This window comes from Gossypium arboreum, chromosome 11 (assembly GCF_025698485.1).
Source record: "Gossypium arboreum isolate Shixiya-1 chromosome 11, ASM2569848v2, whole genome shotgun sequence".
NCBI lineage: Eukaryota > Viridiplantae > Streptophyta > Magnoliopsida > Malvales > Malvaceae > Gossypium > Gossypium arboreum.
In genome coordinates, this window is record NC_069080.1 from 13,440,118 (window position 1) to 13,510,227 (window position 70,110).

The following is a 70,110-nucleotide window of genomic DNA, read 5'->3' on the forward strand; positions in this document are numbered from 1 at the left end:
GTGAACTTTGTGAATTAGCTAAACATCATTGGTTATTATTTCTACCTCAAAAATATAAAGCTTTCAAACCTTTTTTCGTTCATTCATAGTGATATTTTAGGACCTTCGAGAGTCAACTTTTTTAGGAAAATGTTGGTTTGTCACATTTATTTATGATCATACTCACATTTGTTGGGTGTTTTTATTAAAATATAAGTTTGATGTTAAAAATGTGTTTCAATCTTTTTATACTATAGTGAAAACACAAATTGGTGTGAAAATAAAAATATTTCCAAGTGACAATGGTAGAAAATTTTTTAGTGACCAATTAGACGTTTTCTTAATCAAATATGGAATAGTCTACTAAAACTCTTGTACAAATACACCACAATAGAGTGTGATTGCGAAAAGAAAAAACTATTATCTTTTGAAAGCAACTAGAGCTTTGATGTTCACTAATCAGGTATTACATTATCTTTAGGGAGAGATTTTGCTAACAGTTACATATGTTATTAATAGAATATCCAGTAAAACTCTAAACTATAGAGTTCATTTTAGTCTTTTTGAAGATAGCTTTCCTCCAATTAAAACCCTTATTAATTTTGGGCTAACTGATCTAAATCAAAATTTTATTATTATTATTATTTTATAATTTTATAAGTTTATATCTATTTTAATTTTGTTAATTCTGTTATGTTTCCTTTCTGTTCCTTTCTATTTATGTTGTTAGTCGAATGCACGTTTAGTATCTTAATTTAATGAAACAGTGTCTTTTAAGTTTTAACTTGAGGTTAAAACATACGTGCGATGGCTTGGTATGAGATGTCACCCTTTAATGAAAACGGTGCGTTCTATAACTACAGCTTACATAACGATGTTTAACCGAAATTCAATTTCCCTGTAACTCCTCCCTCGTGTTTCAACAGTTTTTAGCAGCAGAGGCGGGGGCAATTGGTTACCATTCAGTTATGGAATGAAATTTTCATTTTCTTCTTCCTCCGTTGCTTTCTGTTCTCTGCTTCCTTCTCTTCTTCTCGACTTCTGGAGATTTCTCACATATCTCTCGGCTTCTGATTAGAGGATCAAAATCATGGTAATCTTCTTTTCCTTTTCTCTTTTTCGTATATTTTTTCTGGCTGCCATTTTTTTTATTATAATCTTTTAGATTCAATTGAGTTCAGAAACTATTTCCCCTTAATTCCAATGGGCTCCCCTTCGATTATCTTTTTGTTCTTTCTGTTGTTGGGGGTTGCAGTTGTTTTTTTCGTATTTCAAGGACTTAGTGGGAAGAGAAGTGACGGTGGAGCTGAAGAATGATTTAGCAATTAGAGGAACTCTTCACTCCGTTGATCAATATCTCAACATCAAGCTCGAGAATACTAGGGTTGTCGATCAAGACAAGTATCCTCACATGGTATGCCCGCCCTTTCATCTGCTAATTGATTTCCACCTCCATGTTCTTATTTTCATTGGGATTTTTTCAAGGAATTACTTTAAAATTAGGTGTATAAAGATTTAGGGTTCTTTTGGAAAAAAATTAAATTCGGTCCTTCTAGTCTCTGCACTCGCCCTCTTCCCCTCCGTCTCAGGAAAGGGTAAACATGAGATGATGGAAGCTGAATTTAGGGCTTTTCAGTTCTTTTTTACACTGTGACACTGTCTTCCTTTATTTATGTTATCTCCTTTTTTAGCTGATTTTGTACTGAGTATCTGCCAGGTATTTCATAATTTAGCCTTTAACTAGTATTCGCCATTGTTTTACTTGAGAGGTGATGAATATAGTAAACTTTGCATTTTCAACACCCCAAAGTCCAAAACCTCTCATCTTAGTTTAAATTGCCACTCCCCAGCGTTTCTTCTTTGCATCTAAAATCCTTGCTCTTCCTTTACGTCTGTTAAAAATTGTCTCCTCTTATCATCTATTGTTCTTTTCTTTTTTTTTTTTTTTTTTGTTTGCGCGAATGGTATGTCTCCCTGTGTTATGTGAATGCCAATTTATTCCTCTAAGGTTTATCTTTAGGTGAAAATCCACAAGCACTCGTATTTTTTATGGGAACTTCTTGTTCCTATTTTTTTAGTCAGAAAAGTGGATTCAGGAACATTACACTCAGTACTGCAAAATATGCCTTGTCAATATCATGGTTACCTGAAAGAAGTCGTCCCAGTATTATGTATTACCTGAGAGACTTTCATCCCAATATTGGCATTGGATTCGGCTCAACTTTGAAAACCCATGTAGTAATTGATCACGTGATCTTGCCCCATGATGCTTTGAGAATAGAGTAGCAATGTAATCCAACTTGTTTGCTGCTATGAAAGATTGGTTTGTTTTGGACCCAGATAAACCTGTCAATGTTATTGGGGTTTGCTATAAGTACACCTGCCAATTCTGTCGCCAACCTAGAAGTATAAACCTGTCAATGTTATTGGGGTTTGCTATAAGTACACCTGCCAATTCTGTCGCCAACCTAGAAGCTCAACCCGATAATCTGAACCATAACTCGTCTCAATCCGGATTTGACCATAAAAGCCAGTAACCGAAACCCACCGAACCCAAATCTGAAAATGTTTTGAACCAGAAATGACTCAAATCCTAACAAAAATTATTCAAGCCTGAAATGATCCAAATATGAAATGATCAGAACTGGAGATGACCTGACCTGAGAACCCAGTTGTCCTAAACCCAAAATGACTGAACTCAAAACTGACCTGAACTTACTCGAATTGGTCCAATTTAAAGCCAATTCAACTCATCCAATGGATAGGTATAGCTACAGTGATCCTCTATTGTGGCTAGCCTGATACAAATCTGTTGATCATTTATGAAATAGATTTTGCTAGGTTTTGGTTAGTGCATCTTTTCTCTTAAAAAGTATATGCATTTTGAAACTTTCTATGTTTCTTTCTGTTTACAGCTTTCAGTGAGGAACTGTTTCATAAGGGGTTCGGTTGTGAGGTACGTCCAGCTACCTCCCGAGGGAGTCGACATTGAATTGCTTCATGATGCCACAAGAAGAGAAGCTCGGGGAGGCTGAAATACTTTTTAATGAACATCTGACTTGAGATACTTCTAATAGTTTCTGAATTAAGCAAAGATAAGTTACTTAGTAATGAAAGAGATCCTTCTTTGTACACACAAATTGATGTTGGCTTGTTTATCAACATATTTTATTGAGTAAACTACAAAAATAGTCACTTTTGTTTGTTTCAGGTTACATTTTAGTCACTTATGTTTAAAATGTTATGTTTTACTCACTTATGCTATTATTTTGTTATGAAGTTATCACTCTTCCGTTAAGTTCTATTATCTTCTTAACGGTAATACTACGTGGCAGTCTAACTAGATTTTAAGTGTCAACTTGAATTTTCTAATGGGATGAGAATAGATTTTTTTATTAAATAAATTTAATTAATTAAAAATTTTAAACCCTAAATCTTAGTTAAAAAACCGTTCATCTTCCCCTTTTTTTAGTTTTCTTTTTTAATTGACTAAAAAAGCTATTATCATCAAAATTTTGTATTCATGTACAAAAAGATGATTCAATGGAGAGTCCAATATGTCTTCTTCACCCACAAATTTATGTTCTAAAACTTAAAATGAAGTGGTTGTCGACAAATAAGAAGATGGTAATCGTTTTTGTTCCTAATCATTGTATTTTTCAATTCTTCGCGTTCTTGAATAATTAGTTTCTCAATCCGATTTTTTCTGATCTGAATCGACTTGTTTGTTCACATCCCTTTGTGGGTATCCCTTTTTTCTGATCTGAAATTCTTTTAGTTGTTAATATTCATATCAAAAATTTTAATTTAGGGTTTTTATTAAATAATAAAAAATCTAATTTTTTATTTTTTAGTATTGAATAAAAGAGATAGAGGAATGCAAAAAAGACATACCTCCATCTTTGTGAAGCAGTTAATTTGATTTCAACTGTTTTGATCTTAATAATAGTTTTTCTTAGTCAAATAAAAAAAATCATTAAAAAAAAGAAGAGACTGAAGAAAAATTAAAAAGAGGAGATGAACAGTTAGAAATCCAAGTTGACATTTAAAATCTAGTTAGACTGCTACGTAGGATTACCGTTACCGTTAAAGAGAAAACGGAACTTAACGGTAGAGTGATCTCTTCGTAACAAAATAGTAATATAAGTGACTAAAACGTAACATTTTAAACATAAAGTAACTAAAATATAACCTGAGATAAACAAATGTGACTATTTTTATAGATTACCTTATTTTATTTGCTGCAAGAATATTGACTTATCAGAGACGTGTAAAATGCATGCTGTGAAATGTCCACTGTTGAAGATGCTGTCTGGAAAATGAAAATATTTCATGTTTATTACAGTTATTACCGTTCCTAGTTATATTATCAATACCAATTTGAGAAACACTCTATTTATTCTCCAGAAGTTATAATATTCAAGGCAATCGATCATCAATCAAATCATAACCCCAAAAAAGAAAGAGCAATCAATCAATCTTATTTAGTGGTCATTTCGGTTAAGCAATCAATCAAATCTTATTTAGTGGTCATTTCGGTTATCTTATCTCCAAAGAACAAACGTAAATTCTTGTCATCATTTATGGAAAAGTAATCTTTCCCATTGTACAACAACATGGTTTTTTTCCCCTTAAGTAAAAAGAAAGGAAATAAATCATCGAGATTTTCCTTTTAAGTAGCCACCAACACGCTTCAAGGAACACGTAACTAGATTACCCCTCTCTTTACTGTCTTCTAACTACCGTCAGTTCCATCAACCATTTTTCTCTGTTTTGCTAAGCTTTTCTTGGACTCCAATGGCAGATGCTCCGACTGTCCCAGTATGAAACTCTTTTCTATATATATATATATTTATCTTTTTCATGGTTTTTAATCTTTGCTTTTAATCTCATTGCAGAGTTGTGTTTTGAAAGTGAACGTTCATTGCTGTCCTGCATGTCCCAAGAAAGTGAAGAAAATGTTGCAGAAAATCAATGGTAAAGAATATTTAAAAAAACACCTTTTAAAAATGCTTTCCCATTTTTTTTTTTTGATTTTGTCACCTAGGGGTGGATGCCGTCGACATAGATACCGAAAACGGGCTGGTCACTGTTCATGGCATTGTCCAACTCTCTACGCTCATTCAAACGATATCAGAAAAGATGGGCAAAAAAGCAGAGCTTTACGCCTACGAGAAGAACCCCAAGACTAATAACGAGAAACTAGACAATGAGAACACTTGTTCTGCTTGTAAATACGAGGAAAAGAACCAAACATGTTCTTTTGCTGATAAATCTAATGACGGTAAAGCTAAAGACCCTGTCTCACAAGGACCCGAAGTATCGAATCACCCACAACTTGTCACGGAAAAGAAGAAACACTGGCTTGGTTGTTGGTTTGGCAAGAAGAGCAGTGTTGAACCAAGAATGTTTGGCAGTTTTGGAGGAACAAGGCCAGGGTGTTACGCATGGCTGCCGCCACCACCATTGCCACCTGCATTTCGACTGCCATCATATAGATGTAGACAATATCGACCAGTTTATCCTTACTCGCCACCTTACCAGATAACAAAGCCGCCGCGACCATATCCCTATGATTTCTATGAGGATACGGAACCGCCAATAGGCAACTCTGTTTTTCACACATTTCATGATGATAATGTTAATGCTTGCAGCATAATCTGAGCTGTGTGCTGTAAACTTGACTACTTTCATTGATTTATGACTATTTTTTCCACGTTGTCCCGGCAATATATATTTTAACATATTATTTACTTTGCTCTATATACAATTTATTACCACATTTTTTATCAACTAAGATAATTAAGATTTTATTATTACATGCAGGGCGAAGCTAAAAATACTGATAAGAGATCCGCATATTCATATAAAGTTTGACATATTTAAATTCAGAATAGTGTTGGCTATCAATGACGGTTTAAGTCCTTGCGCGTGACTATTGTATAAAAGATATTTCATGAGCCATTAGGGGTCAACATTTGATTCAGTGGAGTCAAATTAAATTCAAAAAATTCGAGTTAATTAAATTGATAAATTATATTTTAATAACTAAATTTATTTTAAAATTTTTTTGAATCAAGTCAAAAAATTTTGAATCAAGTCGAATCGAGTTAATAATCATATTATTTATACTCAATATTACATTTACATTGACCAATTATTTACCTAGTTGACAGTACAATATTAGTTAAATACATAAACAATGAATAATTAGTAAACATTTATCAAAATGATATAGTCTTTAAACTTAATGGTTTTGATTTTACATTTTCCTATTCAAATTTTCGAATAACTCGAATTGTGTAATTCATATTTGAATTAAATCAAAATTTTAATTTTTATTCAAGTTGATATAAAGGACTTGATTAACTTAAATAACTCAAACTATTTAATTTAAAATTTAAAATTTTTATATCATTTTTCAAATCGAATCAGATTTTACTCATCCTTAATCTAACGGTCTGTCTACAGTAATTACCAAAAAGGTTCACAGCGTTCAAAACGTCATCGTTGTCTTAAGTTTTTCTTTTTCTTTTCTAATCTCAGTTGCACGTCCCACTCCGTCTCTCCCACTCGTCGACGAGTTCAATTGCTAACTTCTTTTTACCCAAACTCCAAAACCCAGGTCTCTGTTCACCGGAAAATTTATCTTCTTATTTAAAAAATTCCGGTGCTACTTCCGATGGCCTCCGACCCCGATCATCCAAAGCCCAAAACCTCAAGGTCCCATTTCTCTCTAATCTTTTGATCGTTTATTTATGAGATGGGTTTGGATGCTTCTTACGTATGGGCAAGAATGTGGAAGAAAATGTTTGATTGGTTCACTTACTTTGCTGTTACTTGATTTTTTACTTCTGGGTGCTAAAGAAATAACACATGCACTTAGTTCCTTTTGTTTGCTCGAAATTTCTGGGAACCACTCTTTTATTGTGTTTCTTTTGCTCTGAGGTTTTATTTCGTTTCTAATGCCTACTTTTTCAGCTACAATGTTGAAAAGGGCTTACCCTTTTTCCCCTTAACCTCTTACTTTGTTGTTGCTTCTAGTTATGGACACAATAGACATAGGGAATCAGCAATTGGAGTTAAAACTGTTTGAGCATGATACTGTGAAATAAGGGGGGAAATAAGATATTGCTGGAAAGTTCCCAAAGCTTCAGTAGCCTCCTCTCTATTTAGATTTTTTAGCTGATATATTGTCTTTGTTTGATGATGATGCATTGGTTGTGATTATAATGCATGTGAAGTAAACGTTTCATTGTTCTTCATTTTCTATTACAGGCACAAATGCCCTGCATGCTATAAACAATTTAATAGAAAGCTGCATCTTATTGAGCACATGAAAATCTCGTACCATTCAGTTCATCAACCTAGATGTTGGGTGTGTCAAAAGCACTGCAAATCTTTTGAATCGGTGCGGGAACATATTAATAGTAAGATAATCTGCATGTTCATTCTCATTTGTCAACGATTTTATTGTGTAATTTTCTTATTTCTTTCCTTCTACATAGGTCCATTATCGAAAACAAATTGTTCGAAGATTTTTGTGGAACAAGGTTGCAATCTTTGTTTAAAAGTTTTGGATAGCCCCTCTGCCCTTAAGGAACATAAGCAAATGTGCTGCCTAGTGGCCCCTGCTCCCCTTGTAAGTAAGCTTTGTGATTAAAATGCTAATTGGAACCTTATCTCTTATAGAGCTTTACTCCGCTTCCCTTGTTTAATTGTCTATAATATTAATCATTAATATGCCTGTTGTGTGTATTTTGACTATATTTTTCTTGATTTTGTATTTTGGATGTCTGATTTCTAAGTTCTATGTCAAAATAACCTTGAAAACAAGGAAAATTTTGGCTAAAATTGAGACTAGATGGTTGAATACCTTATGTGTAGGGACTGCAACACATTCATATTACATTATAACTTGATTTAACCTAATATTATGTTGTTGTTGTTGCAGGGTACAAAGATCACGCCTTGTATAGAATCTAATGTCACTATGTCAGGTTCAATCATGGATGAAATGCACAATGGCAAAGCTCAAAAAGCCGTTGCTATGGATTGTGAAATGGTTGGTGGTGGAAGCGATGGATCAATTGATCTTTGTGCTAGAGTATGTCTTGTTGATGAAGATGAGAATATAATTTTGCACACATATGTTCAACCACAAATTCCTGTCACCAATTACAGGTATTTCTATGCTCCATCTTCACTTAAAATAGCCACCTTTAAGCCGAACTACCTATCATGCCTTTATTCATACATATATGCAGATATGAAGTAACTGGGCTAACAGAAGACCATCTGAGAGATGCCATACCACTTAATGAAGTGCAAGATAAAATAAAGAAAATTCTATACAATGGAGAGTCTGTTGGAAGGATACCCCCAGATGGGGGGAAGGCTAGGCTTCTTGCGGGCCATGACGTACAGCATGATTTGGACTGCTTGAGAATGAAATACCCTGGCTTTCTGTTGAGGTTGGTTGAAATATTTCAAAGGCTATCAATGAAGCAAGCGCATTCAAAATCCTTTTGACAAGTGAATCTGCTGAAAATGGTGTCTGCATTTTTTAACGAAACCCTTTGTGATGTGTTTCCTTGATTGTCAGTTGGCATAACCTAGTTCGTTTTTAGGTGAAATATGTCTTGATATTAACATATAACAAACTAATGGCAAGTGGCAACATATTAGTATAATAAGGGTCATCAGATAACCTTCACAAATTAACTCATTCTGTATTTGTGTCTCATTTAATCCTATGCTTCGAAAGAGAAAATGATGCATGGTATAGCCAAGCACAGATGAAAAGTAAGTGTAGAAGGGTTGGAATAATTTTAGATTTTGGCCTTTTTTCACCATGATTCTGACTTTGAATTTTCCCAAACCCCTTTTCACCTTTCTGTATTTCTTTTTTTTCGTATCTTCGACCTTCTAAAATAAAGATATGCAGAGATGTCTTCCATTACACAAGCTATTTTCTATTGTGCAGGGACACTGCAAAATACCGTCCATTGATGAAAACAAATCTTGTTAGCCACTCACTGAAGCACCTCACAAAAACATATCTAGGGCAAGTTGCTATTTCAGAATCTACATTCCAGTTTTAGATAAAAGAAAATTGCTCTTGCTGCTGCTCTCTGTACACTATTTTCTCCTTTTACTCCCTTTTCTTTCTGTAGCATCATGGTGTATTGTTTTACAGGTACAACATCCAGTGTGGAACTCACGACCCATACGAAGATTGTATATCTGTGATGAGACTGTACAAGCGAATGTGTGGCCAAGACCATCAGCAAGTGTTCAGACTTGGAGATGAAAAAGCTAACAGTGGCTTTGATTCTTTTCGATCAATGGAATTGGAAAAGAAGGCTCCGGATGAACTATATGAGATCTCAACATCTGATTATAAGTGTTGGTGTCTGGACTTGACCAAAGATTGCAACCCTGGCAGCTGACTATCCATTTTCCTTTTAACACCTGCAATATCTACCCGAGAAGGGCATGTTTTTGGTATATGTATGTTTGGTCTCTTCTTTGGTGGGTTGTTGGGGCAAGATCAGATCATATAACTTTGGGTTTGGTCAGATGTTTTGGTTTGTATGTTCCCAAGTGAAAGCAAAATGAAAGTTTGATTGGCTTTGTTCAATTTGAAAGTAAATATTTTCATGTTAAATCAACTTCTAGGCGTGCAAGACAAAAAAAGTTTAACATTTATGTTAAAAATTTTAAATTTCTCACTAAACTATTAGTAAGTTTATGTTTTAATCACTCTTAACTTTAAAAGTTTACAAAATGGTTATTGAACTATTTGAAAGTTTTATTTAAGTTATTTAACTGTAAAATAGTTGATGTATGATATTTTCTATTTGCATCAATGGAAAGATCTTATTTCTTTCTCTTCTACAATTTGATTTTTTTATATGAAATAACTTTGGATGTCATAAATTTATGAATCAAAATTTAAATAATTTTTTTTCAATCTTTAATATTTGACTGTTAGATCAACTTAAATTTAAGGTATATTATTCTACTCATTTATAGATAGTTTATAATTTTTAATGTTATATCATCAAAAATAAACTTACTTATAAATTAATGATTCATAAATTTATTATAAAAATAATAAAAAAAGTCATAAAAGAACAAATTTGGAGGAAGAAATTATTAATGAGTGCTATCCCCCTAAGAACAGAGAACTGGTCGTTTAGGTGGAAAATTAAAACGGTCCGCAAAATTGACTTCAGTGGCCCCTTCATTTGACAAGCAAGCACGGATGGTCAAAATTTAAATCTCCCATACACGTTAAATCTCAGAGGGTAAAAAAATTTCCTAAGCGAAAGTTGCTTGTCCATTTTCACCCATTCTTTCGATCAAGGTGCCCCTATTGATTAATAATCTTGGTCTCAAGTTTTGATTTTGAAAAAACAGCCGACTCAACTCTCTACTTTAACTGAATCCACTGCAAGTACAAGCATAATCAAGCTCCATTGCAGCACCAACTTGCGGCGGCAGCCGGCATGGCGGTTTCCGTACAGGCGGCGAGTCCGGTATGGGAGTCGGTGCTGGAGCAGACCAAGTCGGCCCAGGACAAGAACAGAGATCCACTTCTCTGGGCTGTTCAGCTCAGTTCTAGTCTTAACTCGGCTGGGATTTCTTTGCCTTCAATCGACCTGGCTCACCTCCTTGTCTCCCACATCTGCTGGGATAATCACGTGCCCATCACGTGGAAGTTCCTAGAGAAGGCCTTGACTGTCAAATTCGTGCCTTCAATGCTCGTCCTCGCCCTCCTATCTACCAGGTCCGTTCCCTCCCCCCCCCCCTTTAAGTTCTCTTTTTTTAATAGAAAAACAAGGTCGATGAGTTTTATGACATATAAGTTCGACTTGTTTCTTAGCCATTTTTGTTATTTGGTGTGTACGCGTGTCTGCTTTTTTTCCCGGTGGCTATACTGCTTGGTTCTCGGTTTTTGAGCTGATTGAAGTTGATAGTATAGCCCTTTTGATTGGCCATGGTTTAAGATTCTAAACACAATAATATTCTATGGTTCATGCGAAAGGATGCTGTACATTTTGTTGTTCTCTTGTCTTGTAAGAATTAGCCATACATTTAGGTTCTCACACCTTACCCTTGGATTCCTATTATGATCTGTAATCTGTTTTAAACTCTATTGCCAGTGTACATGATAAACTTGTATGTACGTGTTTGTACTTGTTAATAGATCATGTAATATTAGGTGTTCCAAAAGTTATTTTAAGGCCATTTGCTAGCGAGTGACTAAACTTCAAGATATGTGACAACCAGCTGTTCTACTGTGGTTCATTTCTGTGGATTGTTGTTAATGTTGCTTTTTTAATGTCGGTGCAGTTTTGGAAAAAAAAATTCTGTTTGGTTTTATGTTCGATTGCAATCTTTAAAGAGCTAAATTTTGGGTTTTTTTTTTTGGCAAAATGTTCATCTTAAAGTATTCCACCAGTACATGTTGTCTAACATTTGATGGCCTGTGGAATCATGATTTTGGTGGAAGTTCCCATTGACTTGATATTTCTAAGACTGAAATTGACTACACCTGGTGTCTATGACAGGGTCTTTCCAAATCGTAAGTTTCATCCTGCAGCATATCGGCTCTACATGGAACTCCTCAGGAGACATGCCTTCTCACTTAAATGTCAAATCAATGGACCAAATTATCAGAAGTAAACTTCAATTTCACCCCCACCCTTCTTGTCATAGAAGTATGCTTTATTTATGAAATGCCATTCAAGTTGACTGCTTGCACTGGCTATAGTAAAATGGATGATTCATTAGAGCGGTTGTACATTTTATTTTATCTGCAAAGATATGTTATATATTAGTTAAATTATATATATTTTAAGAAAAACTATATAGCATGTTACAAAATAATGAAACCTAAATTTACGTCTGCTAATATTCTATGAAATTGGTTTGATCTAGTCATGTAAAATATCATATCTTTGCCGGTCTTTCACTTTATGTCATTTTAGGGATACTTGGCTAAGCTACTACTGTAAGTATTAATGCAAGTTTCTGGTGAAATGGCAGGATTATGAAATCAGTAGGTGATGTTCTTCATCTTTCCCAGATATTTGGTGTTAAAGTGTCTGAACCTGGTGTGCTTTTAGTTGAATTTGTTTTTTCAATTGTATGGCAACTGCTTGATGCATCACTAGATGATGAAGGGTTACTAGAACTTACACCAGAAAAGAGATCAATATGGCCCACAGTAACTCAAGACATGGAAATAGATAGTGTTGATAACTTTAATGAGAAGAGAAGTGAGCACCATGATGTGCTGTGTAAAGGAAACACTACAATGGCTATTGAGATCATTGGGGAGTTTTTGCAAAATAAAGTAACTTCAAGGATTCTTTTCTTGGCACGGAGGAACATGTAAGACTTACTTCTAGTGTTGAGTTTTCTTTCTGTTGAGGCATTATGGTACTAGTTATGCCCTATGAATAAGAGAGAGATCCGAAAAAGGCAGTTCATAGAGTGCCTTTTTGATTTATGTAATTCCATCATTTGGTAGCTAAAATAAAAAAGAAGAAGAAACGACTTTACTGAACTAGTGAACTTTGGGTGGGATCCTTGTCATACTTTGTGATAATTGAGTAAGATGTGACTAACACTTATATTCCTTTATTCTTCTTAGGCCTTCGCATTGGGGAACTTTCATTCAGCAATTAAGAGTTCTTGCAGCAAAGTCAGTGGCATTGAGGAATGCAAAACATATAACTCCAGAGGCCCTACTTAATTTGACGTCTGATATGCATAAAGTTGTGTCTAGGAAGTGTAAAACAATATCACAACAGCAGTTTAATGCTGTCATTGGTTCTGGGTCTTTAACAACTTCATCTGGTCAGTGTCACGGGACTAGTCCATCTGCACATTGGCTTCCTATTGATCTGTTTCTTGAGGATGCTATGGATGGATCACAGGTGGCTGCAACTGGTGCTGTTGAAAGTCTTACCGGTACTTGTTAATTGCTGTCTTCAGATTCCGAATTCATTGCTTTGTTTGAAGCATAGTGACTATGGGTCCTTGATCATGTTACTAAGGCAAAATTAATATTGCAGGTTTGGTCAAGGCTTTACAGGCTGTAAATGGTACAACATGGCATGATACATTTCTTGGTCTATGGATTGCAGCTTTGAGGCTTGTTCAAAGGGTAGGAATTTGTGCAAACTTGATCAAGCTCTTGTTTACCTTCGACCATCGTTCTTCTCTTTTTCCCTGAGAAGAAAAGTCTTGAATTTGCATGTGTTTGTGTGTATATGTCTGCTATAGCATTTATGTATTCATTTTTCTAGATGGATGGATGTGTTTATGTACCTGTCTGTTGCAGGTAGAGAAGCTTCTGCATTTGTGGCTTCCTACTTTTGTGCTTTAAAGCCACTTTAAGTTTAGTTCTCTGTTTTGATCTTATAAACTTGTCAATTTGTGAGGAAATTTAATGTGATTTGTTGTGACAAACCAGGAGATAATACAACTATTCTCTGGGAATACTGGAATATTTGAATGATTATGTCTAATAGGAGAACATGATATTGAGAAATGATTAGTTTCTACTGAGTTCTGTTTCTAAAAGCATATAAATTAGAAATTATGATCTGGGACACTCAGATATTCTTTGTCCACTATTTTGTGTTACAAACTGATGCCTTTTTGTTCTGTTTGTTTCTTAGGAAAGGGACATTAGTGAGGGTCCTGTACCTCGCCTTGACACATGCTTGTGCATGTTGTTGTCAATTACACCACTTGTGGTGGCCAATATTGTTGAGGAAGAGGAAAGTGAATTGATTGATGGAAGTGATTGCAGCCCAACCAATCAAATAAAAGAGAAACAAGCCACAGGAAGATGTCGTCAGGATTTAATTTCCAGCTTACAGATGTTGGGTGATTATGAGGCTTTATTGACCCCACCTCAACCAGTTCGTTCAGTAGCCAATCAGGCTGCTGCCAAAGCTATCATGTTTGTTTCTGGTCTCACTGTTGGTAATGGATACTATGAGTGCATGAGCATTAATGACATGCCCATGAATTGCTGTAAGCACTAGTACCCTTATAATATATATAGTTAACCTGATCTATTAAGGCAGTTTTGAAATGTGTTACTTGCATGGTTAATTTTAGTGCAGATGACTATTAGATCAGTTCAAGTGGAACAAGGGTAGCCACTTTTTTACTATTTAAGATTTTTGAAAAACACTCAAGTATGCTTCTTAGAAATTTCAGTCATGCTATTAAAATATTGATTTTGTTGACTGAACTACTCTGTTTGAGCATGCTTATTGTGGACTCTTTCTCTCTTTAGATTTGTTTTCTTGCCTGAAAACTAGTTGATTTTTTTCTCTTCATTCCTTTCAGAAGGATTTATTTGCCCCATTTTCTAATTCTCTTATGTCTGTTGAAAGTTGTTTCTTTCCATAAATTCTTTTTCCAGCTAATGCTTTTCCAAATTCTTCAATTTATTCCTTGCAGCTGGGAACATGCGGCATCTGATTGTTGAGGCTTGTATTTCTAGAAATCTATTGGACACATCCGCATATGTTTGGCCTGGTTATGCAAATGCACGTGCAAATATACCCCGTAATGTTCCTGTTCAAGTGACTGGTTGGTCATCACTGATGAAAGGATCCCCTCTAACTCCCACGTTGATAAATGCTCTGATTGCAACTCCAGCTTCTAGGTATGCTGCAAATAATTTTTTCCTTTTCTTTTGCTGTTGCTGTCGCTTTAGTAATGGGGAGAGTTAGGCTTGGTCACTTAGTTGGCAACCTTTCTCTTTCATTGTCCCAAATGTCTAAGATGGGGCTGTTGAAGCAAACATCAAACCTCTGGACCTAATACTATCCATGCAAGCTCTGCCATCTGCTTCTTTCTCAGTTGCAGGGGCCATAAAATTCATGGAATAGACCCATTATCTATCTTTTATTATACTCTGACATCTCAGAGAAGAATGCACAGTTTTTATGAGGGTTCAATTCGCTATGCCTGGTCCCTAAAGTTGTATAAGTTACTAATACTATTACTTTGATTTTATTGGAATGTCTTTTGGCTTCATTGGAACCCTTTTTTTTTATCTGCTTGTCTTTTTGGTTTTCCCAAATGGTTATTCTTTCTGCTTTTTCATATGAGTTTGAATGAACTGTGATCCTACTACTTTATGTTATTACTATACTTAAATGATATGTGGGAACCTGTCAATGGGATGGATGACAGATGCCAAGAGTATCAGTATACCTTCTGGTTATTATATACAGCTTAGGAGTTGGTCATATGGAATTTGATTTAATTAATATCTGCAAAAGTTTTATATTATTTCCAATTCTCACCGACTTCAGTATGTTTTTTCATTTTGCTTTTGGGTGTTTGATTTATGATGCTGTAATTGAAATTAATTAGCTGAAAGATGGCTTAGTGATAGTGTGCTTCAACTTCATAGCATCATATTTTCTCTCTTTCTGTTCCCCTATGATTATTCTCTTCATCTTAATATAAGCTCCTATATATGATACATATATATACTCACATGCGTACAGAAATTAGAAATGTATGTCAGTATGCCTCCACCACACAGATACTGGATATTTATCTCATTATGGTCTGGGTCTATGTCTGTGTTGCCGTGGGGACTGAAAGTGTCCAGACTGATTAACTGTTGTATCCAATTAATCTGGTGTCCATGACCTGGTCTTCAGTTACAACCTTCATTATCCTGAAGCCAGGTATATGAGATGCTCTTTTTTGTAAATTTACCCAGTGTTAAGGCAACTGAATTTAAGCTCATGGATTTGATGGAAGCTTAGCAGAGATCGAGAAAATATATGAGATTGCAACCAAAGGTTCGGATGATGAGAAGATTTCTGCTGCTAGCATTCTTTGCGGGGCTTCTCTAGTTCGTGGTTGGAATATACAGGTAATTTGACAGAAAGTCCCTTGCTACAAGGTGCATTACAATCACATAATCTGTCACTACTACACTTAAGTGCTTCTGAAGTTTTTTTATCCTTTATTTCTTTAAATTTATTGTATGTGTACTATTTTTGGGTTTATTTTGGTGTCGCTTTGTAGGAACACACCATTCTCTTCATTACAAGCTTGTTGTCGCCACCAGTTCCTGCTGATTATTCTGGGAATGAGAGTCATTTAATCAGTTATGGTTCATTTTTTAATATTCTTCTCGTTGGAATATCACCTGTAGATTGTGTCCAGATATTCTCTTTACATGGCTTGGTAGGTTTTTTTTCACTTCGTGATCCATGTTTTTGCTGGTTTATATGTGTATTCTGTGTATCATATGAATTGAGGAAGGTTCAGTGGAGCTAATCTTTTAGCAAGCACGCTAAAAAGATCCTCCTCATATATTGCACATTAATGATATATGGATTTCCCCCATTTTCTGTAGAACTGAAGGGAATTCCTTCTTATCTTTGCAACTTTGGACCATAAAAATTTAGTCAGCTGTTCCTTTCTGCATTGACAGAGAGAATATGTTGCGGAATCATTATGCATGCAATGTAGCATGCATCCACATAACAAAAGAAGAGGATACAAACAATTTTCTAGTGGAAGTAGAAACCATATGTGCTCCATGCACTGATATCATTTGATATTCTTGTCAGGTTCCACTGCTTGCTGGTACATTGATGCCCCTTTGTGAGGTTTTTGGGTCAACTTCTCCCAATGTGTCATGGACACTTCCAACAGGGGAGGAGCTGACTAGTCATGCGGTCTTCAGCAATGCATTTACTCTTCTACTGAGATTATGGAGGTTTAATCATCCACCTTTTGAAAATGCGATGGGAGATGCAACACCAGTGGGATCCCAACTAACTCCTGAATATCTGTTGTTGGTTCGAAACTCTAAATTATCAGATTTTGGGAAATCACCAAAGGATCATATGAAGCTTAAAAGAATGTCAAAAAATTTAAATATCTCCTTGGAACTCTTATTTATGGATTCCTTTCCCAAGCTAAAAAGCTGGTACCGGCAGCATCAAGAGTGTATTGCTTCCACCCTGTCAGGACTTGTACAAGGGACCACCGTCCATCAGATTGTTGATGCACTCCTCAATATGATGTTCAGGAAGATAAGCAGGGGTGGTCAGTCTTTAACTTCTACAACTTCTGGAAGTAGTAATTCTCCTGCATCTGGAGCTGAAGATGTATCTATGAGACTAAAAGTGCCTGCATGGGATATCCTGGAAGGAGCTCCCTATGTGCTTGATGCAGCTCTGACAGCATGTGCGCATGGAAGACTTTTGCCCCGTGACCTGGCAACAGGTTTGGCTTATTTATTTATTTATTGCCTCAAAGTAGGCAAATAAATGGAAAATATATCGGTTTACCATGAATTAGAGATGATAATATATCAAGATCTTATTGAGGAAGACACTGATACATCTTGTCAAGTTAAAGTGGACTGAATTTCATGATATCAGAGCTGGGGGTCATTTCATGCATGTTATCATATGCTTCTTCCTGATATGTTGGGGTCGATTAATAAATTGACCCTTTGGTTAATTACTCGTATTCTGCAGAAGTGTAATTACTTGATTTTAATCTCGAGTTTGTTTCCTATTCTAAAGCATGATATCACATATAGTAGGAATAGTTGCAAACTATTTTTTTCTTTTCTTTCTATATGGCATAATCTAACCAATTGCACTTAACATTTATTGAAACAGTCTTTAAAGTGACCAAGGTTCCCTGTTCTTCTAGATGCCTTTATTCCTTTACAACATAATTTTGTTGCCTGCAATATCTCAGGACTCAAAGATCTTGCTGATCTCCTTCCGGCTACCCTGGCAACCATTGTCAGCTACTTATCTGCTGAAGTAACACGAGGTATATGGAAGCCAGTTTTTATGAATGGAACAGATTGGCCGAGTCCCTCAGCAAATTTATTCATGGTTGAGCAGCAAATCAAAAAAATTATAGCTGCTACTGGTGTTGATGTCCCAAGCCTTGCCATAGGTATTATTCTATACCATTATGTAAATTTTCTATTGACCTAAATCTCCAGCTCTCCAGAAGTGACTTTTTGAACTAAAGTTGCATCAGTTATACTGGCCACTGAATAGGTTTTCTGTATCTTTGAATGTAATTAAGAAGAAAAAGGAGAGAAAGGATTGGATGTGTGTGTTTGAGTTTTTTCCATGCTTAACAGAAACATGAATGGAAAGCGTATCCAAAATCTGGAGGAACCTACACTTACTTTAGACACAGACTGCCGCCAGTTATTTAGCAGGATTCTGGCAATTGTAGAAATGTTGGAAAACTGAATTTTACTCCAAGCATATATTGGGATTTTTATGATTTGACAAATCTATCAGTAATATTTTGGTCTCTGATCTTGTTTTCTTTACTTGCAGGGGGGAGCTCTCCAGCCATGCTTCCTCTGCCCTTGGCTGCCCTTGTTAGCCTCACTATAACCTATAAACTTGATAAAGCTTCTGAACGTTTCATTGTGTTAATTGGCCCAGCATTGAGTTCGCTAGCTGAAAGTTGTCCCTGGCCATGCATGCCCATCATAGCCTCTTTATGGGCTCAGAAGGTTAAGCGTTGGAGTGATTTCCTTGTGTTCTCTGCTTCTCGTACCGTCTTCCACCACAACATTGATGCTGTAGTCCAACTTCTCAGGAGTTGCTTCACATTGATCCCCGGATTAAGCCCCTCTACCATTTACAGCAATGGTGGAGTTGGTGCACTCCTCGGCCATGGATTTGGCTCCCATTTCTCTGGGGGAATGTCTGCAGTTGCCCCAGGGATTCTGTACTTACGAGTGCATCGATCAGTCAGAAATATCATGTTTATGACAGAAGAAATCGTCTCTCTTTTAATGTCTTCCGTAAGAGATATTGCCAATAGTGGGTTATTCAGGGAGAATTTGGAGAAACTGAAAAAGGCGAAGTTTGGATTGAGATATAGACAAGTTTCTCTTGGTGCAGCAACAACACGAGTCCGACTTGCTGCATCACTTGGGGCATCATTGGTTTGGCTATCCGGTGGATTAAGCTTGGTCCAGTTGTTAATCCAAGAAACATTACCGTCTTGGTTTCTATCAGCCCATAATCCAGATCAAGATGGTGGGGAACCTGGTGGTCTAGTTGCCATGCTGAGCGGCTATGCACTTGCATACTTTGTAGTGCTTTGTGGTACCTTGGTGTGGGGTGTGGATTCCTCCTCACCGACATCAAAACGGCGACCAAAGGTCCTTGGGGCGCATTTGGAATTTCTTGCGAGCGCAATAGATGGCAAAATATCACTTGGATGTGAGCATGCCACTTGGCATGCGTATGTAACAGGGTTTGTGAGCTTGATGGTAGGTTGTACTAAGAAGTGGGTTTTGGACGTCAATGTTGATGTTTTGAGAAGGTTAAGCAATGGATTGAGGCAGTGGAATGAGGAAGAACTGGCTATCGCATTGTTGGGACTTGGTGGTACCGAAGCCACCGCCTCCGCAGCTGAACTGATTATTGAAATTGGACCGTAGACAACTTGTTAGCTACTTTATCCACTTCCAATTCTATGCGTTGTCGTTGCTTTCCTATAAAAGATCATAGCATGGGTTCTAGCAGCGGAATTGACAAACCAATCTTATTAACGTTTTGTAAATATGGTTTTAAACGTTGTTTTTGTTGGAAAATCTGAAAGCACTTCGCTAGCTTATGAAGCTGAAGTTTTATATTTCCTTAAGAACGTTGATATAGAAACATTCACTCAAAGATTAATTGAAAAGAAGTGGATATGCAGCATTGCTTACCCTAAAAACCTTTAATGTTTTTGCTTACTTCAATCTATTGCCATTACAATTATACAACAAAAGTAATGATACAGAAAAGAAGGTTGTTCCTGTAGCATTTACTATTCTAAAAACTTTTCAATGAAGAAAATAAAGGGTAACTATATTATTAACTACCATCAGTGCATGCTTCAAACAAAGTGCAGCTGCGAGACTTCATTTTGTAAGCAACTAACCCCATCATTTGCTCAAGAATAGGCTTACCATCAGTTGAGAAAAAGCCAGGGTAAGGTAAAGCTGTATCGACTAATTGACGCCATGCCATCCCTTCTGGAGGTGGGGGTAGAATAATGGTCTCCGCTCTATCAGCTGCATTGAAGGCAATAAACAGGTCACCCTTTAATTGAGATGCCTCAGACCTCAACTGGCCCTCTGCTTTATCAGCTTTCAATCTCATAGCCAGGAATTTGCAGGAGGGGTCTTCCCATCCTGGCTGTGACCGATTGCTTCCATGCCATTCAATGTTTTCTTCTTTGAGAAAGTTCCTTTTTTGAAGGAGGTCACTTCGCCTCTTTCTAAGCGAAATCAAGAATGAGATAAACTTTGTTGTTTGAATACCAAAACCTGTTGTCATGTTATTCCAATCTAAATGTTTTCTGCTACCACATGACGGGGAACCACTGGAAGAGTGGCCACATTCATCTCCCATGTTAAGAACAGGAATGCCCAGCGAAATGTACAAAACAAAGAGAAAATTACGAATTTGTTTCAGTCTTCTTTCGAGCACAGCAGTGTTACTTGTAGGTCCTTCTTCCCCACAGTTCCAACTTACTTCTGAAGCTAATTCAGCATTACTATAGCTGACCAAGTCCACAAGAGGAAGTCCAAAATTCCTAGCAATAAAATTGAATGAAAATGCTGGGCCTCGGCCATCAGAGAATATGTCCCCGCTCCCACAAAGCCGTGTAGCAAGACTACTCAGGGCACCTTGGCCTCTCAAAAAGTTCCTTATATCGGAACAAAACTTTGTATTCATTTCTGCCCATTTTTTCCAATGAGGAAAACGTATCTCCTTTGGCATCTTGTCATATGGATCCCAGCAATCTGCAATGATTTTAGTCATGGACAGCACTGGTTCAAAAGCTATTGCCTCAACCAAAGGAGGACGAGACAAGCGTTCACCATGAACCCCTCTCAACAGACATGAAGCATTGATGAAACAGAAACCATCAATGTGGAATTCAGTCACCCAATGCCGAAGGCTATCTAAAATCAACTGTTGAACAACGGGATAGTTACAATTCAAAGCATTTCTAGCTTCTAAATCTTCAACACTATTCTTGTGATAGTAGGATAAATCATCAAGTCCTTGCAGGGCTCCACCCTCAGCAGTATGGGTAAAAACCACTTCCAGGAAGATCTCTATCCCATTGGCATGCAAGTTCTTAACCATCCCCTTCATCGAGTTGATAGCAGATACAGAACCATTAGAAGGTCCATACAGGTTTGCTGGTGAAAAGAAATGACATGGGAAATATGGTCCCTTCTGCTCATTGAATGTAAGTATTGGCTCTAATAAGACAGCATTAATGCCGAGATCTTTTAAATGCTGTACTTTCTCAGTTACACCTGAGAAAGTCCCTGCCACATCAGCTGGTAGCTTACTAGATTTGTCTTTAGTAAATTGCATAACATTCAACCGATACACCAGTAATTGTTCCAAAGGTATGTTTGGAGAAAGATCACCACTCCAGTCAAAAGCAGGCTCCTTGCATAGTCGCCCAAGGTGTTTCGGGAGCAAACCAGACTCATGATGATTAGGAATGGAACTCCCAATTATTTTAGCATAAGGATCCAAAAGAACATGTTCTGCATGGAATGTGTCCCTGTTTCCCTTGCACCGATAACCATAGCTCACAGAAGTCCATGCACCTTCTATTGAAGCATGCCAAATATCACCAGTCCGATTAACGTAAGGATCAAGGTCAAGCTCTAAAGCAGGTTCTTCAGATGCATTATCATCATACAAGCACAGGACCAAACTTTCTGCGTTTCTTGAATAAACTGCAAAGTTCATGGAACCATCTGTTGAAAAGGAAAGACCCAATGGAGCTGGATACCCTTGATCTAAACCAATCGGTACACAAAAACTAGACTTCCTATGACTCCTGATTTTTAAGCCACTTGAACTTACACGTGATGAAGCTTTCAGCAAGAACGATAAGTAGCATGGGACTTCTTCAGCTTCAAACTCCAACTCAAGTGCCAACTCACTGGAAGACCTTGCTATAAATGGGGTTTCAATGATCTGGTTTATTATATCACGATTGGATCTGTACAGACCCCCACTTAGCTTCAGCTGGCTGTCATCACTGGAAAACTGCAGGGATGAAACTTCAATATCTACTACATATTTGACACTTCTTTTGCAAACAAAAACTTTGACCTGACCACCAGTTTCTGTTCGAAAGAGATAAGTCGATTGCTTTTGAAGTTCATCAACTTGGCTAGTTTTATTGACTGATTCTTCAGCTTGCTCAACAGAAACTCGTGCTGCAGCAAAGCATCTCAAACCAAGACTCCAACGAGGAGATTGAGCGACATTATGTACAACTTCTCCAGGTAAAAGCTTTCTTCCTACATCTATTCTCTGAAGGCTCTGTCCCACTTTGCTTTTACAAACACAACTGGTAACAGCCGATTTAGACAGTTCATTGGCTCCCAAGTTTAGGCAATGGGACCCTATTGTATGGAAAGGAGAAAGAGTAGCCATAAAATCTTGCAGAAGAAAAAGGATTCTGAACCAGAGAACAGCACAGAAACTTCTCAAGGAGGATAATTTTTCCTTACTGAATTAGAGATATCTTTCTGCTAGAAATTAGAAACGAGTTAGCTTACTGAATCAGTAAAACTTAAACAGAATAACTGTTTTCGTCAGGTTTAGATACCAAAGCCTTAAGAAACATTCAGACCCAGAAAGCAATCAAATACATGTTAACGAATGCAATTGCGGAACATCAACAACTCCCCAAAGAAGATCGATCAGATACATAACTAACATAAAGAAAGTAGATAATGCATAAAAGAAATGAAGGTTTTACATGCAAGAAAATCAAAAGAAAGAGAAACCCAGATCAATTGCAGCCTAAGAAACTATGGGAATTTTGAAATATGAAGTGCTGATAATAAAAATGAACTGATTCCCAGTTGATAAAAGAAACGTACAGTAGCAGTAATAAACCCAGATAACCAAGAAATCAATAGAATGAAAAAGTAGCATACCAGAAGCAGAGAAAGAGTAAATTGAAAGTAGAACTTACAGCATTGGAGACTATCAGCCGAAATTGATTAGTGATCAAAAGTCGGAGTACTGAGTACTGAGTACTGAGTACTGAGTTAAGGAGAGCGAGTTAGCAGAGAATGAGAAGAAAAAGAGAGAATTGGGTGAAGTTAGTTGCAGTAACCGAAATCAGTGTAGAGTTGTCGTTTCTTGGACATTGGAATTTATAGCTTCCGCAATGACCGCACAACGCATTCGTCTCTGATCTACGCTCTTTCTTTCCTCAAGGCATCGTTGTGATTTGTAACTTAAACGGTGCGTTTTGGTTCCAACAAATAAAGAGATTTTTTTCTTGTTGTTCTCTGTTTTCAGATAATAATTTTCTTTGACTTGTTGTGAGGAAAGGGGATATTTTCTTTCTTATGTAGTAATGATTGGTTATAGAGAAATGTACGAACGGTCCATAATATTAAAAGTGTCCATCAACTATTTCATTTTCTTTTCTTAAATAAAAAGTTAAATTATTAAAGCTTCTATCCAAAAAATATTAAACTATTAAAGAGCTTGCTTATTTTGAAAAAATTGAAAAATAAAGATTTATTTGGATGTTAAATAAAATATGAAATTTGTTTAAATAAAGTATCTCTATTTTGAATCTATTAAAAGTTTATCAAATTAAAAGAAACATGTAAGAAGAATTGAATTGAAGAGAGAATATCTTAATCAATTGTTAAGGTATTTTAACATTCAATCAAATTCGATAATTGAGATAAACAATCACTTTATCACAATCAAACTCAAAGATAAAATACAATCCGATCTTTTACCTACTATCACACAGTGTGGATAGTCATTGCTTTTGCAACCTCAATGAATGTTACAGGGACATCAAATAGAGCTTTCTGAGTTGTTATTTGTCATTTGACATACCACAAAAATCTAAATCTAAATTTACCATTTTAAAAAAAGTCCAATGATAAGGGTGTGAAAATTTTACCAAACCAAACAATTTAATGTTTTTCGTTTTAATGTTGAAAAGCAAGAGAATCATCATAAGTTCATTCAGAACCAACTTAATGAACATGTATAAGCAATTTGTTTCGACCATCTTTCTGGCTACGTTTCAATAACTAAATACCAAAATCTTGTTGTATACTTATATTATACCTACAAGAAGATAGAATAAGAATATGAAGACCAAATGCTAATACTGAACACCCATGCTGGTTTATTCCATCTCTAACTACCATCAGAACTTGATACTGAGCACCGTTAACTGCTCCTCCTTGTCAGAACAAGCGTGTTGTTCTCTTCATCAGGAACCAACAGAGGGCTCTCGAAGTGGATTCTGCCCTTGAAAACTGGATGTACATAAGCATCCTTAAGGTAGGCTCTCAAGTTTAGGTTAGGCTCTGTTGCCCGTTCTAGGGTATCTTTGGTCATTGCATCCTGTGTTTTAATAATAAAAAAGAGTCACCAAGACAAAGATCAAGGAAGAAATATGATATTTTTCCTAAAACCTTAATCCAAATTAAATGGCTTCATAGAAACTCTAGAATTCCAAAGTGCATGTTACATTTTAGCAGTATCATGTAAATATATTCCTTTATATTGATGTTTCATCAAGTTTAAAACTCTTTTCTTTTAAAAGATTAATGTAGATCATAAAGCAAAGAGATCCTCACCTGCAACGAGAACCTTACAAATGCAGATTGGAAACGGCCCTTGCAGTATACATGAAACCAAACGGTCAAAATAGGAAGAGGAAGAAGCGCAATTGTTGACTTCTCAACGCTCTTTGTGCTCAACAATCCCATTAGAAGAAGTTGAGATATTAGTAAACCAATAAGCAGACGTCGATGCACATCTGGCCAAAATGAGCCTCCACTCTCGTATCTTTGAGCGTACACGTTGATGACCTTGCAACATGAAACAGCATTGTGAACCAATAACGGATGAGTATTACACCATGAGAGGAACATTTTGCGATCATAACCATAAAAAGCAGGACATATTGAATACTGGCGCAATATGCTTCATTGTAGCCAAAAGAGAGGTTGTCTTATGGGGCTAAAGGCTGCCCCTACCTCAAAGGGATGTGCTATACCTTTATTTTACCATATTAATAGTTGTTCGACCAGAGAACTCTATATGATGAAATTAGCCCCTTGGATTCACTCCGCTTAATAATTAATCACTAAGGATACTATTTCTTCATCTTGGATTGGTCTACATGTACGGTATTGTACAACTATAAAATATCTATGAATATTTCCAGCATTCATATAAAAATTATGTATGAAAGGAAGAAAACAAAATGCTTATGTATATTTCCAGCATTTATTTAGCATCTAATGGAATGAAAGGAAATCTAAAAAGCTTTATATAGCTTAGAAATGCAAAGACAATAAAATATTAGGTTGAATAGTGTACCTGGTGACGAAATACCACATAGGAAAAAGCAAAGAAGATGATGACAAAAGGAAGAAGTACAGGTGTGACAGTAGAGTAAACAAGTCCAAGCAAGAAATACAATTGTATCTTTGGTTCATATGTTGCAAAGTTCAAACAACCAGGATCCATTGCTTCCTCCCTATCTTGTTCTGTTTTCACTAAAAACATATTTTTCAGGTGGAAAATGACTAACGGTACTAATCTGAGGATTTCTGCAGCAATCCCCGCCCATCCATCAACCATTATATAAGTAATGAAAAAAGTGGCTTTCATTGGGATAGATTCACCAACAGTTTTTGGAATCCTGCAGTACAATATCTCTAGTCAATCACACTTCCATATTCTGGTATGTTAAGATAAAATAGCATGATATAAATAGCATGAGAGGAGAGGTTGGATCTCAGGGGTGCAGACATAATGGTATGCTTATCAGCATAGCATCAACTCATAAACACATGAATGAGGATCATGACAGAGAAAAGCATGCACTGTGACTGAAAGAGTATGATAGGAACTAAAGAGTGAAAAAGTGAAAGAAAATCAGTGGCCCAGCATGGATTAAAAACTATGAAGGTAATATGTCTCAGTTCTGGTCACAAAAACATCGAACGGATTTATAAGAATACCTAATGAATTGGCATGTTGGAGTCCAGTACAAATAACTAAATGTCTTTCAGAATATATAGCAATCATTGCTTCTCGAACTTAATAAATTTCTTGTCGCGGTAACCTGGGTTTTTAACCCCCAATTTGTCTCAGTATTCAAACTGCATGTGTATATCATAGTATTAAACGTGTTACCCCGTCCATTTTTTTTGGAAAGAGTTTGTACATACTCTGTTGGAGGCTGGTGAAGGAAAGTTTTAAGCTGCTGAAATGCCGTGCCAGTGATAATACTTCCAAGAAATACATTTATGAGAAGGAATAGGTGATATTTCCCAGCTGATCTTCTATCCAAAGATGAGCATGATGAAAATCCTTCTACCTTGGACATCATCATAAGAATTGTTGGAAGTAGAATGAGAAATATCTTTAGTACAATCCCAGGGAGAAACCCTTGGATGAAGGACCTGACAGACTTCCTGAAAATGCATTTTCCAACAGTTGAAATTTCACATACATCAAATCTCAGTCGTTAATAATTGAAAGGAATGGTAAGCCTAATGATTATGTCTAAGATATCAGCCTGTGGCGAAGATCAGGTAATAGACCACAGCTGCTAATATATTCATTTTCTTAACTTTTTCTTCCCCTCCCATTGAGAGCAAGTTATGCATTAAGCAGGTGAAAATATTCTACAGGTTTTCTCTGGAAATTACACCAAAAAGAAGTTTAACTTTTCAGCATTGCAAAGCCAGAAATTTAACTATTTTACTAGTTGCAAATAACAGGAACAGAAGTAATCGGTGCTATAGTGTGTCCATGAGGCTCAAGAAATTAACAGTTAAATACTTCTTTCTTTCCATAACAATATATATTATGTAGTGCAAGATGCCATCCCTATCCATGCGCTGCTTGAGAAAATGGTTAGACGAGATGGAGATGTGAACCAGGATTCATTTAGGTCAAACACATAAATGACTGATTAAATGGAGGAAAATATTGAGGACATATAAAGAAATGCGACGCTAATAGAACAACACTGACAAGGAACTTACGTTTCTATTAAAGGCGTCAAGAAAGGAAAAACCTTCTCAATCCCTTCAATATTGGCTAGAGATTGAACAAAAGCTATAGGGATCATGAAGAAGAAAATAAGAAAAAAAAGTGCAATGGCCATGAGCAACCTTCGAATGGTGAGATCAAAATATGGTATTGCAAGATTCCTCCAATAAACATCACGTGGCTCAGGGGCCCATTCTGTCAACCAAATTGTTGGGTTATGGGATAACTGAGTTTGAGCACAGACAGCAGCCGCCCATCGGGACTTGAATGAAACAAATGCTGCTCGAACTATGGCCTTTGGATCACTCAGGACTTTTTCTCTTTCTAAAGCTTCCTACATAACAATGACAACATTACAGTTTTCCCTGTAACTAAATTACCCATTAACATAAAGGGAAGAAACAACAAACTCTATTGTTGTCTTTGACAGCATACAGCTTCATGTTTTTTTGTATTCCTTATTAAGAGAAGAGAAGAAAAGAGTAGAGAGAATATGGCGTTTCCTGGAAGTAAACTTTATATGATCTTATTGTATTGTTGCCTTGCTCCTGTCAATTCTTTCCTTAATTGAATAAGAAATTGAAAGAAAAAGTTGCCTCACTTGTCAATGTATGTGTGTGTGAATGTAAGGAAGGGAGTGCGTCTTAACCAAGAGAGACAATATAGCAATTTCCAAAAGATAGACTCTTCATTGGAAACTTTAACCATATAGCATGGTTTCAGCATCAAAATGAGAAATGCTATTAAAAATTATTTCCCTTTAAGCCAAGAATGATTATAGCAAAAAAAGATGTAATGACAAATTGTCAAAGAATAGCAGGTACAAAGCATCACATGAAACAACAGTGGAATTTAAAAGCAAAAATCCCTGGTACAGTCGCTACGGTGCACTGAAACTTACTGCTTCACTCAGCTTCTGAATCTCAGAAGAGTAATAATCGATTGCATCAACTTTAGTGCCAACAACACCACCGAAACCTGTCTATAATAACAAAAAATTTGATAATGAACTACACAGCTAAAAATCAATATGGAATAGTAAATTGCTTTGCTGTACACATCAACTTTATTCTGCCAAGAAATGAAATGGAGCCAAATAAATGTTAATAGTAAGATTGTTGTGCAAAGATATTACCCTTGTGATCGGCCTCTTTGAAGTCCTCTCATACTTATTAAAGTAGTAAGTATACCAATTTTGTAAACTCTTCTTCTTTTGAACCAATTTTGCAAGCTTATTTGCGTTATATACAACCTATCAAGTTACAGAGTAAAGTAGTTTATGTTATAGAAACTTATATCACTGGCAAATAGAAAGATAGTACTTCTAGACACCATCAGTTCCAAAATTACGTCTTATTATTTTTGATGTTAAACAGCCTATTATTATCCTTTCCTGCACTGCTGCTACTTCAAACTAATTTACCGGTTGAATTATCATAGGTGATGCAACTTTTCAAAGAAACACACCTGATGAGTGAGATAAGAGTCAGGGTGATTTACACGAAAAAAATGTTCAATGTGCTCACTAACTGTTTCATCAGGATCAGGAGGAACATTTCTCACTAGAACCTGCAAAACATATTAAAGCAAACAAAAGCAAGGAAAATTAAGTGCTAAAGCTGGGATAAGACAAAAATGCTTCAGATACATGCACATGTACATTGATTGTGTCAAACATGACAGACTCACAACTGCCATCTATCTTACACCAGCAACATGTGACCCTCTAAGTCGATCAACTTTAGGTAGAATGACAGGGTCCTCATGGAGACACCATGATTCTATAATTGACTTGCACAAAACTGGGAGCTTTCAAGGTTGAATCTTAAGTTTTAAGATGGAGGATCTTATTTACAGAATGGGAGAGTGCTACCTCCCGTCATATAGCCCAAGGCTCAATGTACCCAAAAACATTTTCAGTTGAATAAAGAAGCAATGATACGAGTATGTCAGTTGTTATAAATTATAATAGAAAAATGATCCTGGAAGACCAAAACTGTGGGATGAGAAAAGAGGGGAAAACCTAGAAGAAAAGTGCCTAATTCAAGATAATGCAATGCCATTGACAAAGATACTTCAAAAGCTTGATCAATAGGACGTTATATGACAGTTCATGTTATACTAGAGGCACAACTTCATCATGTGCTAAAATACTTGATTAAGACAAAGCAAACCTTTCTCTATTTAATTGTATAATACATTAGGGAGCATAACTTTAGGTTATCTGATTCAGATATTACACATGAATGCATGATCTGTCTAGTCAGAGACTTGAGAATCTCTGATATTCATCATGAAAAACATCTTAGCCTGCAATTTTAATACGAATAAAATATTAAATACCATTTAATGATGATTCAAAATTTTAAGGACAGCCTTTTGAAGCTGTTGCGAGACATCCAATCCAATTACTTCAAATGTTCAAGCTAGATATGGTGCCAGTATCAGGATATGCGTGTGTTTTTATGTTTGCAACTAGAGATTCTGGTGCACTTAAGAGATCAGCTTGCATAAGATAATCAACAGTTGTAAATAACAGCATAACAATATAGGCATTAAGCAATGAACAAAGCAAAAACTCACAGTGAATTGATCAGGACGACGATTTTCTGATGCTAGATATCGTAACCTCATAGCAGCTACTTCTTTGTATTCAACATATAGCACATAAAATGTCCAAAGTGCAAATACATATGACATAACAATATGCACCCAGAACCTGAAAAGGATAAACTGAAACCTCATAACAGAGAAATGGAATAGATACTTCGTGCAAAATGAAAACTTTACAGTATAACAATACTTGGGCAAATGTAAAAGCCGAAAAGGAAAAGAGACAAAGTACTGTATTACTTGGATGAGGGCCTAAAACTGGATTTTTATCTCTAACATGCCTCGTGCACAATCCTTTAGAAATGGAAGTGCTAAGCACAAGCTTTACTTTTGCCTTGTGCTAATAATAGAATGATGGCACCAGATGTTTGAACCATTCAACCCTAAAATGTATGTTACTGCATGAGGACCTTGAGAACAGGTAGCAACAAACCAAAACAGTGTAAGAATCAGATTTCAGAACTCCAAAAAGGAGATGGAGTACAGTAACACGGTATTTAATATAGTTTGCAACACCTCCTCAGAGCTGCATATAACATAAATATTGAAATATTAAAACCTGTCTCACATTCTGCTTGAACAAAAATTACATCACTAGTGTTGGGAAGGCCTAGTATTTAAAAATTAATCTAGACCCCAATTTTTTTCCAATTCTGTAACTGATGAATTCCAGATGACAATCAGGGTAGGGCATTCGATAAGAGAAGAGCTAAAGAAAAAAAGAAAAAGTTATTCCTGACCTTTTTGATCCATCTGGAACATTTGATATTGACAGCTTGTCGATGTCGTTGTATGCTAAATTCTTGACACCCTCTAATGTTTCCCCCGTCCAATTGACAGGGACCAAAACCAAAAAGGCTAGCACAGCTAAGGGGCCAATTACTTTCAAGCTGCACATAATCGGCATCATAATCATATTATGCTGCTTAACCCATAGCAAACAACAATACGAAACTGTAAACTGTACACTGATTCGAACACAATTATTTCGTATTATACAGTACATCATGCATTTCGTACTTTGAGGGGGGGGACATCGATATGTCGCTTCCAAATTATCGTAAAGATTAGTATATTATTTGTTTCTGCCTAATTGCACTTTTTGTTTGGCAAATAACAGAACCATCAACCCAACGGGTATCTAAAAAACTGACCCGAGAAGGTAAATTCGAATATATACAACAGAATCGAGCCCAGCATGATCAATGAGTTCGAGTTCAGGCATTCTAAAAGCTGCAGGCATCCAATTCAAGAATTTAATGTATGTCCTCCAATCTAAGTTGACAAATCGGGTTACGCATACTCCAGATCGCCTCGGGCTGTTTCTTATCCCCCTTCGATACCATTTCGGAAAGTAAACCCTATCATTAATTGGTTGAAGCCTCAATATTGCAAAAGCCACAAGGAATGCAAATGCAGAGAGAAGATTCAAAGCAGCTGAAACAGATATCTCTCGGAGGTTCGCCATTTCTTTCCTCGCTGGTGCAATTTACCTTGAATAAAAAGTCACTGAAATCTTGGTTATACCATCATGAGATTTCGGGTAATAATAACAATGAGAAACCAGAGGAAGAAACGAAAAGCCGACCTGACAATGGCGAGGCCTTTTCAAAATTGGACTTTCGACGAAACTGGCGACGAACCGAAATCAGATTCAATTTTCTTAGGAAACGGAGATGAAAATTAGTGGGTTTTTTTTTTTGTTTTTTTTTCTTGTTTTCCTTTTATTTTCTTTCCTTCGTCGCTTTTTTCTTGACATCAAATAGATTTGGAAGAGTGCAAATGCAATGGCGGCAAAAAGGACGGAACTCGGTTTTGGTGTCGTTAAAATTTTCAAACTTGTAACTCACAAAGCTCAAATATTTAAAATTTTATGGGATTACCCTTTGGCCTTTTGGTTTCTTCACGCCTCTCTGCACACTCGTGTTTATATAGAAGGTAAAGCTTTTAATTTTATAAAATTTTGAAATAATAAAATTAAAGGATAAAAAAACCTCAGTAATAATTTTAAAGAAAAAGTCAATTAAGTACTTTTAAATTTTAAAATTTATTTAAAATTATAAATAAAATTCATAAAAAGAAGTTATAAAATTATAATTTTTTATTAAAAACAACAATATTAACCAATAAAAGAGTAGGGTCAATTTTTAAAAAATTTATAACCATTTAATTTTAGTGGATTGTTATTGTTATTTTTATTAATAATTTTATAATTTTATAAATTTTGTTTATAATTTTACCATTTAGTCTTATCAGTTTCAAAAAAACTATTTCCTTTCAATAAAAAATAAGATTCAAATTGAGTAAATGTATAAAAATTGAGGGTTATATTTATTCTTATATCCTATATATAAATATCAAATTTTAACTGAAAAACTATTTTAATCACTTGTCTAATATATATGAATAATTTACTCATTTTCACTAAGAAAACTAAAATACAGTTTAACAGTTTTATCATACTTTTACCCTCCCAGTATTAAAAGATGGTGGCAAATTTTAATACTGCAAACACTTTTTAACTAAATTCATTGAGAGAACATTTATAATAATATACAGATTTCCTAAAAGATAAAGCATTTTATGCCGATGGTGGCAATTTTTAATACTAATAACGTTTTAAAGAAAAGTCATTGATTAATTGATGTAATAAATACAGAAACTAATATTGAAGTTTAAATTGATTTTTTTATCTTTGACATTTATTTTACTATTTATGTTTTAGATTTATGATTATTTTTTTAATAGTATTTATATGTGTTTTTTTTAAATGTGGTATATTTTATCATTTTACTAAATACTTATTAATATATTTCATTTTAATATAATATTAGATATCTAATAGTAATTTAAACTAGTGACGATGCCACGTGAAATTGAGTCCATGAAAAAAAAGTTATAATTCAACAATTTCAACACATAAAAAGTATCATGAATAATTGTATAAAAATATATATCATTATTCAAATTTATTTGATGTATTTTTTCTAATTATTATTTTAATAGATTTGTAATAATTACATTAACTATATGCATTAATTTATATAATTTTTATAAACGACTCAATTTTAAAAATGGACCATAATTAAAATTATGACTCAATCCCTAAACCAATTTTGGGAAAAATTAAAAGCCTGTATACCATTAAATACTAATAATCAATAGGCCCAATTTCCATTCTAATGACCCATGATAAGACTCATTTCCTCTAATAATAATCAAATGAGAAAAAAATAATAAAAATAAAAATTAAATTAATAATTTTATTATAGATTTTGATGATAATTATACTGATAATTTGAATCTTAAAAGCTAATTAATTTTAACTTAGACATTTTTACTACCGATACGGGGAGATTTATTCATGTTTTAGGTTTTTTAAATTACAAGGAATGAGAATAACATGAAGGGGTTAAAATATAGGAGAGATAGGTCGTCCAAAGTATAAACTCTTCTGAGTCATGATAGCGTTTTGCCTCGTTATCATTAGTGAGTGACACTAAGTTGGGTGAGTCACGTGGATTTGCTTCCACCTTTTGACCCTTCCACACCCCTCTCATACCAGTTTCCGCCACCCCCCAAGTCTTAACCTACGCTCCCTGCGTTTTAGCACTTTTCCTTTCTCACTGTTACTTAACCTACACCCTAACGTGTACTTTAGCAATACCCCATCCTCTCCATTTTGCATATTCTCTTTAGTGATTATCTTTCTATTTCAAAACCAAGAAAGGAAAAAAGAACAAAAAAGCACTCTACAAAAAAAAAAAAAAAAAAATAGGGTTTTTTCTTCTTTTCACAGAGTATCAGACTTTGTTGCTCACTCACTTTCGATTCGAGGTGGGCGCTTCAAATGCCTTCAGAATTTGTGCCAAATTGCTGCGCCGGAACCTTAGAGAGTGCCAAAGTATTATGCCTTTTGGGCGATTTTGGCGTGCCTTTGAGTTTGGGATAATTGTTTTATATATACTCTGATGGCGCCCAGCCGAAGGAAAAGCGCCAGTAAGGCGGCTGCCGCGGCTGCCTCTCGCCGCCAATGGAAAGTCGGCGATCTTGTCCTCGCTAAAGTCAAAGGTTTCCCTGCTTGGCCTGCTACGGTATGCCAAGACTTATATCACTATCTTCTATTTTCTCCTGTTTTAAATCTCTGTTATGCTGGAATACATGTTATTGCCTTAGGTTTGTGGTTGCATGTGAGTTTTAATGATCCTTTTCTTTTGTTGATTTAGTGGCATGATCAATTCTATTTAGCATATGTTTATGTGTTAATAGTGCATTAATCAGGAGGAATTCTTTGGTGGGTTTCTATTTTGTTTTACTGATTAATATTTAACAATGTTCTGAAGTTGCTTTTCCCGAATCCAAAGGGGAATTAAGTGTTTGTTAATTACAAATTTGAATGCATGAGTTAGAAGTTAAATTAGAAATCTTTTCGCTAGTTTTATTTGAAAATTAGATTTTAGGGAAAATTGAATCCTTGGTATCTCAGTTCTGCTAGAAAGTACTTAAGAGAGGAGACATATTTACCTTTTGTTTTGTAAGATTTATTTATTTCATATCTAACTTCTTTACTTTTGATTTCTTAGTAATATTTTTTTTCATATCTAAATTATAAATCTTATAAAATACTTTTGATTCATTTCTAACTTCTATTTTGGGAGGAAAAAGGACAATTTTGACTAAAATAAATAAAACAAAGGGAAATTGGTCCAAAATTTAATACTATGCCCGTAATGTAAGTGGTATTAAGATTACACCCTGCATTCTGGCATCTTGACATTATTTGACATTATTTGGGAATGTGAGATTATGTGGTGGCTGTAATGTTGAGGATCAAAACAACCTAATCTTATATCAGAATGATATTATGAGGGTTTAATGTAACATTCGCGAACCAAATGCACCTTTAGGCTTATGTTTCTAATTGCTTTTGGCAGGTAAGTGAGCCTGAGAAGTGGGGCTATTCATCTGATTGGAAGAAAGTTATGGTTTACTTTTTTGGAACACAGCAAATGTAAGTACACATTTGAATATTTTCATCTTGTTCAATTTATCTTTTCGCTTTGCTTTACTTGTTTATAAGTCATGACAAGTTGCAACTTTGCATTCTCTGTTTTTGGTTTTTCTTGTTGATATTAATGTAATATTTTGAAAATGTTTCGTTGACTTGTGTTATTTGATTATTCCAAGCAAATATGATTTGGATGGGATCTGTCCTTGTAGCATATTGTCTAGATTTATTGATCTATATATTTTTATCATCCCAACAAATGAGATAATTTGGATTTAGGACGTCCTTGAAGGGTAGAAGCATCTAACATTCTATTTCTAGATGATTTATTAAACTATATTGACAACTAGAGGTTTTCATGGGCTAGGATTGGGTTTATATTTTTCTACCCTGGGCTGGCTCGGCCTGACCCAATTTGCTGTTATACAATTGCATAACATTGATCTAATATAAAGAAAACAAAGCTCAAAAGTAGGATTATGGTGTGGTAGAATTTGGTCTACTAAGTGGTGATTTGTTTATATTATTCTAAGAGAGTTTTGTATAGGAACTTCATCAAACTGGGCACTTGAATTTGTCAATTGCTGAATTTTGATGAGGTGAAGGAAAAAGGACCTCTCTCTTTGGGGTCCTTTGGATCATGGAATGTTGTATGGTTACCAGTGGTCATCTTGCATTTTGTAATCACATAACTATGTTTGGTTCAACAACATTACGTTGAGCTGGTAATATTATCACCGACAGTGCCAAGATTCAATAATATAAGGGGTAATCTTAATACCAATCTTATATTACTTTGATAACATGAGATTTGTGACAAATTTACCATCATTCTTAATGACTTTGATCCATTTTTTTTAAAACCAAGACAAAGAAATAATAAATACTAATAAATTCTTTTTCCTTATGTATATTCATTCAATTAACAATTTAACTATATTAATTTATTTGTATTTATTATAAGAGAGTTTTGTCTATTATTATTAGTTGAGGAAACTTAACATTTGTTTGTTAGATTACATTTTGTTGATTAAATTACCTGAATTTTTAATTAGTTAATAGTATTACTAGTGAGTTTTTTCCATTATTCAGTGATGTTGCTTCCTAAAAACCTCATCATCAAGAAGTGCTCCTGAACAGCTCTCAAATAAATCTCTTTAAATCATCCCAAGAATGGAGAAGCAACTTACTCAGAGTTCACTGTTGCTTCAACTGTTTCCTTTGTTTTCTCTTGCATTAATCAGTTTACATTATTCCATAGCTGGTTTCTTTTCTTCATGCAATGGATGAAAATTTCTGTTTTACATTATGTTGGTCTGGTAAACCTCTCATTTCTTTGTATTTTCCTACTAAGTAATGTCTAATACTTTTCACTGGAGCTTGCTGCATCTAGGCATAAAGTTGAAACTCCTTATTGTAATTTTCAATTATTGATTCATGGATTGGGTTGTTGAAAGCTGTTGTACGTTCATTAGATGATGTTAAAAGTAAGTCTTATTAAGGCCTCAGTATCCTCCCGGTGACATGAGCTATCTTTTCCGGATTGTAGATTAGATATTTTCTTTGTTGTTATCCAATGTCTGCTTTATACTTTGTTTGGATTGTCTTCAGTCCTTCCACTTTATCTTATAAGAGTTAACCTGATAATAGATTTACAGTTCTCATTCAGAAAACCGGTAGATGGGTTTTTAAGGTGTAGAGAGTTGTATTCTGAAATGGACTTTTTTGGGACTCACAAGTGAATACATGATGCATGCTTAGTTGGGATGCTACCATTCTAATTTATATTTCCTAAAGGTGCTTGTGACATTTCTTCCCTTAAATTTTTTTGTACGCGATAGAGACATCAGGAAAACTAGAAAATGATTTTTAGATTATCAAATACCTGAAACATTAGTGGTATTGTTTTTAGATTTTGTAAATCTCAATAGTTATTTGATGATGCTGATGTATAGTAAGACCAGCGAAGATTTAAGGAGTCATTTGATAACTAGGGTTTAGAAGTTCCTTGGGATATCTATCAGCTGTGTTGTAACATTCTTTGACCTAATGATATTTCATCAGCGTAATTCTTGATGTGGATGTTCTGTATAACCTGTTAAACAAATGAAAACGGTAGAGGAAAGAAGACAATGCTTCCTTCTAATGTGTAGCAAAACTTGTATGTATGATAAGAATGTTGTCCTAATTTGTTATATAAATAACCATGTGTGGGCTGCCCTTGGGATTAGATACATGGAAATATAATGGAATACATAATTTTAATAGGTAGTTTTGATAATTACTCTGTAGAAGTCTTATACATCAAAAAAGCCCTTAAAAATGCAAAAAAATTCAATTAAGCCTCTGTATTAAATTCACACCCAATTAAGCCCCTCTATTTAAATTTCTGTCATTGACCACATTGACCATTAGAATAAATTGGACCAATCAGATGGTGACACGTGGTTGCTTATAGTTTAATGTAATATTTTTCCCATAAAAAAACAGAAAAAAATTATAAAAATAAGAAATATTGAATATTAAAATTAAAATTAAAATTAAAATTGATATAAACTTATTAAAATTATAAGTATTATAAAATATAAAAAATCTAATAAATTATAAAATTAATAGAACTTATTTAAAATTAAAAAAAACATATTAGAATACTTAAAAATAGAAAATAATTTGTAAAAAAATTGTAAAAACTTGAACTAGACCAGTTAGCCCGAAATCAGTAAGGGTCCGAGTTCGGGGAAAGCAATTAGATTGATTGACTTAGGAATCGGTAGGCTGAATCGATTTTTTATTTTTTAATATTTTATCAAATCAAAATTTCATTATCCAACTATTAGCATATGTAAGAATGAAATATTCTAACCAAGGTTTGCAGAATCGAACCAGTGGTCGAATCAATTAGGCCACCAATTTGGTAGTTTGATTGATCTGTCCAGTTCAATTAAATAAAAAATATATATTAAAAAATAAAAAATCGGTTCAACTATCTGGTTCCCAAGTCAACCGGCCTAATGTCTTTTTCTGGATTGATACCTTGCCGATTTCGGTCTAATCGGTCCAACTCAAGTTTATGAATTTTTTTTATAATTTTTATAAGTTTATATTAATTTTAATACTTTTTTATAATTTTTATAATTTCTATAGAATTTAATACGTTTTATAATATTTTAAATATGTTTTATTAATTTTATAATTTTTATAATTTTTCTTTTTTAATATTTTTAGGATTTTTTAATTATTTTTATGAGAAAATATTAGATTAAACCAGAAGTTGCCATGTGTCACCATTTGATTTATCTGCCAATTTCTTTTAATGGTCTTAATTGATTATTTTAGTTAATAGCAAGGGCTTAATTGGGCGCAAATTTAATATAGGGGCTTAATTAATTTTTTTTTTGCATTTTCTTAAGGGCTTTTTTTATATTTAAGCCTATATAAAATTACTGTAAATATCTTTTTTCGGTTGTTTTTTTAAGTGGATAGTTGTCTGTTGATGGTTGCAACTGTGTCTGTTCTTTTCCTTTTTTTTGGATAAATGTAATTTCATTTATCCAAAGAATACATTTATCCAAAGAAGCAAAAATCTCTGCTACCGTAAACCAAAATCAATAGAATTCCCCTATTGACAACTGATCCCCCATCTATTCAAAGCCAACAAACAATACTTCATTCATCCCATATTGACAATTGATCCACCATTCTATACAAAGCCATCTATTAGCATTGTCTACCCTATTAATATTTTTCCCCAACAGTTTAATAAGCACAATATCTTGGATGGAGTTGACAACTTGTTCTTCATTTCTTTGTATACCTTGAAATTGTCTATAATTCCTTTCTCGCCATATCAAATATATACATGCATTCCATGCAATTTTCAGGATGAGAGTAATCAAGGATCTACCTTTCAATTTCTTGATAGCTAACAGCAACACTTAATTCAACTCATGACCCTTCTTTGCAGGTGGCATAACTTCAAAATCTACTCCCAAACTTTCTTTGAGAAAACACAATTAAAAATAAATGGTTTCGATTCTCTCTTGCGGCTCCACATAGCATGCATGCTTCATCAACATTTAAACCAGTAACTTTCAATTTCCCCTTTGTTGGCAATCTATCCAGTTTAGCCATCCATGTGATAACCGAATTTTTGGGAACATTCAAAGAATGCCACAACAGTCTATACCATTTAACTTTTTCTTTCTTTCTTCTAATCTCCCTCCAAATGTTGCTTTTGTATGTTGAGGGCATCTCTTGCAACCTCTCTTAGTTTTAAAATACTCTGCCAAGTCCAGCTGCCAAGCTTTCTGTTAGGTAAATGCCAAATTGACGCTTCCTTTATCACATACTCATAGATCCAAGCAATCCAAGGTGAACCTTCTTCTCTCAAAAAACTTTTAATATGCTGAATTAGACAAGCCTGGTTCCATCTTATTAAATCTTTCAGCCCAAGCCTCCTTCTGTATGCCTGTTCTTTTTCTCTTCATGCATAATTCAACTTAGTTTATTTTGCATTCACAATTCACATATGGGTATCTTTCATGCAGAGCATTCTGTAATCCTGCTGATGTTGAAGCATTTACAGAAGAGAAGAAACAATCTCTTTTGACCAAACGTCAGGGGAAGGGTGCAGATTTTATTCGTGCAGTCCAGGAAATTATTGACAGTTATGAGAAGTCAAAGAAGCAGGATCAAGTTGATAACTATAATTCTGCTGATGGAGTTACTCAGGCAAATTGTGGGAACTCAGGGGACTCATCTGTGTCAAAGGATCTGACTGACACTTGCGAGGCAACTGAGATTGCTCAAGCTGATGCAAGAATAGATGCTCTGCATGAAAAAGAATCAGTCTCAGAACAACCTTCAGATACATTTCCGGTTAAAGAAGAATCTGTTTTGACCACATACTCATCAAGAAAAAGATCTGGAAGTGTACGATCTCAAAAATCTATTGGACAGCAGAAGGCATCACCAGTTCGAAGAGGTAGAAGCTCAACAAGGGTGGAATCCTCTAGATTCCAGAACTTTATGATGTCGTCTAATGATGTTAGGAGTGTCTCTGATGTATCAACAAATGTGATCCAGAATGGGTCCCAAAGGAAGAATAAACAAGTCAAGAAGTCTACAGATGCATCTAAGAGTGATGATGTGGACTTATCTGTGTTAATGCTGAATGGTAGAATTGATGACAATGGGTCTGACATTGCTACTGTTGATTCTGATGCTGGTAGTTTCAATGAGGGTAGCTCTATGGATTGTAGTTGTAAACCTGAAGACTCTGGGACTGTTGTTGAGTGTTTGGAGGGAGATGCTGAGTTGAGCAACGGGCTTGATTTCCAAATAAAAGCTCTTGTCATTAAGAGAAAAAGGAAACCATTTAGAAAGCTGGTGAACATTGATCCTGCTGAGCCTCTTGCAGAAGCAGATCTGAGTTTAGGAATCAGTAATACGAGAGAAAATTTGCAGAATACTTGTGATAATTTAAATGAGAGATATTCCAAAGATGATGGAGATGAGCATCTACCATTGTTGAAAAGAGCAAGGGTTCGCATGGGCAAACTGTTAGCTGCCGATGAGTTTGTTAGTTCTTCACCAATGGAAGAAAAGCCTATTAGTGAAGGCACTGTCAATTTATTGCATTTGCAGCAGATGAGTCCATCAAGCAGTCACAATGATTCTCCTACTGAGAGAGACTCTTTGTTGTTGAAGGGTGCTTTGATTAATGTATCACCTTCAAAAGGTGACAGTGAAGTTCAAGGGAGTAGGCCAGAATCTTTGAAAGTTTTGAGAAATCAGTTAGGGTGTTTGGCAGGCGGTGAAGCTGCTTTGCCTCCATCTAAACGCCTCCATCGTGCTTTGGAAGCTATGTCAGCTAATGCTGCTGATGAAGATCAGGCAATTGCTGAACTTTCTGCAACCATGAAAACATTAGATGATGAAAGTCACGACTCTCTGGTGAGTTCTCATGTAACTGTTGAGGACAAAGAAGCTAATGTGTTGGAGCAACATGGCAGGGATTTGATTGCTAATAGTGATTCTGGCATGTTTTCCGTATCAAACTCTATGCCTTCAGATAAGTTTGTCGAATCTTCTGTGGAACCACTTGTTTGCTGTCAACCTGTGAAGTGTCCTAAGAATCAAAAGCATGTACAACATGAGGATGTCTTTGTGGAGCCTATGAACCATGCTAGTTGTAATACTCATAAAAGCCAATGTTTAGACCATTCATCCCCTAATCCTGAGAAAAGCCAAGCTAGTTTCAGATCTAATTGTGGTTCTTTATATCAAAAGTTCCCTTCAAATGATGATTTGGTTGCTGAACCTGCTGGCTTGAGCAATTTCGGGGCTGAAAATCCTGATGAACAGTTTAATACTTCAGAACATGCTGACATGAGTTCTGATCCTGTCACTGTGACTGGGAAAACTTGTAAAGTTTCTCCTCAAGATGGCTCCAAAAGTGAGCGACTGAAGTCTCAAATTAATGACAGCAGCTTAGTCAACAGCATGTAAGCATATTTATCTTGCTTTTATCACAGTTATTAGGTGAATTATATCTAGAAAGTAATATAGTAGAGAATTATTTGTTCTGAAGTATGCCATGAAATTTTGCATTTAACAGCCTAACTTGAACCTGAAATCATGAGAGTGATCTGTTATTAATTTGCAGAATTTGGAGTATGATGGCAGCTTATTGTAAGCAAATTAAATAATCATGATGTGTAAACCTCATGAGAATTTAGTTCACTGAGGGCTCTTTTTTAAGCATGTTTTCTCAGTTTTTTTAGTGGATATCTGCTATTGATTTGCAGAATTTCCCCTTATTCATGTAGGCATGAGGTTGAGGAAGAGTTTCAACCTGAAATGAGGCATAAGACAACTTCTAGTTTGAATCTTGATGACAACTCAGACAAGGATGTTGTGGGTGCCCAGTTAAGTCCATGTTCAGCTGATGGAGTAGATTCTTCTGCACGGGTCTCTCCTTCAAATGCCTCTCTTTGTCATGTTTCTACCTCGGAGAGTGCTAGTATTGTTCATAGCAATGGGTATTGTAGTCCAAATGTTCATTTGTGTCCCAACAAAGTTTTATGTGTTTCAAGTGCTGACGATGAAGCCAAAGCTGATTCTGTGACCTTTGAAAGACCAAAATCTGTCAGTAAGTGCAGTAATTACACTGATGCACAAGCTGTTCTGTTGTCTTTTGAAAATATGCTTGTGATCTTAACGAGGACAAAGGAGAGCATTGCTCGTGCAACGCGAATAGCAATTGATTGTGTCAAATTTGGCGTCTCTGCTAATAAGGTAGATAAAGGCATTTTGTAGACTGTCAAGTTATCAAAGGCATTTTTACTTATTAGCACTTAAATTGAAATTTGTCATAGATAAACTTTGGCATTAACGTTATTTATTCATTCATTCCCCTTTTAGGATTTCTTTCTGGGCTAATACTGTATATTCTGAATACTAAGAGAGCGCGCATGCTAAAAGCATGTACAGATGATATACCGTTATCACAAAAGCTCTTATTTTTTATTTTGAAATTCATTGGTTTCTTCTTTTTAATCTAGGTTGTGGAAATTATTGCTCGAAATTTGGAGAGGGAGTCAAGCTTACACAAAAGGGTGGATTTGTTCTTTCTTGTGGACTCCATTACTCAGTGCTCCCGGGGTTTGAAAGGTATTATTTGTATTTATTTACTTTGTGAATTTTTTATAATTTAGCAGCATGTTAGGTGTTTGGTCTGTAACTTATGGCTATGTGCTTACCGAATTTGGTATCCAGGTGATGTTGGTGATATCTACCCTTCAGCTATTCAAGCAGCACTTCCTCGTCTACTCAATGCTGCAGCTCCCCCTGGACCTAATGCACAGGAAAATCGTCGACAATGCTTGAAGGTAGGTGGCTTTGATGTTTTTATTTTTCTTTATATTTTGTGTGGATTGTTGGTTTCTCACCTTTTCTCTTTGATGTAGGTTTTGAGACTGTGGTTGGAAAGAAGAATCCTTCCAGAATCTGTTGTTCGGCACCATATACGAGAACTTGATTCCCTTAGTGTTTCATCTTCTGGTGGTGTCTTTTCTCGTCGTTCAGCTAGAACAGAGAGAGCATTGGATGATCCTATTAGAGACATGGAGGGTATGCTTGTTGATGAGTATGGCAGGTCTATATTTCAGTATCACTTCAACTTATGGTTACTTTAAACATTCTAGATCTGTGTTCCTGAGATTTGTTTTTTCTTGCCCCAGCAATTCAAGTTTTCAGCTCCCCGGATTTTGCATGCCTCGAATGCTCAATGAGGAGGATGAGTGTAGTGATTCTGATGGAGAAAGTTTTGAGGCTGTCACTCCAGAGCACTATTCTGGAGGTCCTGAAGAACAAGAGGCAAACCCTGCAAGTGAAAAGCGCAGACATATTTTGGAAGATGTTGATGGTGAACTTGAAATGGAGGATGTTGCTCCTGAGATTGAAATGAGTTCAACTAGTTGTGCTGCTGGAACCAATACTGCACAAACTTTGCAAGAGCATTGTGATCAGCATTTTCCATTGCCATTTGCCCCACCTTTACCTCATGATGTGCATCCGTCATCACCACCACTGCCATCATCTCCACCTCCGCCACCCCCTCCACCGCCTCCTCTTCCTCCACCCATCCCCCCTCCTATTTCTGGTCCCTACACAAACAATGTTGATTCAACAATTCATACAAGTATACAGGTAGGTCCTCGTTTGTGTTCCTTTCAGTGGTTTCTTATAATTATGACAATGATGATAATGTAATAGTGAAATACGTTTTTTATGTACTTTTTTTCTTATTATATTTGCAGGACAGGCAGGATGATTTGAGATCTATGGTTCCACCGTCAGTTGCACCCAGAATCAATTCAACAGTGTGCGCCAATACAGTCCCATATAATGGTCCTGATCCTAGAAATCCTTCTGTTATGCAGGTTTCAGATTGTAATACTGCTTTCAATAGTTGCCCAGTGCCTCCGGTGAATAATATCCAACAACCTGATGGCCCGAACTATCACAATGCCTACCCTCCACAACCTCTCCATCCTGCACCTACAAATCAGTTTGCATATGTTAATTCAGCCTTGCATGTGAATTTGATGAGGGATGCACCCCCTCCATACACTGACAGATACTCTTCACTAAACTTTGATGGTGCAAATTATTATCACAGCCATGAGAGAATGAACCTGGCCCCAAATGAACCTAGAGAGAGCTGGAGGTATCCTCCACCACCTTTTTCTGGTAAGTTTCTTGAATCATGTTTTGTATCAGTCTACTGTTATCATGCCTTGATTTGTCTGATGACACCTGATTCTTTATATTTTCTCCTAACAGGACCCTGGTATGCTGATAACGCCAATTCATCGTATGGCCATGGCCATGGTTCTTATGGTGGGCCCCAATGTGAGCCAACAAGGTTTCCAAACGAGGGATGGGGCTTCCGCCCCCCTCCAATGGATCACAGAAACTTCTTTCCTGGCAGACCACCTGCAGAAGGTATGGTTCCCATTGGATCAAGAGGTTCACATTTCTCCTGTGAGATTGTGGTTCAAAAGTTAGACAAAGCTCTCTCTCTCTCTCTCTCTCTCTCTATATATATATATATATATATGTTTTTTTTTTTTGTGTGTGTGTGTGTGTGGATCATTTTGCATTTGCATACTTTCTAGATACCCTGCATTCAGGTAGGTTTAGGTCGGGCCTGATACTTGAAGTCCCTTTTATTTGTTTCAGCTCCTTGCATTTGGCTGCCAAGATGACCAAATATTAATCAGTTGCTTTAATTGGTACGTCACATTTTAGTGATAGTTTTATCATTTCTTTCAGAAGTTCTCTTTCTCACTGGTTTTGTTGTCATGAATAGGTATTAAAACCCCCTTTTTTTCTTTTGGCATGGGTTCTGCGGCTTGTTGAAAACAGCTGGGAGTTTTTGCATGCAATGAACCGATAATAGGATGAGTTGAGCCGAAGATGAGCGTGTCGGCATTGCTGATTCTGATTTTGTAAATATGTAAAATCTACCACCGGGCAGGACAGTATGATTGGGAGAGTAAGGCTATCATCGTGTATCAAAATTTTATTTTGTTTTTGTTTTCTTTTTGCATAATTTATTCTCATCAGCGCCCAATTAAAGACCTTTAGCAATTTTTTAATCGGGCCATTCCCTATCAACCTTTTGTTCCCTATACTTTGTTGTAACAGTACTATTTTATTAATACAGTGGCAGGCAGGCAGGCAGAGTTTCAATGGATGAATCTAGTTGTATTCTTATTGTTGATGAACTGTTCTTATATATACAGGAAAAGAGTCGTAAAGTCTAACCTAAAAACTAGGATTTTTATATTTCATCTATAAATAAATTCGGAGCTTTATAATTTGCTTGAGTTATGCTTTTAGGATTGATTTTATGATTAAGTTTGTGGTGGTGCGCTTGATAGGGGATAATATTTTTCTTTTCGAGAGTCGGTTATGATTTATTGGTTATAGAGCAGTTGCTAATCCGGTATTGTGCGTGGGCAATGTGGTCATTTCTGAAGAATTAATGGGGAGTATTTATACTTGTATGTACTTCTAGGGCTTGATTTTAACTATACTAATGAAAATAGGATAAGACATACAGCTATAAGTGTCCTAGCATTGATGGATGTTGAAATTATTGTGTGATATTATCTGTCGTAATTTAATGTCAAATTAGGTTCTCTGGCATACTTGATTAGCTTGTTGTCAAGAAATATAAGAGTATTTTCAATTTTTTTTTTATTTTTAGTTCTTAATGCTAATAATAATTTTTCTTACATTTTGATCCTTTTGCAAAGCTATTTCGTTGGGATTATATTACATCTAAAACATTGATAATATAGTTACTGGAATACTATCTATATACATCGAGAGATAGCTCCTAAGTGTAGTTTATTAACCTTTGATGTTAATTTGTTGTAATATAATACTTAATGATTAGTTAGCTAGACTGTTTAGTTGCATGCATTATCATTGTTAGTCACTTTATCGCCCAATCTCTCTTGGGTTCAATCCTTGAAATACTCGAGGTGTTCCATTGTAACACTTACAAATGTTATAAATGACCTGTCACATTTGCAGATAAGCCGCCTTAATTCTTGATATTTTATGTTGATTCTTTTCTCGGTGTTTCTACGTCGTGGCACGATCAATTAATAGATGGAATAGTTGCTTTAATTCTTTAAAACTTTAACTTTCGCAATTTTGATTGACTTTAACTTGTTTTTATTAAATGAATGTTCAATTGTAAGATATTCGATTTATGCATATTGATTTCTAATATTACAAAAATTTAAGAATACTTTTAAAGAGAGATTGTTAAAACATTTTCGATGTATATAGATAGTATTCCAATAACTATAACTGTAAAGGTGTTAATAATCAAAAGTTATAACTTCAGTTATTAATAAAGAGTTATGACAATTGTAATAATGAATTATGTTTCTTAAATATGACGACCTATATGAAGAGACATGAGAATTCAAGTAATAATTATGTTTATTTAAGAAATATAAATATTTAGAAAAGACACATATTAAAAGTTATGTCTTTATGAAGATATATGAGAATTCTTATAAATCGGGTAAAATCTCATTCGGATAATATAATAAAAAATCTGAAAATGGTTCTTTTATCTCTCCATCTTCTATTATTATTAGATTATTCTATAAAAAAATTACTATAAAAATTATTTATTGAAATTGATTTTCTTGCTATTCTCTACTTAGTACTTAGTGGATTATTTTCGTTACTGCAAAACACAAATAGCCATCAAGCTTCATTGTATCATCGAGATTCATTTACTTAAAACTCATTTGCACACCAAAAATAAGCAAGAGAAAACATAACCTTAAAAATCGTGACTTGATACACACCTTAGGTTCTTATCTTATTAATTAATTTTTCTATTCAAATAAGTTCTTATTCCTTTCGCATGTTTGAGAATTTCTAGATTCTTCACCAATAATTCAAAGGTTTCACTCCAACAGGTTGATTAACGTGAATTAGAAAGAAATAGCTTGACATGTTCCATGAGTTTTCCAAATAGAATTTTAGCTAATTTTTGTTCCTAAAAGCTTCTAAGTTTATGTCTGCCACAAGTGATCGAATCTAAGATGTTTCATTGTAGTTAATTTTGTGGCTACAGGAATAATATACATATTTACTTTTAGCGACGAAAGAGAGTAATTTACAAAATGACCATCATTTCACAAATTTTCTTTCGTTAATAATGAAGAAAACCTATTTATCATAATACGATTAATAAAATATTGGCAGGATCATACACTTGTGTTGTCCCTTAGAAGTCATCAAACTCTTCAACAATTTAATATTGACTCTTATAAGCATTTTATCTCCTAATTCTGTCCAGTGCCTAAGTGCTTAAAGAGTTGACAATGACGGATTTATAGAGCGAGAGTGTTTCACCCATCAAGCAAATATCATATTTGCACTTGGTGAGATTTAAACCTATGCCCTATAGTGGTGTCTTTGGAATCGAATTAGACCAGCAAATCAAACTTGTTAGATCTAGAATCAATTGGTGTATCATTTTGAGAAAAGAGATTAAATCAACCTTTGAGTGAACACTCGAAATTAGAAAAAAAAATCAAGAAAAATCGATGGTTGAATCAATTTATAATTTTTTTAAATTTTTTTTAATATTTTATTAATTTTATGAATATAATTGTTTGTTTAATTATTGTTGTGTTAGCAATTGAACCGATTGGATTAATTGAACCAGGAATCAGTGGTCTTACCAATTCAACCATCAATCCAGTTTCAAAAGCATTGATATATAGAGCATTGTTGGGTAAGTATGCTACCACTTGGGTGAGGCACTAGTACCTGCCATTATCGTCTCTTTAGTCTTCCTTTTTAAGACTCAAGTTCTTGACAAAGTTGAGAGACAAAACTCCTACCAAGGAAAATACTGAACGTGTTGAAGGTTTGTCGACTCTAGACGGGCAACACTTCACAAACTTATCTTAGAGGATTCGGAAATCTCTTAACAAAAAAAAATTTATCTTAAAGGGAGGCTTGTTTCTAGTGGAGATTTTGTCTCTCGACTTTACCAAGTGCCTGAAGAGGTGTCAATGGGGAGTTCACATAGCATGAGCAATCGTCACATCCTGAAAGCCAAAACATGTTTGTCATGCATGGTTATACTTATAGCTTAAAAGGCGTTGGGTGAGAATGTGACCACTTGGGTTAACAAAAGTAGTAGCATAGTACCTAACAATGGGCATGAGCTCAAATTCCAACAATCACAGTATATGAAATTTTTTTAGTGGGTGAGGCAATTTCATTTTATAAATTCGGTATCATCGCCTCTATAGACACTTGGGCATTCAATAAAATCAAAAGACAAAACCTCCACAATGTAACACCCCTATCCCGTAACCGTTGTCGGAATAGGGAAGGGGTATTACCAGACTTGTAACTCATGTCAGAACAGTAAAATTTTAAACTTTTTCTTGAAATAAAGATCATTCATTTAGATAAATGCTAAATACAGCCAGGGATAAAATTAAACTTCTATAAGTACACATTCAAAAGATGCCATTTTCGCATGGCTTATATACATTAACCAGAATATTATTCCGCTACTAGTCTATTCTATACATGCCATAAAATAATCCAAAACATAGCAGTACCAAACAGTGGATAGTGATAATGTGACGAGTTGTTGACGATCCCGAGCAAAAGCCAAATTTGATAATCTATAAAAGCAGAGAAACGTAACAGAGTAAGCTTTCAAGGCTTAGTAAGTCTTAAGTAAAACAATTAACTTTGCTGGATTAAATACATTTATAACTTACACAAAATCCAAGTGAAGTCTCGGTGGGCTTAATAAGCCTACACAAGTACATAATACATACCAGCCAACTTAATGTCTGAACATCCGTAATTGTTGATTTATTACTAAGTCGCTAAGATTAGGCCTTACACAAATCACGTTTTGAAATGTCAAGATATATCACCATTCGGTCAAATAGATTAAACCCTATGTGTGCACATGTAATTCATCTATTTCATCCCAATTTAAGAGTATATACCCCTTCGCATTTAAAAACATCAATGCTACTTTTAGTTTAATCAGTCGAACTAAAACATAACACTATAATCACATTCGGTTTCCATATTTGGAAGCACATATTCATGTTTTCATCTTACATTAACAATTTGATAGAGTCAATACTCGTTGAATATAACTTATAACCATCTCATAAGTGATTCCCCAAGTACATTTGTAATACAAACGAAATCGAGTTCACTTAGCAAGTAAGTATCACTTACCATATACTTAACCTTTGTACACTTACCGTTTCCATAGTTACCAATTACCAATTCAATTTTCAATACCTCTAACCGCTTAATCATATGCACTCATTTCGTGCACATACATAAATGTATATATGTATTTAGGAGCTTAGTTCTTTAGTTCATATTCACATTAATATTTCAAATAATCAAATCATGACAAGTATTAAAGTTTCGTATACATATGTAAAGGACCAAACATATTCCTTATCACATATACATAAATGACCAAACGCAATCCATACTTTGTATTTGCACATCCTGCCGAATACAACTCAAATTAGTAAATTTTTATGAAACTAATTAAATCCTTATCTTCAAGATATACAAATGGTCTTCGGTTTGAAATAATTCAAGGCACTTAGCCATAGCCTGCTAGGTTTAAAAAAAATCCGAATCCAGTTACCAGTACCAAGCCTGTGGGACTTTAAGCCCGAATATATCATCATAGTTAATTCACAAAGTTGTATACACATCAATTCACATACCTTCGATTTTTCCAACACGGAAACACATTAATAAGGTATCACTTCATTCGAACTTATTCGTATCTCAATCTAGCTAGTCTCATTTCACAAGAGCCATTAGGCCACATCACGTAGTTAGCGAGTCTTAACCCGGATACTTTCCAAATTCTATGTATATTTAATCACATGTTACCACATTTCACACAAACTATCACCATTGTAATTCATTAACCTCATTCGAATATAAGCATATAGCATGTACCTTAACTTCATGTCATAATATCATTCGACTTTAATACATATTTATATATATATATATATATATATATCCCTTTCAATAAACTTCCAACTAAATAAGAAAATACACACATGACTTACATTCTTCTCATGACAACCATTCGGCTAAACAACATATAAGTCACTACACCTTCAATTTATAAAACTATCAACACATATTACATATACATTGCTTACGTTTATAAAATAGCCATTCGGATAACTTGCACACATTTAAATTTTAGCCATTTTGGCCTCACCACCTATATATTTATCTTGTACATCAATTCAGCAATAGCTTATAAGCAACTCAATTAGTTTCATCAATGTTTACAACAAAATCACAGATTCACCACAATCTGTTTTCTTGAGCAACAATCATTAAATTATTTGTAACTGGAGCTACGAAACTCCAAATGAAGTGCCGTAAATTTTTCCCGAAAATAGACTCATATATCTTCTATCCATAAAATTTTCAGGATTTTTAGTTTGGCCAATAAAAACCAGAATTTTCTTAAAATTTCCCCTATTTCACTGGTTGACTATACTGACCACTCTTCACTACGAATCAAATTTCTCATTGTACAGATTTCAAAATATGTTCTTGTTTATTTAATTTGAAACTAGACTCATTAAGGAGTCTAAGAATATAAATTTTATCTTATAACAATTTTTTTACTATTTATAATGATTTTCTAAAAACAGAACAGGAGATTTCAGATTCATTCTGACACTGTCACACACAACTTTAAATATCTCTCTATAGGAAATTCCTTTGCTTGCATTGTTTATTTTATAAGAAACTAGACTCATTTAGCTTTGATTACATGTTTTATTCAGTCTCTAATTCCACTCCAACAATTTATGGTGATTTTCAAAAATCACGCTACTGCTACTATCCTAAGCAGATTATTACAATTTGCTTTTAAATTTCCAAGTCCAAACACTTAAGAACTTACCATTTGAGTTTAAAACATATCATCATATATAAGTACTTCTTATTCTCACATACAAATCATAATTTAAATATCACTTTTCTAATAACCAATCGGCTAAGGCTCATAGAAGTAACTTATTCCTTATCATTTTACTATAGGTAATTACACCAATTCATAGTCCCATCTTTACCCGCATTCCATATCATTCTTCATTATAACTAAACTTATATGCTAGAAACTTACCTTAAGAGTTGTCGACGACTATAATTCTACGGCTATTCGCTTAGTTTTGCCTTCCCTTTTTCCGACTTTTGTCCTTGATGCTCTTGAGCTAATGATTAACAAATTTACAAATAAAAAAAATTCTACCATGACAATTATAGTCGAATAACATAGACTAAGAAATTAATGTACATATAAAACGTATACATATATAATTAGCTCAACCTTCAATAATTCAATTTGCTAATTAAAACATAGAAATTTATAACCAATTCAAAATCCCTTAACAATGGCCGAATGTAAGCTTTACATGAATTTTGAAAATCCTTACAAACATCACTTATTTCTTAAAATTAAAACTCAATTCTACCAATTCAAAACTCCATTCAGCAATTAAACATGAATTACAAGCTTTAAAACAAAATTTCCACATTTCTCTTAAATGGTCGAATGCCCTATGATCACTTCATCTAGAATTAAAATCATGGGTTATCTACCACATGTCATTAACAACCAAATTTCATAATCAATTTGACAAAAATCACATTACACCCCTTTAGAATTAGATCTATGCATATGGCCGATTATTTGAGCTTCACTCCCTTATTCTTTCTTTTCCACGACAATGAAGAAGAAGAATGAACCAAACTTTGTTTTTTTTTTTTTCACCCCAAAATATTTTATTTATCTTTTCTTTATAAATTAAGGCCATATAATATTAATATACTTACTTAAATTCATTTTCTATGCACCCTAATCATTATGGTCGTTACTACTTCTCAAAATGGGGTATTTGACATGCAAGTCCCCATTTTGAGAATCATGCACTAATTAGTCTTCAAATTAATTCATCACTTTTTTTTTTTGTTTCTCACATAAGCCCTTTGACTAAAATTCACATTCAACTAACAGAATTTAAGCATCAAAATTTCACACATGCACTATCACACATAGTAGATATGAATTTTAATATTTAATAAATTTTATAACTCGATTTTGTGGTCCCAAAATCACATCTCGACTAGGGTCAAATTAGGGATGTCACAACTAAGAACAATACTAAACATGTTGAAAGGTTCATTGACACCAAATAAACAACACTTCGTACACTTCTCCTTAAGAAGTCTAACACCCTTCAACAAAGCTAATGCTCTATTTATTAGTTAATGGTAAAAAATTCAAATCAAGAAAAGAATTTGCTTATATGAAGTTATGTCTATCTATCTATATATATATATAAATGATTCTTAACAATAATAAAGAGAATGAGATATACTTTTGATATTTGAATTTAGTTTTCTTTTTACATTGATATTTATGTTTCTTACCAGTATTGTACCAAAAAGAGTATAGGAACTAAAATTCACGTTTAAATATAGTGGGATCAAAAACATAATATGATTGGAGCTAATTTATACCCAACACATATTATACCTAATAAAAGTATAGGGACTAAATCTCAAATTTAAGCATGATAAAGGAATCAAATCCATAATATGATCAAAGATAATCTATACCTAACACAATCACCCCTAATATATATAGTACAATAAAAATAAATATTTGATACTACTTGATCTATTTTTATTGATTTATATCTCACAAATTTGACTATTATATTTATTTTTCTATATTAATTCACTGTCCATATGAATATGAGTAAAAAAATTTTACAAAACATGTGTTACCGCCTTTTGCCTTTTTAAGATTATATGACAATGTTAAATGTCAATTTTTGTCCTCAATCTTATGAGATTTAATATCTATACTTTAATTTTAATATAATTGAGTACTTAAATTGTTATAATGTCATTAATTAGTTTAGATATTTTATTTTGATTAAAATATTAATGTGAATTTTAAAATTATTAACACCATTAAAATTTTTATCAAATTTAAGTCTATTACAATATTTTTTCTTGTTACATAGGTAGTAAGTGAGTTTTCAGAAACAATTCAAAACGTCAAACTCGCTAATTCAATTAAAAATTGTAACAATATTAATAACTGAACCTAAATTTTTAAATATAAAAAGTAAATAAATTAAATTCCTAAAAATAAAAATATAGAATTCAAACTTAAATTAACCTAATACGGAACAAGGTGGAAACACAAAACCATACCGATTAATATTTTAGTATAACTTAGATTTTAATTAAAAAATTATTTTACACTTGAATGATATTAACTACAGGTTAATTGTTTTTGAATCAAATTATATAGTAAAAGTTTGTAGGTTAAATTCTGTTTTAAGCCTTTTTATTTTTAAATATTTTAATTGAATCGTTAAAATTCTTCTATTAAATATATTAGTGTGATATATTAAAATTTTAGGGAAAAATTCACTTAGTAATCATATAGTAAAAGAATTAATATTGTAATTGACTTAAATTTAATAAAGAAATTTAAAGTGGTTAACAATTCTTAAAAACTGTATAGGGTTTAGCTAGTACAGGACCAAACTGATAAAAGAAAATACAAATACCAAAATGAGAATTTAGCTATAGTCTAGGGCCAAAAAAGATATTAAGCCTTTATTAAACCCTAATTTTTTGTTCACTTGTTTGAAAAGTCTTTACTCTTTCTTCCATCGTCATCTTCCTGCCATCTCTTCTCTCTCTCGTCTCTGCAAATCAGGCTTTTTTTTTTTAATTATCTTTTGCTTCTCTTCTCGCACTGCCGTTTCCGCTGGTTTTTAGAGAAATGATCTTTAGAGCCAGAAATCATTCTCCGTCGAATTTCATACCCCTTTCTTCTCTTGCCCTTTTCTTTACCAAACCATCTTTTACTTCAACTACATTGATAAGTCCATTATTACCCGCAAATACCCCCCAAATTCCCAACAACTTTTCACACCTCATCTTCTTCACCAATCATTTCTCCTCTCAACCTACGGCCACAACTTCAGCGACTAAAAAGCTTCAAAAACATCTGCAGAAGCAGGAGCCATCTTCTCCTAAACCTTTGACCCTGAACCGAGATGGAAACTATGATGATGGCACTCCCTACAATGTTGTTTGCCCAGGATGTGGGGTTCACATGCAGGACTCAGACCCTAAGCTTGTTGGGTTCTTCATCAAGCCTCCAACAAAGACCAAGGACCCGACGCTCAAAACAAGTTCCCGCCACTTGGTACCTGTTTCAACAGAACCTGAATTCACAGCCTTTCTCAAGAAAGGTCTGATTTTGGAGGAAAAACGTGAAAGTCCTGACCTTGAAGAAGAAAACCTAGATAAAGAAATGCCTGAAAAGCCTGTGGTTTGTGCTAGATGTCACTCATTGCGCCACTATGGTAAGGTGAAGGATCCAACGATGGAGAACTTATTGCCAGAATTTGATTTTGATCATACAGTCGGGAGGAGATTGGGATCAGTTTCAGGAGGTCGGTCGGTGGTGTTAATGGTGGTTGATGCATCAGATTTTGATGGATCGTTTCCAAGAAAAGTGGCAAAACTTGTTTCTGACGTAACTGAAGAGAATTACTCAGCTTGGAAACAGGGAAAATCCGGAAATGTGCCTAGGGTTGTGCTTGTAGTTACTAAGATTGATCTTTTACCTAGCTCATTGTCACCTACGCGATTTGAGCATTGGGCAAGGCAGAGAGCGAGGGAAGGTGGAGCTAGCAAGATTGCAAAATTGCATTTTGTGAGTCCTGTGAAGGATTGGGGGGTGAAAAACTTGGTGGATGATGTCGTGGAGATGGCAGGGCCTAGAGGTACTGTGTGGGCAGTGGGTGCCCAAAATGCTGGAAAGAGTACATTGATCAATGCCATTGGCAAGTGTGTTGGTGGGAAGATTGGTTTCTTAACAGAGGCACCCGTGCCTGGGACAACTTTGGGCCTAGTAAGAGTGGAAGGGGTGCTTCCGGGACAGGCAAAGTTATTTGATACTCCAGGGCTTTTACAGCCACATCAGATGACGACTAGGTTGACAAGGGAGGAGCAGAAGCTTGTCTATATTAGTAAGGAGCTGAAACCAAGGACGTATAGAATCAAGGTGAAACTCAAAACAAGTAGCATTAGTCTACGTTCAATATAATGCGCTACCTACCTAAATTTCTAGCTGGAATTTGCTGTTGCGATGGTCTGTAAATAGATTTTTCTGCCCATTTTTTGGTCAGAACAGATTCTTTATTTTTGCTGGCTGGTGTTTTGTTTCAGATATTCACTGGATAATTCTGGGTTTCACGTTTTGGTTCCTTTTTGTGGTTTAATGCTAATAGATTCAAATTTGACAGGCTGGTAACACAGTTCATATTGCTGGATTAATGAGGTTGGACATTGATGAGTCATCTGTGGAATCACTATATGTTACGGTTTGGGCATCCCCTTATCTACCATTACACATGGGGAAAACTGAAAATGCACAAAGAATACAAGAGGATCATATTGGTCATCAGTTACAGGTATGGCATCTCAATGGAGTAATATCTTTCACTTGATACAAGTGATGCAATGCAAAAATGCTTTTTTGCCATTCTGCTCTATTCAGATTTTCACTTTGCAATATGATATTCTTCCTGGAATTGAAACAGCCTTGGGAGTGCTGCAAAGTTTATGTAGTTATTCTTTTACAGCATTTTTGCTTGTGTATAATGTTACCCTTGACACTTTCTGTCTGCTGCTTGCTTTTAGCCACCAATTGGAGAGCAACGAGTAGGAGAGCTTGGCAGTTGGGTGAGAAAGGAATTCCATATTTCGGGTAATAGCTGGGAATCAAGTTCAGTGGACATTGCTGCTGCTGGTATTGGTTGGTTTACTATTGGACTTAAAGGAGAGGCAGTTTTAGGGGTTTGGACCTATGGAGGAGTTGGCGTTGTTCTTCGCAATGCTTTGCTTCCTCATAGAGCACAGCTTTTCGAAGAGGCTGGATTCACAGTCTCTAAAATCGTGTCCAAGGCTGACCAAACTTTGAATAAGTCACAGAAGCAAATTGAAAAGAAGAAACGAAGTGACCAGAAAACAGCCATAGCAGCTGAAGTTTAATTCCAGCTCAAGTTATCGCCAAACCTGTCTGCAAAAGATCTGTAAACATGGGATGAAAAATCCCGACATGAACTGTCCGAGGAAAGAAAAAGGTAGCAAACAGTCTCAAGCCACTTTGAAAAATACAGAATACTTATCTGGAGCTTCCTTTGAGGCAATCATCTCTTAAGAATTTTTCGCCAGTTAACATAGACCCATGCATCATGCTGAAGAGATGAGCTTATAGAATGCATACGCCTGGCACGCTAGTCTGTTCAGTGAGAAACAAGGATGCTTTTGGTATCGCCTTTACAATTTTGAAAAATTGCTGTATCTGTTTTCATAGTACAAATATATGTTTTTTATGGTACATCTTACAGAGGCAAACCCTTTTGATTTTGGCTTACATATAAAAAGCCATTAGGAAAATGAAAAAAAATTGGTCAACTAAAATAATCTCCTCTTCACTGACTATTATGACTGTTAAAATAAATTGATGTACCAATCAAATAGTGACATATGGAACATCTAATTTAATGTAATATTTTTCTAACAAAAATAAAAAAATATATCATAAAATTTATAAAAGAATCAAAATAAATAGAAAAGAATATATAATTTATTAAATATTAAAAAGTTAAAATTATATAAACTTATAAGTATTATAAAATAAAAAACCTAATAAATTCAAATAAATTATTAAAAATTTATAACATTAATAAAACAAATTTAAAATATTTAAAATTTTATATAAACATATTAAAATTCTAATAAAATCATATAAATTACTTAAAAATATAAAAAGTATTAAAATTGATATAAAATTATAAAAAAAAATCATAAAAACTTGAACTGGACCAAATTAGTTGGTTGGATCGATATCTATAAGAGTATCAATCCAGAGAAAACCATTAGATCAGTTGACTTGGAAACTGAACGGTTGGACCGATTCTTTTATTCTTTTATTCTTAATGGTTGTTTAATTGAACTAGACAGATCAATTGAATTAACAAACTAGTGGCCTGGTTAGTTTGACCACCAATTCAATCTTAAAAACCTTTGTTAAAATATTTCATTTTGACATATGTTAATAGTTGAAAAATAAAATTTTGGTTTAAAGAAAATATTAAAAATATAAAAAATCAATTTGACCGCCCAGTTCCCAAGTCAATCGATCTAATGGCATTCTCCATATTGGTACCTTTGTCGATTTCAAGCTAACCGGTTCAGTTCAAGTTTTTATGATTCTTTTATAATTTTTATAAGTTTATATCAATTTTAATTTTTTTAATATTTCTTTATACTTTTTATATATTTTTTACAACTTTTTATTATTTTTAAGAATTCTAATACATTTTTAATTGTAAATATTTTTAAAAAATTATTAATTTTTATAATTTATTAGAATTTATTATATTTATTATATTTATTATATTTTATAATATTTACAAGTTTTTATAATTTTAATAAGTTTATATCAATTTTAATATTTTTAATATTTAATATTTTTATTTTATATCTTTTTTATAATTTTTCTAATTTTTAATATCTTCATGGAGAAAATATTAGATTAAACCAAAAGCTGGGACATATCAACCTCGATTAATCTATCAACTTATTTTAGCGGTTAATGTAATCAATAACAAAAATTATTAACGGAGAGACTTAATCGATTATTTTAATTAATTGCAAGAGATTAATTTAGTGCGAATTTAATATAAGAATTTATTTAATTTATTTATATTTTTAAGGGCTTTTCTGACATAATTTTTTTTTCTTGAAAGTTTGAAACATCAATCATGATATATTAAGGAATGATGCTATGATATTTGTATGATCTGCCTTATGGGTGGATAAAAATGCAGAACGCAACTTGAAAGACCATTATTATAATTGTTTAGTACCATTGCATCAAATATTTTTCCTGGAAGTGTTTAAATCATCAAGGGTTGTATTCGAGTATCTTTAGAGAATTTTTTTTTAGGGGCACATAACTAGGGAAGGATCTGTTTGCAAAATAAATATAATTTGCTCAAAAATTTTTGTGGCAATTGCATTGCATGTTTTTATTTTCATATTTTAGCTTATAGTTATAAGTGCGAACAACATGAAGCCGCTCAGTCGTCCAAATTATGGGTCATTTTGAACGATGATAACCTTTTGCACCTTTCCACACCCTTTTTTTTATTGTATTCTTTATAATATGGATACTATAAAAATTATTAAAATATAAAAAAATTGCATTATCACATTTGTTATACTCTCGTTTGCATCATAGCACATGATAAGCTAGAAAGGTGTCCAAACAGCAAGCAAGTTGTCAGCTAACCGGGAGGTCATCGACGAGTTTTCCCCTTAGGGACGACCATTTGTACAAGTATAGGCTATTTGTTGTTTGAGTCTTAGAGTCTTCATCGGGAACGTGAAGTCATTGATCAACAAACACCATGTGGGCTCTAGTGCCCTATTCCATCAAGTCAAGATGAATGACAAGATTTATCCCGTCTGTGACATCCTCGTCTAATAGAAAACACCCCCTCCTACATGTTCTGTAATGATGATTAAATGTCAAGCCTAACACGTTAACACCATCTTACATAGGACCATCACCTATAAATATCTCCAAGAACGATGAATGACAGGATCTATCCCATCTGTGACATTCTCGTCCAATAGAAAACACCCCTTCCCACATGTTCTTTAATGATGATTAAATGGCAAGTCTAACACATTAACACCATCTTACACAGGACCCTCACCTATAAATATCTCTAAGAACGATGAAAAAAGGACTAACTTTTCTAAGATACTAAGTTTACATTTTTTTCAACTTATCTTCAACTCTTAGCGTTAACACTCTCTTCGTCTTTACCCTCGATAACTTCTGGCTCTCCGCACCAACTAGGTGAATCGGCTTCCAAAACAACCATCACTCTCTTCTCAATATTCCTTCCTTATTGTATCATTGTATCAACAATTGGTACAGTGAGCGTAGACAACATGGTTTCACAATCTCAAAATGGCATCTTACCTGAGCAAACCAATTAGACCAATGACCCAGCCAACCAAGTCAAGTTGCTCCACTCACCACCCTCATTTCACCTGCCTTAGGAACTCCCACTAGCTTGAACTCTGCTCAGACTCCTTCTTTTTCCCCTATAGGAACCCCTTTACTATATGCGAATGCCCTCCTCCCCACTTTAGAGCAAATAATGAAGGCTCCGAAGGATCCTCTAACCCCAATCCTGCCACTTTTGCCACACCAATAGGAACCACCCTTTTAGTTGTTATGATTCCCATAGTTTCTACAATGCTTCAGCCACAACCTGTTGTGGTCCCTCTTGGACCATTTGATTACATAGCTTATTGTTTGCAAAAACCTGTAACTTGTCTTACAACCACACCTACTCCACAAACCATGATTCCCACTCCATTGGACCAAGGTTCTTAGGCATCACATCCCCACGACTCAAAAACCTAAGAGAAGACATTTGGATGAGCAATTTTCTTAGTAAGAGCATTGCTATAAGGAACAACAAGAACAATAGTGCATCATTGACCAAAAGAACGTTCAGAATGAGTAACTTATTGCTAAGTTAAGAGCCACATGGAAGGTCCTAAGAAGAGAAAATACAAAGCATCAAGAAAAGGAAGTTCAGTCCATGCTCCGAAGAAACAATGAGCATGATAGTTTGAAAGGCCTCGTCATGTAATGGCGACCTCTTGACAGCATGTAATGGCCTAAATTCAGGGTTATCGGAATAGTGGTTTCATAACCACAAATCTGATTTAAAAAGAATATTTATTTTAAAAATTATTGCATGAATATTAATATGATAGGAAAGTCGTATAAAAATATCGATAGAAAAATTTACCGATTTAGTGGTTAATTAAAAAAATTTATTGAAAAAATTAGGTAAAAACGAGGTATCGAAACCTCAATCTCATAAAACTGAGTTGAAAATATTTTTATTAATATTTATGAAATTTTGGTATTGTAATATAAAATTTTCGTTAGAAAATTTTAACGTTTGGGTAGTCAATTAAATAGAAAGGACTAAATTGAAAAAGGTGTAAAAGTTGCTAGAATGATTAAATAGCTTAAGAGTCTAATGAGAAATGATTTAAAAGGCAATTAGACCCAAAATTATTTGGGCTGGACGGCAAGGGCATGAAATCAGCAAGAAAATTGATGATTTAAGGGCAAAATTGGAATATTGCATAATTAACTAAATAAAGTTAAGACTAAAGTGGAAATATCTAGATTTCTTTTGATTTTTCTTCATTCTCATAAGCAAAAATGCCATAATAGGGGTTTTTTAAGCTGCTATTTCGTAATTTTCTCCTCAAGTGAGTTAATTCTTGCCTTTTTCTTGTAAGTTTTATGTTTTTAAGACTTTTACAACTAGGTCCTACTATTATATTCACTAGTTTTTGATTTTATGGATGAAATTGAAAGTTACCATGGTTGAGTACTGAAATTTTGTGATGAATAAACATGGATTTTAAGTTTTAATTTTATCAAAAGATAGATTTATTAAATGTTTTTAGTAGAAAATGATTTTTAGGACTTAATTGTGAAAAAGTTTGGAATTAAGGTTTGATGCTGAAATTATGATTTCCAAAGGTTGTGAATATGTTCAAGATGATAGAATAAAGTGTTAATTGAGGAAAAATCAGCTCAATTGGGGGGTTAATTGAGTAGGGACCAAATTGTAAAAATTGTAAAATTTTGGGTAAATATGAAATTTAAAAAATTGAGAGGTATAAATTGTGAAATAAATTAGATTAAAATTAGATGCTGATACATGGAAAATTTTATATTATAGACCAAGAAATTGAAGATAAACGAGGGAAGGAAAAAGTTGCCTAATAGTTCCTGAAATCTCTACAACTACTACAAATTGTTACGGGTAAGTTTGTGTAACTTGAATTATATTCTTAAATGCTTGGAATTTATGTTTATTGATGTGAATATGGTTTGGATGTTCATTGTATGATATTTGATGAAAATTGATAATTCTCGATAAAAAAAAAGGAAATAAATCCTGGTTGAATGAAATGGACTTTGATGGATCACAGAAAAGGGGATTGACGGTAAAAAGGATCTAGCCCAGACGGGTGATCCAAATATTAACCCTCCTGAAGAATATATATGAAATGGATTTAACCCGGACAGGTAATCAAATTAAGCTCATTAGAGTAATTGTCATTGCAGGGGATTTAGCCTGGACTGGTAATCCCGACAATACTCTTTGAGCATATGATACAAAGGATTTAGCCTGGACTGGTAAACCCACTATAACAAATGAGGTTCGCGGGAGTGTACTCTCTGGAAAAAGGGTACACCCATATGTGTACAAATTGACGAACCTGGAATTGTACACAAAAGTGTACTACTGAATATCCATCGAAATTCCAAAAAATTCAACAAGATAAATATGAGAAATGGAAGAACATGAAAATTATGGAATTTGATGAGCTCATTAACCATTTATCTTTCTATTGAATTTATATGATGTTGCTTAACGAATGCAAAAGTTGAGTTTGTATGTGATAGGTGTATGTTTATGTGAATTGGATGTATGCTTGTGTTGTTAAATGATGGATGTATAAGTATGGTAAATATAATTCTTGTTGCATGAACTTACTAAGCACCATGTGCTTACCTCGTTCTCCTTTTCCCTGTTTTGTAGTGCTCGAGAGCTCGAAGGTCGGAAATTAGTCGGAGCCTTATCATACTATCAACCTATATCTTTTGGTAATGAAAATGACTTATTTTGAAAGAATGGCATGTATAGACGAAATACCAATGCTTACATGGAAATGAATGTTAGTTATTGGCATGGTTAGAGTAAGTATAATCTTAGGATTTTGTGAAAAATTCCCTGTGATTCTGACTTGGTTCCGGTCTGGTCCTGATGCATAATTTGGGCTTTGGAAGTCCATCTAAGAGACGTAATAATAATTTTCGATAAATAAATAATACTTGGTTCGAGTAAATGGAAATTGGTTCCTTAAGTTTCGGTAATACCTCGTACCTTATTCTGGTGATGGATACGAGTAGGGGGTATTACACAACATCTCAACATTCTCAGGGTAACAACAATATCTCTATGGAAGAGCATCTCAAAGCCTTTAGAGACGAGTTGATGCAAAAAGTAAAAAGGGTAAAAATAGACGAATCTATTTGGAATTACTCCAACGAATTGTTAGCTCTAAAGATCCTCGACAACCATATCTCAACATCCTTCAAGTTTCTAAACTTAGTGTATAATGAATTAAGAGACTCGGAAGATCATCTAGCTAGGTACAACAAACGCATGAACATATTAAGGGCATCCAATGAATTAAAATGCAGAGCCTTCTCCATGACCCTGTCTCAAACAACTCAACAATGGTATCTATCATTACCTAGGGGACTCGTCTATTCCTTTGGATAATTAGTAGAACAATTTATGAGTCACTTTCTAGCCAACAAAAGGCTACAACAGTCCCCTTCTTATTTTACGACCATCCTCCATAGAGCAAGTGAATCTCTCAATGATTGTAATATCCCGAAAATTTCTATAGTAAGATATTATCCTTGATATAGAAAAATAAGGAAATAAGTGATAAAAAAGGGAAGTTTTGAGTTATGACAACATTGGGAAGTAAATTATGATATCTTGATTCAGGAAAGGACTAAATTGTAAAAGTGTGAAAAGTTTTGTTGTACAAGAGTAAATACTCAAAACTTGAAGGGTTAAAGTGTAAATATGAAAAATTTTAAGGACCAATAGTGCAAATATTTTAAGGGTGGAATGATCTAGAAACTAAGAACAATGGATGAATTAGGACCAAATTGAATAAGTGATGAATTATGAGGGACTAAATTATAATTTTACCAAATTAAATGATGACTCAAGGATAGAATTTTAAAAGATCATCAAGGGTAATATGGTCAATTAGAAGGAGAGAGAAATCTAGAGACAATGATGATGTTGGAGATATTTTAGATAAATTAAATAAATATATGTTATTAATACTTTAAATTAAATTTTTAAATGATATTTTATTATTTTATTATTTTATTTAATATATATATGTAAGGAAAGAAAGAGGAGGATGGACATTTTTCCCATGCACTAACGTGAGAGAAAGAGAGAAAGAAAGAAAGTTTTGCTTTCTTTACAATTTGGTCTTTCTATAAAAAATTCACCATTTTCACCCAAAAATCAAAAGAATTTCCATAGCTACCAAGAGAGAAAAATGTTAAGGAGACTATGAGAAGTTAGAATATCAAGTTGGATTCAAGAAATGGAAGCTGAAGGAGAGAAAAAATCAAGATGAAGATTGAAATCAATAGAAAAAGGTAAGAACATCATGATTTCAATATATTTTTAAGTTTGATATTATTGAAAAAGCATGGGATTAATGTTAATGTAGAGTTTCCTTACATATGTTCCTATGTTCTTGATATGTTAGTGAAGAGAAAATAAGAGAAAGAGATGAGAAATAGTGTAGAAAAAGAAAATAAGGGTGTTATAAATATGGTAATTAATATCTTGCACTAAAACAGTTTTGGACAGCAGCAGTAGTCTAAATTTGAAAAATCACAAAAAATTTTAAAAATTTAATTATAGGATGAATAAAATATGAAATTAAATCTTATTGAGTCTAGTTTCTTATAGAAGAAATTATGTAAGCAATGGAATTGTAAATCATGAGATATAATAAATTTTGTGAGACAAGCTCAGAATGATTTCGGGTTCCCCTGTTCTGACTTTGGAAAATCATAAAACATTTTATAAAAATAATTAGGGGCTTAAATTTATATTTTTATAATCTTCAATGAGTCTATTTTCAATAGAAATAAACGGGAGCATCATTTTAATTCTGTACGAGGAGATAATTAATTTTTAGTGAAGAAGGGTCAGAACTGTCAGACAGCAGAATAGGGGTAACTTTAAAGAATAAACTATACTTATTGGATAAACCAAAAATTCTTAAAATTTTATGGTAATAAGATATATGAATCTATTTTCAGTGAAAATTATCGGATCTTAATTTGGAGTTCTATAGCTCTAGATATAAATAATTTAGTGACTATGACACAGATGCTTGAATATTCATAAAAGTAAATAATAAAAATTTTAGATAATGTTACTTACAAGTGTGTTATATACATTAAGGATGTGGAATGGAGAGGAGGGGGAGGAAAATACATATAAATATTCAGCTAGTATGGTTAATTTGCATGTTTTAAGCTCAAGGACTAAATTGAATAAAAGTAAAATTTTAGGGGACAATTTTGTAAAAATGTCAAAAATGACCAAATTGAAGGGAATGAATTGTTTTATTATCTAAATTAATAAATTAAATGAAATTATTAATTTAATAGCGGTGAAAATTGGGAAAATGATAAATTACCAAAATGCCCCTAAATCTTAGTATTTCTGCAATTTAGTCAAGTAGGTTCGTAAAACTTGAATGAGCATATAAATATGCCAATTTAAATATTATATTGTATTTTATATGATGTTTGAATTGAATATATGAAATGTATGGATGTTGAAATGAAAGAAATAATACATGTTCTGAAACTATTGAAAGGGATAAAATCTGTTTGAATATTGGGTTCCAGATGGATATAGGTGATTTCCCAAATGAAAGAGTTCCTGCATGTGTTGCAGAAATAGATAACCCGGACGGTTAATTTGAAAAAAGCCTTCTCGAGAATATAAAGTGGATAGGATTCGTTCCTGATTCACTATGATACCTCAAAGTGGATAGGATTTGTTCCTGATTCACTATGGTAATTTAAAGTGAATAGGATTTATTCCTGATTCACTATGGTAACTTAAGGCAGATAGGATTTGACCTGAAAAGGTAATCCTGATTTGCTACAGTTACATGATATATGATTCATTATGGTAACCTAAGGTGGATAGGATTTGACCTGAAAAGGTAATCCTGATTCACTACAGTTACATGAGATGTGACTCGAGAGAGTGCTTGATGATTAAACATCCTAAGGGTTATTTCTGAATATGAATTGATGGAATATGGAAATGTACGCTTTGAGTGTACTGTTGAAAAATCCATCGGAACTCCAATGATTCAACGGATAGAATATTTGATATGATACAAGAATTATAATATAAAAAGGATGTTCAATGAAACATGAAAATGAATGCTAAACGATATAAATTAATTGAAATTATTTTGAAAATTTCGGTAATGCCTCATATCCTATACCAGTCTCGAGTACGGGTATGGGGTGTTACAATAATTATGTCAAAAGATTCAACGTAGCTAACATGTCACGAAGGAAGTTATTGATGAATGGATAATTCAAGCCTTTATTGTTGGAACCTCGCATCAGCACTTAAGATACATCATCATTAGAACCACCCCGAGCAAACTCTTTAACCTTTATAAGATGATACACAAATTCTTGAAAAGGGATGAGGTAGAAAAAGTTCGAGCCAACTTTTCCGCACAACATCCCATCAAAATAACCCTTCGCAAATATCACCTCTCAGGAGATTTCAAGGCTATCAACAACCAATGACTAGTTCGAGGGTAGACGGACGTGGGTATGGATATTGCAACCAACCTAGCCAGAGAAATAATCAGCAGGTGAACAATGTCTATACCATGGATCACTAACGACCCATCTGCAGTCATAAGGGAGGCCAAAATCATCAACTTCAAGCTCCATATAATAAGTTTAGAACTTATCATATGCTTAATTGCTCCCCAACCCAGATTTTCAAATAAGTGCAATATTAAAAACTTCTGGAGACAACTCCACACCTCCCACCCAATCAACATTGTAGAAACTCCAACCATTATTGTAGATATCACAACGTTTGAGGGCATCAGATTGAATAGTGTGTGTATTTAAAGAATGCCATTAAAAATGCAATCCGGAAGGGGCACCTCAAGCAATTTCTAGCTCAAAAAGCCCACCAACCAAATAAAGCTTAGATCAAGGAAACAGGACCATCAAGTTCATAGCATGACAATTGGGGAAAAGTTAGTGAGAGAAATCATCAATGTGCAATTAAAAGAAAACACACAGAATGGGTCGCTTTAAATACGAAGTGAAAGGCTTACATGAGAAATGTCCTCTCAACTTCAACTACAATTAAGAAACCCAAGCCTTCCCCATTGAACCTTCATCTTTCAGATCAGGATGAGAGAGATGTTCTGGATATAGAAGGAAAAGACCTTTTGGTGATCTCAACCAACATTTCTTCCTTCCAGGTTAGACGGATCTTGGTTGATACGGGTAATTCCGCGGACATTTTGACAGCCAAAGCTTTCTACCATATGGAACTTAAGGATATAGAGCTCAAGCCTGAAAACCTAATTTATGGCTTTGTAAACTAACCTATCGTAATTAAAGATCCATTATGTTACTAGTGGTATTGGGAAATAGTGAGCACACCACCACAAAAAATGGTGGATTTCTAGTGGTTGGCCACCCAACAGCCTACAATACCATTTTTAGGAGACTGATCATAAGGAACACAAAAATAGTGGTGGCCACCTTTTGCATGACGACGAAGTTCCCCACTCCCAAAAGTGACGGGTACATGAAAGTTGACTAGAAGACATCCCGAGAGTGCTATATTGTTTTCTTATGGCCTCTTCGAACAAAGTCACATTTCAGAACCGGGGAAACTCCTTTCAATGATAGTGAACCAACACAATCAACTTAACAAAATAAGAGAAATGGAAAAGAACATTTGATTGAGCATCCAACTTCAAAATCTTGTTCAAAAATAATTATAACTTCTATTAGAAGAAATTTGGCTAAATCTATTGATAGATGGACAATAATAGTTGAGGAACAAATGAGACTACAAAATTAACTTAAAAACAATTCTACAAGAAAGTTAATGCTTTCGACAATGAAATTAGAATTGGATAATGGATGGGTTTTAAGATCTATCAGTATTCTTATACATGAGAAGAAAGTTTGGTTTTTGCTACAATGCCTTCAGAACTTAAGAAAAAAATGGGTGCTTTGACAACTTGGTTTATTGTGAGTGATATTAGGAAATAACCCAACAAACATACATGAAATGCTAAAACAATTAGATAAAATTGCAAATAATATTTTTTTTGTTATTATATTAGTAATCGTATTGTTGACCGCGTTCACACATGCATATAAAACAAACAATTTTAAAGCGAGGTTTTACTGCAAGTGTACTTGTCAATTGTAATATATGTAGTGCTCCAATGGAACATTGGAGTATTCCAACGATCGAACCCAAAGGAGATGACGATTGAGTGATAAATACTATATACTATAGAGTCTAAGCGGTTACTGATATGATTTTATAGTACGACAATTGATAACAAGAAAGTTTTTAAAGAAAATTAAATATGCTAATTTAAGGACTAAATTGTAAAGAGTACAAAACTAAGAAATTAACCAATGAATAACTAACGATGGTTTGATGTGGGTCGACGGTCCTTGGATAAGGGACTTAAATTACTTAAATTACTTAGTGGTTACATTTTATCTCTTAATCTCAATTTTACCAACTTAGACAGATTAATTCGATTTATCTTTCAATCTCACCGGTTAATCTAGGACTAATGAATTGGTGCACAACAAGGTTACCTTTCGGTCTCACTTGTCTGAATATTTCCTTAGAGGCGTTGCTTCCTATATTTTTAGGTTTATTCAATTTATTCCAATTTATTACGATTTGGTCCATTGTCCAAAAAAAATCAACTTACCCACATCTCCATCAACCAACCCCCTTTTTAAGTATAGCTACTCATGCTAAAAATAAAGAGAATGGACATGGTAATGACAAACAAACAAGCCATTAAAGTAAAACTTAAAAAAAATATAAAAGTTTGGATTTTATGCAAGAAAACTTAAAAGAACATGAAACTATAGGCATTCAACTAGAAAATCTAAAGCAATAAGCATAAAGGAAAAAACTTTAGTTGATTTAAAGTAAAAGAAACTGAAATACATTAAACTAAAAATAGGAATGCCTTACAACCAAAGTACAAAGACTAAAAGTGTAAATAAACTTAAGCTACAGTAATAACTATCTTAACTAACACTAAGAACAAGAAGTAAATGCAGAAAGATAAACTCTAAAACTAATAAAGAATAAGAGAAAATGAAAACCCTAGAAAAGTTGCAAAAAAAAAAAACTAAAATAAAATCTAGAGAAGGCTAAAACTAAACTAATGTGTGTCTCTCTCCTCCTTAGCCAAAATTGACTATTTTAGGCTAAATGCTTATGAATTTTCGTTTCTAAAATTGCCCATACATGGGCCTTGGGTGATTGATGGATCGAATGAACAAAGATTACCATTTTTGTCAAATTTTGTCCCTCTCACGATATCAGTGTCACAATACCTCAGCCAGTTCTGAACCTTGGGGTCTTCTTTGAAGGGTGGATATCACGATACCACTGAAGGGTGGTCTCCAATCTTTCATATTGTTGGAGGTATCGCGATTCCAAGGTATGGATATCATGATACCCTTTCCTTTGGTGTTGTTTTCAACCTCTAACACATCCCTACACCACTCAACTACACGTTAGGCCTTCCAATGGCACTATTGGCCAAATTGGGTCACAAAATGAGCAAAATGAGATATTTACATTTATTAACTTAAAATCTAAAAAATAAAAAAAACTATAAAAAAAAGACACTACTTTGCTTGAAAATAAGCTCTTTAAGTATACTAGGAAAGCCTAATTTTTCATATCAATTTATGATAGATCAATTGTCAACTACTTTCTTGGGCTTACATATTGTATATGGCGAACTAATTTTAATTTTTATTACTTGTTTAGAAAAAAAATTTCTCAAATATTGTAGATAAATTTTTATAGTAATAAATATTTAAAAGAAAATATGTAACTATGTATTACAATTTGTACTACTAATGTAACAACCCTTGCCCGACTCGATTAGCAGGTCCGATCTACAATATGCCACATCCGTTTTCGGAGCAGCTATTGTCAAACATACTATAATTATATCATTTAAACAAGCATTCATGTCTTAAACACGTTCATAATATGATATACAATTAAATTCGAGCCTTAATCGAGCTTACGAAAGCTTTTTTATTGACTCGAGCACAAAATATGACTAAATTGTAATGTTTTGAAAATTTAGGCCGGCATCATAACATCACCTTCTCCACATCATGACATTTCCAAACAACTTGTCATGTCACAACATTAAGCCACTTGACATTGGGACATCACATACTGTCAATCGGCGTTGTGATGAGAAAATGTGGTCGTTGGGACAAAGATTCTATTTTTTTTTTGGTACAAATTAGGCCATTTGGTACCTATTTCAGGTCAACCTAACCATTTGCACCTTTAATGCATTTTTGCACAATCAAACATGCATAAAACTTGATCAAACTCATACCAGACATTATGTTTCAACCAATTCACATCATTCAACCCAATATGCCACAATTCGGCATCAAAACATTCCAATTCAACCTATTCAAACTCAACTATACTATCATGCCTTGAAGCCATTCAACATCAACATTATACCATTTCATTTCATGAACAATATGCCCTTTAAATACCATTCAAGATGTTGAAACACATTACCAAATCAAACACATGCACATTGACTTTAGTTTGCACAAAATTAAGCATGAACCAAAGTCTCAAACCAAACTAACATTTCTAAGTTAACAAAGCAACACCTATGTACATTCCACATAACTAAGTCTAGAAATGATCAAAAGAGTACTAAGTCTAAAGCAAGATAGTGTGAGCTTCTTGTAGATCCGATCGAAATGTTTCACAAGCTGACAATCTACAGGAGAAGGGAAAACAATGGGTAAGCATATCGAATACTTAGTAAGCTCAAATGAAATTTACTTAACTTACCTTAACATTACAACAGTTTAAGCAATTCAAACATATTGGTACAAAACATGGCATCCTTGGCAATCTTTTACTTTCATGCACAATTCAACAACACATACAATATGTTAGTTCATTTGCATAATAAAACATGATACGAAAAACATATACATATACAATCGTTTCATACTATATCAAATATTTTTAAGCTATGCTCAATTTGCAACTTAACATTTCAATCATGATCAATCAT

General features: G+C 34.2%; 8 protein-coding genes across 16 annotated transcripts; 6 read left to right on the top strand and 2 right to left on the bottom strand.

The window, feature by feature from the left end:
* Positions 1–847: 847 nt before the first annotated feature.
* On the top strand, positions 848–3,189 carry LOC108473953 (sm-like protein LSM2). Its single transcript, XM_017775790.2, has 3 exons — positions 848–1,072; positions 1,235–1,393; positions 2,895–3,189. The coding sequence occupies exons 1-3, from the start codon at positions 1,070–1,072 to the stop codon at positions 3,012–3,014; spliced, it is 282 nt and encodes a 93-aa protein (XP_017631279.1). The 5' UTR covers positions 848–1,069; the 3' UTR covers positions 3,015–3,189.
* Positions 3,190–4,776: 1,587 nt separating this feature from the next.
* On the top strand, positions 4,777–5,643 carry LOC108471465 (heavy metal-associated isoprenylated plant protein 42-like). Its single transcript, XM_017773080.1, has 3 exons — positions 4,777–4,800; positions 4,878–4,956; positions 5,027–5,643. The coding sequence occupies exons 1-3, from the start codon at positions 4,777–4,779 to the stop codon at positions 5,641–5,643; spliced, it is 720 nt and encodes a 239-aa protein (XP_017628569.1).
* An 848-nt stretch (positions 5,644–6,491) lies between these two features.
* On the top strand, positions 6,492–9,634 carry LOC108472576 (uncharacterized). Its single transcript, XM_017774119.2, has 7 exons — positions 6,492–6,702; positions 7,258–7,409; positions 7,488–7,621; positions 7,934–8,163; positions 8,247–8,453; positions 8,966–9,046; positions 9,179–9,634. Exons 1-7 carry the CDS (start codon positions 6,662–6,664, stop codon positions 9,429–9,431), a joined length of 1,098 nt encoding a protein of 365 aa, XP_017629608.1. The 5' UTR covers positions 6,492–6,661; the 3' UTR covers positions 9,432–9,634.
* Positions 9,635–10,162: 528 nt separating this feature from the next.
* LOC108473349 (mediator of RNA polymerase II transcription subunit 33B-like) lies at positions 10,163–19,770 on the top strand. Its single transcript, XM_017774848.2, has 12 exons — positions 10,163–10,774; positions 11,559–11,669; positions 12,037–12,384; positions 12,647–12,966; positions 13,071–13,162; positions 13,680–14,040; positions 14,476–14,683; positions 15,799–15,913; positions 16,069–16,230; positions 16,620–17,280; positions 17,767–17,973; positions 18,372–19,770. The coding sequence occupies exons 1-12, from the start codon at positions 10,494–10,496 to the stop codon at positions 19,490–19,492; spliced, it is 3,987 nt and encodes a 1,328-aa protein (XP_017630337.1). The 5' UTR covers positions 10,163–10,493; the 3' UTR covers positions 19,493–19,770.
* LOC108473350 (isoamylase 2, chloroplastic) lies at positions 19,759–23,411 on the bottom strand. Of its 2 annotated transcripts, none has more exons than XM_053021968.1 (2): positions 23,062–23,411; positions 19,759–22,609 (listed from the first exon to the last, which is right to left on the bottom strand). In XM_053021968.1, exon 2 carries the CDS (start codon positions 22,512–22,514, stop codon positions 19,911–19,913), a length of 2,604 nt encoding a protein of 867 aa, XP_052877928.1. In that variant the 5' UTR covers positions 22,515–22,609; positions 23,062–23,411; the 3' UTR covers positions 19,759–19,910. The 2 variants fall into 2 exon arrangements, with proteins under 2 accessions (XP_052877928.1, XP_052877929.1); XM_053021969.1 differs by having other exon boundaries at positions 19,759–22,612; positions 23,062–23,393.
* Positions 23,412–24,012: 601 nt separating this feature from the next.
* Positions 24,013–31,765, bottom strand: LOC108473351 (CSC1-like protein At4g02900). Of its 4 annotated transcripts, none has more exons than XM_017774852.2 (12): positions 31,342–31,765; positions 30,908–31,246; positions 30,494–30,643; positions 29,724–29,859; positions 28,608–28,709; positions 28,276–28,392; positions 28,042–28,122; positions 27,134–27,474; positions 26,312–26,557; positions 25,455–25,779; positions 24,707–24,940; positions 24,013–24,470 (listed from the first exon to the last, which is right to left on the bottom strand). In XM_017774852.2, the coding sequence occupies exons 2-12, from the start codon at positions 31,219–31,221 to the stop codon at positions 24,294–24,296; spliced, it is 2,223 nt and encodes a 740-aa protein (XP_017630341.1). In that variant the 5' UTR covers positions 31,222–31,246; positions 31,342–31,765; the 3' UTR covers positions 24,013–24,293. The 4 variants fall into 4 exon arrangements, with proteins under 4 accessions (XP_017630341.1, XP_017630342.1, XP_017630339.1 ...); XM_017774853.2 differs by having other exon boundaries at positions 30,908–31,262; XM_017774850.2 differs by having other exon boundaries at positions 30,908–31,765.
* A 1,379-nt stretch (positions 31,766–33,144) lies between these two features.
* LOC108473437 (protein HUA2-LIKE 3-like) lies at positions 33,145–45,029 on the top strand. Of its 5 annotated transcripts, none has more exons than XM_017774986.2 (12): positions 33,145–33,847; positions 34,688–34,764; positions 39,309–41,267; positions 41,571–42,060; positions 42,327–42,435; positions 42,541–42,653; positions 42,732–42,919; positions 43,005–43,473; positions 43,584–44,016; positions 44,110–44,271; positions 44,509–44,561; positions 44,639–45,029. In XM_017774986.2, exons 1-11 carry the CDS (start codon positions 33,725–33,727, stop codon positions 44,532–44,534), a joined length of 4,149 nt encoding a protein of 1,382 aa, XP_017630475.1. In that variant the 5' UTR covers positions 33,145–33,724; the 3' UTR covers positions 44,535–44,561; positions 44,639–45,029. The 5 variants fall into 5 exon arrangements, with proteins under 5 accessions (XP_017630475.1, XP_017630476.1, XP_017630474.1 ...); XM_017774987.2 differs by having other exon boundaries at positions 44,695–45,029; XM_017774985.2 differs by having other exon boundaries at positions 41,592–42,060; positions 44,110–44,329.
* Positions 45,030–53,530: 8,501 nt separating this feature from the next.
* Positions 53,531–56,439, top strand: LOC108470489 (GTP-binding protein BRASSINAZOLE INSENSITIVE PALE GREEN 2, chloroplastic). Its single transcript, XM_017771818.2, has 3 exons — positions 53,531–55,015; positions 55,257–55,424; positions 55,654–56,439. The coding sequence occupies exons 1-3, from the start codon at positions 53,723–53,725 to the stop codon at positions 56,002–56,004; spliced, it is 1,812 nt and encodes a 603-aa protein (XP_017627307.1). The 5' UTR covers positions 53,531–53,722; the 3' UTR covers positions 56,005–56,439.
* The last annotated feature ends 13,671 nt before the right edge of the window (positions 56,440–70,110 follow it).

What these genes read in the sequence shown, in the direction of transcription:
- LOC108473437 (XM_017774985.2), top strand. Translation starts at nt 33,725, where the DNA reads ATGGCGCCCAGCCGAAGGAAAAGCGCCAGTAAGGCGGCTGCCGCGGCT. An exon ending in CTTGTTGATGAGTATGGCAG is followed by an intron (nt 42,920 to 43,004) that starts GTCTATATTTCA and finishes TTCTTGCCCCAG; the next exon opens with CAATTCAAGTTTTCAGCTCC. An exon ending in TGTGAGATTGTGGTTCAAAA is followed by an intron (nt 44,330 to 44,508) that starts GTTAGACAAAGC and finishes TATTTGTTTCAG; the next exon opens with CTCCTTGCATTTGGCTGCCA.
- LOC108473351 (XM_017774852.2), bottom strand. Translation starts at nt 31,221, where the DNA reads ATGGCGAACCTCCGAGAGATATCTGTTTCAGCTGCTTTGAATCTTCTC. An exon ending in GTCGTCCTGATCAATTCACT is followed by an intron (nt 28,710 to 29,723) that starts GTGAGTTTTTGC and finishes TATGTTTTGCAG; the next exon opens with GTTCTAGTGAGAAATGTTCC. An exon ending in CTTCACCAGCCTCCAACAGA is followed by an intron (nt 25,780 to 26,311) that starts GTATGTACAAAC and finishes ATTGTACTGCAG; the next exon opens with GATTCCAAAAACTGTTGGTG.
- LOC108470489 (XM_017771818.2), top strand. Translation starts at nt 53,723, where the DNA reads ATGATCTTTAGAGCCAGAAATCATTCTCCGTCGAATTTCATACCCCTT. An exon ending in CAAGGACGTATAGAATCAAG is followed by an intron (nt 55,016 to 55,256) that starts GTGAAACTCAAA and finishes CAAATTTGACAG; the next exon opens with GCTGGTAACACAGTTCATAT. An exon ending in ATATTGGTCATCAGTTACAG is followed by an intron (nt 55,425 to 55,653) that starts GTATGGCATCTC and finishes GCTTGCTTTTAG; the next exon opens with CCACCAATTGGAGAGCAACG.
- LOC108473349 (XM_017774848.2), top strand. Translation starts at nt 10,494, where the DNA reads ATGGCGGTTTCCGTACAGGCGGCGAGTCCGGTATGGGAGTCGGTGCTG. An exon ending in CTTTGAGGCTTGTTCAAAGG is followed by an intron (nt 13,163 to 13,679) that starts GTAGGAATTTGT and finishes TTTGTTTCTTAG; the next exon opens with GAAAGGGACATTAGTGAGGG. An exon ending in GCCCCGTGACCTGGCAACAG is followed by an intron (nt 17,281 to 17,766) that starts GTTTGGCTTATT and finishes GCAATATCTCAG; the next exon opens with GACTCAAAGATCTTGCTGAT.
- LOC108471465 (XM_017773080.1), top strand. Translation starts at nt 4,777, where the DNA reads ATGGCAGATGCTCCGACTGTCCCA. An exon ending in CAGATGCTCCGACTGTCCCA is followed by an intron (nt 4,801 to 4,877) that starts GTATGAAACTCT and finishes ATCTCATTGCAG; the next exon opens with AGTTGTGTTTTGAAAGTGAA. An exon ending in AATGTTGCAGAAAATCAATG is followed by an intron (nt 4,957 to 5,026) that starts GTAAAGAATATT and finishes TTTGTCACCTAG; the next exon opens with GGGTGGATGCCGTCGACATA.
- LOC108473350 (XM_053021968.1), bottom strand. Translation starts at nt 22,514, where the DNA reads ATGGCTACTCTTTCTCCTTTCCATACAATAGGGTCCCATTGCCTAAAC.
- LOC108472576 (XM_017774119.2), top strand. Translation starts at nt 6,662, where the DNA reads ATGGCCTCCGACCCCGATCATCCAAAGCCCAAAACCTCAAG. An exon ending in CCAAAGCCCAAAACCTCAAG is followed by an intron (nt 6,703 to 7,257) that starts GTCCCATTTCTC and finishes TTTCTATTACAG; the next exon opens with GCACAAATGCCCTGCATGCT. An exon ending in GGTGCGGGAACATATTAATA is followed by an intron (nt 7,410 to 7,487) that starts GTAAGATAATCT and finishes CCTTCTACATAG; the next exon opens with GTCCATTATCGAAAACAAAT.
- LOC108473953 (XM_017775790.2), top strand. An exon ending in AAGACAAGTATCCTCACATG is followed by an intron (nt 1,394 to 2,894) that starts GTATGCCCGCCC and finishes TTCTGTTTACAG; the next exon opens with CTTTCAGTGAGGAACTGTTT.